The 72,089-nt window shown below is 36.5% G+C and overlaps 1 long non-coding RNA gene across 2 annotated transcripts; it reads right to left on the bottom strand.

The window, feature by feature from the left end:
- Positions 1-23,869: 23,869 nt before the first annotated feature.
- LOC132113335 (uncharacterized) lies at positions 23,870-49,319 on the bottom strand. Of its 2 annotated transcripts, XR_009425153.1 has the most exons (4): positions 49,156-49,319; positions 47,817-48,079; positions 24,473-24,644; positions 23,870-24,377 (listed from the first exon to the last, which is right to left on the bottom strand). It is a non-coding gene; the product is annotated as an uncharacterized LOC132113335 (long non-coding RNA). The 2 variants fall into 2 exon arrangements; XR_009425152.1 differs by lacking the exon at positions 49,156-49,319 and having other exon boundaries at positions 47,817-48,698.
- Positions 49,320-72,089: the final 22,770 nt, after the last annotated feature.

Raw genomic sequence — 72,089 nt, 5'->3', positions numbered from 1 at the left:
CACCTGAATTTGATGCCTGAAACGTTTAATGGAAAATGATGAGTGGCCTTCACTACTACGAACTTGCATCAGAAAATAGCTACTGTTTATATTGTACTGCAAAACACTTTTGCTGCTATTTAGGCGGGATACAGGTAAGGTTAGGGACATGTTTGGTGGTATATGTGTAGGTTTAAGGGTGGGTTAAGGTGTAAGGGATGGATCAACAGTGTACATATACAGAAAAACTAATTGTATAAAACTAAATGTGCACAATAAATGCATTGTTTCAAATGATTAATTTCAATTTAAGTACATAGTGGTTATACATAGGCCATCATGGTGCATACATGGTACATATTATACCATGTTACATAATATACACTTGAATATATTTTATGCAACAGTTCAAAAGTTTGGTGTTGGCAATTTTTTTATGTTTTAATCCATGTCAGAAATCATTATAATATCTTGATTTGGTGCTCAAAAGGCATTTATTATAATTATCAATGTTGAAAACAGTTGTGGTATGTTTTTATGGATTGTTTTCAGGAATTCTTAGTTCAGAAAAAATCAATTTCTGTTAAATAGAATCTTTTATAACATTATATATGTCTTTACTCTCGTTTGATGAACTGAATGAATTCTTCTTGAAAATAAAAATGTATTTCTTAAATATATATATGTACTGACCTCAAACTTTTGAACGGTGTGTTTATATAGAAAAGCCCATTCCAAATATACATACTCTAGCTCCATATGTCAAACTTAACACATTCATCTCCATGGCATCTTTTTAAAGTATTGGCCTGCGTGGCTAGTTGATCCCTCCCTGTCAGTGTTTCACAGCCAGGCCCAGCTGTGCTTCTCCCTGAATGGCAGTACAAGTTTCGACAAATATTTCCAGCTCCTTCATCAGGGTTGACTTTGTTCTAATGTTGCATATCTGAACCACTGGTGTGTTTTTCTAGGTGCCACATTTCTGAGTATTGCCTGTCTGGGGCAAATCCAGAAGAGGCCACAAACTCCACAAACTGCTCAATGCTAAGAGTCATATAAAGTAAGACTTCATAACTTGGCCAAGTCATGCTAGTCATTTCATTACAGATCCTGTGGTAGTTTAAATCGCCGCTTTGCTTTCAGTAGTTTCTGCTGATTCAGTAACCAACAGATCGGTTCTCTTTGTTATTAGTTCTCACTGTCACTTTACCATCTCGTACAGCAGTTTATCTGCGTTGCTTTGTTGGTTTATGAGCTTAGGAGAGATTTCAATTTTGAGTTATTGATTTGTTACCAATTAGTCATAAGTCACTGAGGTGTTTCTGATGTGTAAGAATGTGAATAGCTCTTTTCCATTGGCAAGCAATGATTTCTAGCATTTTGGGCAAGAAACATCGAGGGTAGATTGCTTCGTTGTTAGACTAGCTTTGAGGACTCTTGTCCAGAAGGATGTCTGACCATTTTCTAAACTGAAAAATTGGTGCACAAACAATTTTCCCTCAGAAATAGTTAGTACATTTTCACAATTACAAAGAAACACAAGGAACTTTGAGTTCAACATGACATTTCGAGAGCTGTATTGTAAAACACACATCGATAATATGTTTTCTTTCCAACTGTTATAATGTATAGGTTGTTTTTCTATATGGCGATGGTCTAAGAATTGTCTTTGACCTTTTGAAACTTGCACATTCATGGTTGAATGAGCTTTAGTCAGTCTAAAATGTTATAAATGATCATTCATAACATCCTTAATGATTATGATAAAGACTGTTATGGGAGACTATCTTATTAATCTAGTTTCTAGACTATTTCTAGAGTGAAGACTATGAAAACATTTTACATAAGACCTTGATAAAAGGCTCAATAAAATGTCCCTTTTATCAGACAGAGGTTTATGCGCTAAATAAATCTAATGTATTCATGTGGTAAATATTTAATTTCACAGCATATTTATTTGGATGCAGGCCCATGAGCTCTGTGAATACATTAGCTCTCTCCAAGGCTATTATATTATGTAAGATATATAATGACCGCATAAATAAGTTATTTCTGCAGGGTCTGTTGGACAGACTAACTCCGGTTGAACTTATTGCTAATACAGAGTGAATTCTAATTATTAGAAGTGATCTCATTGGTGAAATGCATTCATGTGAAACCACAAGCAGGTCTCTTCTTATTGTCGTCTGCTTCGATATGTGACCCTCGGAGGGAAGCATTGGCACGCTTAATGCTATAGAACAGATGGACAGTGTAAACCCGCTCTAATGTCCCACCTAGGACGGATATGGATCCGGCTCTGCATGCATGGAAATGACCGGAGTTATGGCTCCTCTACAGTCAGAAATCTGTTGGTTTTAATTTAATCTAATGACTATGCGTCTTGTTTTGTGACAGGCTGGGCAAGTTTGGGCTCTTTGAGCTCTCAACTCTCAAATGATCCATTTAAGTAATGCCTGGCAAAAGAGTGTGAACCGTATAGGGGCGTTTTTTATTTATTTATTTGCATGCGTTTGTGTCTGTGTTGAGTGGAATATAAGGAGTACAGGCTGATTGTTTCAATGAAACAATTTGATTCAATTTTCCACTCAATAAAATTAGCCATCAGGGCTCGGGCTCTCCAACCGTCCACAGTCCCTCATTTCCAGATTCTGCTCCTAATTGAACGAGTTTATGTACTTGTCTGCGAGAAATTGGAAAAATTCATCACCTGGAAAATGTGATATTTTTCTCCCTCCCGGCTGTGCACAGCTTGTTCTGTCCTCTCTCCCCCCCTCTCTCTTTTACTTCATCAAAATGATGAGCCACTATGAAATTAATATAGTGACATTTGCATGCAAGTGTGTGTGTTCAGATTTCTTGGTGGAATTATTTTATTCTTAACTTAAAGAAGTGGCGGCTTAATTTCATGATGCTCATAGTTAAAGATTTCTATTCACTTTTCAAGCTGATTCATTTAATAAATTAACCAATCACATTCAGTTGATTTTCATAACTGTTGACGTTGGCAAAAATATGTATGTGTATAAGATAATCATGTAATTTAGGCCTCTGCGATAAATGCTAATAAATAAAAATGTGCACTCTAAAAAATGCTGGGTTGTTTAAACCCAACTTTGGGTCAAATATGGACTAACCCAGCTGTTGGGTTAAATTTTGTAATTCAATTTTTAACCCAAAAGTTGGGTTAGTCCATATTTGACCCAAAGTTGGGTTGAAACAACCCAGCATTTTTTAGAGTGTATATAAAAACATTTCTTACATGTCTAACATGTCTTACATTTTTTTACATTTGTTTAAAGCCAATGATTTTCTTTCTTAGGAGTTGTGTATTAAATAGTTTTACATGAAGTACAGCTGTAATTTCTTGAGATTTCTGACCAAATATATAGGAATAGGTGTGATTTTCATAGGGTGTGTACATGTACATGTTTTTAATAATAATAATAATAATAATAATAAAGATTGTGTGTGCATGAAAGTTGACTGTTCAGAGAAAGTGAGAGAGTGTATCTATGGAAGAAAGTTGACTCTGTAGGAGTGTGTGTGAGAGAGATAGAGATAAAAGAGAGGATCGTGAGATAGATGGAAGAGAAAATGCTGTACGATCTGCCATCTGTGTGCAGGGTTCCTCTCCTGTGCCCCATATGGCCAGGAGAGATGAGCTACACACACACACACACACACACTCATATGCACAGATGCACATGCTCACACACACATTTATGGCACGTCTTAAAACTTAATTATCCAGCCTTTTTGCTCCATGTCAGGGAAGCGATGCTTCTTTTGTAGCAAATGAAAAGATTTCATAATAATGATAATGATGAGTTTGATGACATCACTGTAGCCTTTCTGCAGAGTTGAAGCTACTTTGAAACTGTTGCATGTGAAGATACAAGGTTACAACTCAGTCTTTCTGAGCAGAGAAGTAATTTGTCACAAAAACAATAAAACTAATTTAATTGTTTTCGTACAGGTTTGTTCAAATGATTCATCTGAATGAACCGATTCACTTAAATGAATCAGAATTCCAGAATACATTCATCTTAAGAGAACAAAACAAAAATGTTCAATGTAGCTTTTAATCCTTATAATTAGTGTCTGTAGTTACAGTAAGTTTCATAAACACTAGAATAGTTTTGTTAGTAGCATCATTCGTTCATTTGAGTAATTCTCACTAATGGCTTTATTCTCACGCAAGCTTCTTAATATATTTATTTTAATGTCATTTTTGTAATTGCTGTAATCGATAAACATCCCTCCACATGCTTATGTCTTCATACACACGTGTCCTGTGTCCTATTTTTTCCCCCCATTTCTCACACACCAGCACACATGCACACTTCTGAATAAGTGTTATATATTATACTTTGTAGTGATGGACAAGCTCCTCGCAGGCTGCCAAAATGAAATGAGCACAATTACCAGGGGCGACAGAGCCTGGCCACATTAGGCTGACCAATCGAGCAGAAACTCAAATGAGCAACACACACACACACACATAGGCAACAGACAAGTGCTGCCCTAACTCCACACAAAAACCTTTGCAAAGATGAGCCATGATAATACATTGAAATCAGTGTAAACTTCATATGCCATGAAACTGAATGTCTACTTTCAGGAGCATCATGTCTTTTAAAACTGAGGGGGGCATGTGCTCCTGAAGATGTTTGAGCTAAGGAGGGTTTAATGCACAAATTTGTATCTTTGATAATGAAGTTGCATAATTATTGTAGGTAAATCTGGCATTATGTTTTAAATACAGTTCTGAATAGGCAGATCTAAATCTAAATAAATATTATATTTTGCATGTATGTAATTATTAGTTGCTATATACACTACTGTTCAAAGCGTTGCGGCTGGAAGGATATTATGCTTAGCAAGGTTGCATTTATTTGATCACAAATACAGTAAAAAACAGTACTATTGTTTTCTTTCTCAGCATATTTAAATATGTAATTAATTTCTGCATTTCAGCACCATTACTCCAGTCTTCAGTGTCGAATGATCCTTCAGAAATCATTCTAGTATTATTTGGTGCTCAAGAAATATTTCTCATTATCAATGTTGAAAACAACTTTGCTGCTTAACAGTTTTGGTGGAAACCCTGATACACTTGTTCTTTCAGTGTTCTTTGAGTGAAAACATTCAAAAGAACAGCATTTATTTGAAATATCTGAAATTTTGAAATTCATTGAAATTTGAAAAGTCTTTTGTTACATTATGAAAGTCTTAACTGTCACTGTTGATCAATGTAATGCCTCCTTGCTAAATAAAAGTATTAATTCCTTTCAAAAATCCTTTAATAGGCAGAACTTTCCTGTTACCACATTCACAGCTTCCTTTTTTGAATGTTTCTTGAGAATCAATTCCGTTCAGTTGTGTTGTTCCATAACTCTATTTCAGATAATGAGTTGATCCAAGTGAAGACCGAGGTGAAGCAGAGACAGAGCTTGGCTCGATCAGGACGTCGTCTTGGCTAAACCCCCGCCGTGCCTCCCCAGCCTGCCCACAGCCAATCAATATAACTGCAGTTGGAGATACAGGTCAGCCAATGCACTTCCAGTAAGAGTAGACTGATAAAATAGTTGGGTAGAAGGTCTTAAAGGGGTCATATGATGCAATTTCAAGTTTTTCTTTCTCTTAGGAGTTTTACAAGCTATTCGTGAACAGATAAGGTCCCTAAACTTGACTAAAGTCTCAAACCCAAAGTTAAGACTCATCCACACCCTCCTAAAACGGCTCGTTCAAACACGCCCCCACATGTCTACATCACGACGTTGGAAGATTTGCACAACACCACCCAAATATTCACGCAAAGAAAGAAGGCGTAACTTTTATTCTCGCTGTAGTATTGTTGCTGCCACCGCCATGTCGCGGAGAAGCTGTGTGTTTGGTTGTGAAAGCAAAACTACTTTGTTTGGCCTTCGAATAGAGGACACAAATAGAAATCAGAGGTTAAGTTGTATCAACAACACTGTTCCAGAACAGTTCAACCCAAATATTCAGATGTGTGTAAGGCATTTTACGGAGGACTGTTTCCTGATCCTGGGAAAGAAGACTACAATGCTGGCTGTTCTGACAAATAATGCTGACTCACAACCTGTAAGTATGTTTTTATATTAAAAGAATTTGCCACTGATGATTCAAACGTGAGTTTTGAGCAGTGTAGAGTAGCGGCCTTTGTTTGTTGTTTCGCCGATCACAAAAGCAGACATGTTTTTATGTGTATGCGGCACGATAAGCAACGCAGTGCGTAAAAAGGCAGTATAAGTCATTATAATCAGTAATTATGTCCCCACCGGATGCTACAAATGCCTTGTTTGTAGTGTTTTTTTTTTGTTTTCTATGCTCGCGCCGGGATACATGACAACACGGTATTGCAAGGGGCATAACATTTCCATCACACTCTTGAGGTATTCAGCCAATCACATATCTGGCCAATCGGAGCCCACTTCGCTTTTCAGAACAATGAGCTTTGTAAAAATCGATGCGTTTCAGAAGGCGGGGCAAAGAGGAGAAACAATAATCTAGAGTACATGGAAAATAAGGTGTTTTTTTTAACCTTAAACCACATAAACACATTTCATTACACCAAATACACAAAATAATGTTCTTTTCCAGCAACATCATTATGACCCCTTTAACTTGCACCTCAGAGGTCTGAGAGTAAAACGGCCCATTCAGCAGACAGACAATATATGGTATGTGTAGCATTATTATTATATGTGTGTAAATAGGACATGTTACGTTTTTGTTTACAGGATTTTTCATTACAGGGTTTTACTTTTCAGGTTGTGATGGAGGATTTTTAACTGTTGTTGTGGTTTTGTTTTGTGAACAAAAGCTTTTTGCAGTAGCTTCAGAAACTTTCCTGCTGCTGCTAAACTCAGTTGTAGGTCGTTTGCATGACGTTCTGACACCGATGCTGTTTCACTGCTTAGTTCATTCTAAAGTTAGCAGAAAATGCACTATAAACCAATTTATCAACACAGTCTATATAGCTTGAGAGTGAATTACTTTGGGAAAAAGACATAATTCGAGTTTGATATAGTGAAGGCACATAAACCGTTTCTATTCAGTAAATCTGACTGAATCCATGTGGTTACAATCTGAGGTTTAGGCTCCGTTTTGTGCAGATTAATTACCATTTGGATGTAATTGTAGAAGTTAATGCATCTAAGTTGTGTGACCTTCAATGTGACATGCTCACAGTGTGAACTATGTGCATCTATATATTCCTCTTGCTAAGTTCATGTCAATTCACTTCATGTGAATGATCTTGTAAAACCTGTGCAGAGATGTTTGCAGTTTTATTCTGGGCATTCAGATCTCCTATGATGGTCGAACTGAGATAAATTACTCTCTCCATCCATTCAAAGCCAGTGGAGGGGGCACATAATGTTTTTCTTTTAATCAGAAGACCTGTAGTTTATATACAGTATATATAAAAAAAGAAAACTCAGATTTGGCCAGATTTATCATCAGATTTATATTGACATTATTTATTGATATTCATTACTAAATGTACAGGAGGTTGGATTTAGAGCTCTAGATTTTGGACAAAAGCCACAGCAGCAGTTCTGCTTCACTTCGTTTGGATTTGGCTCCGAGTCTCTCCAGACAACGGTTGGGTCTTAACTGCCATTTTCCTTAATAGTGCTGAAGTTATGCTGCTCACAGCCGCCCATATCTCACGCTCGCGCTCATATCTCCTGTCCTCCTCATCTGCGCACACTGGTACAGAGGCGGATAGAAATGCTTAATTATTAATTGGCTTGTTGTGTTTGTGCCGGGAGGCAATAAATAACGTTCTCGTCTAATGAATAATGGGGTTGGTTCGGATCCCCACGGTGAGCCATTAACGTTTTACAGTGTCTCCAGCGCTCGGAGGAAGCCGGTTTCCTGCCAGCCCATTACCCGAGCACCAGGGAGGCGGGCGACTGGACCCACTCCGGGGCAACGCAGCCGACCCCGGCAGCCCGAGAGGACAAGTGTAGCCACAGGGTCGGCCATGGGCCGCTGGAGGGGAACAGAGCGGGTTCTGGTCAAAAAAGTTTTATGGAGAAGTTTGCGATTAGCAGTAAGAACAGCTCACGCAGAGCCTAAGGGGTCGAAGGTCTGTTAGTTTTGCGTTGATCAGCATGAGAAATGGATTATTAATACAGAGATGTTTGGGAATGTAAAGGTCACCTGGTTATTGAAGTGTTTGAGTTATGTAAAGAAGAAATCTGGAGGAGTAAATCAAGGACACTTCTCAAACTCAACATCTTTATTGGATTGAGAATTGGTTTCAAACGAAATTGCATGAGACTTACTTTGGAAAAAGAAAATCATTCAGAAATTGCTACTAAATTCCAAAGAAACTGCTAATTTTGAAGTAAAAAGGATGAAATTGTATTTTCTTGTAAAACGCACTCTTTTGTTCTATTTACGTTAACTTTGAACTTTTTTTGTTGTTGTCATTTTTAAGTATGGCTATCATCCATTAAAAGTTAGTGAACTGCTGATTAATTAAATCACATTGTTTACTAAAAAAAGAAATTGCTAATTAAAGTCATTTAAAGGCGCTATATTATTGTGTTTGTTTGAGAGCATTGCATAGCCATATATATATAGAATATTATATTTCTGTTATAAATCTATTTCTTAGACAACATCAACAGCAGTATTATTTTTTTTGGGTTGTCAGACAGTCTGTAAATTTAAAGGCCATTCGAACAGGATATGATGTGATCTTGTATTCTGTTTAAAAGATTTTTTTGTTTGTTAATATTTTTATACAGAGCCTTTTCCAAGCTAAATGGCACTTTACAATCAATCATCTTAAAACCAAGAGAGTGTTGTTGATCTGTGTACACATTACTCTTTGTTTTATAGCATCTCACTCCATGAGTGCCATTTATTTGGTCTATGATGTGTCGAGGTAAAATGGTTAAACTCTGAGTTTTTTTCAGTTATTTGTGTCCGACTTCAGGGGCAGATTTTCTTTTTTAGTTGCACTAAATTAGTTTATTATTAATTTTCCACAATTTTATTTTTTTAAACATTATATCATACTAATTTTATTATATAATTTATTTAATAACAGTTATTATTATATTCCAAAATTATATTGCATTGATTGCTATTTTAATATTAATTTTAACAATACTAAAATAGCAAAAAAAAAAAAAAAAAAAAAATTACAAGCACTTCTGCAATGTGGCTTTCTTTCTTTCTTTCTTTCTTTCTTTCTTTCTTTCTTTCTTTCTTTCTTTCTTTCTTTCTTGTGTAGTTCTGACACATCTGCTCACCCAAACACCTACGCATGCTTTCTTTGATCTTACATTCTCACATCTTATATCTCTCTCTGTCTGTACACACACAAACACACACACACACACACACACACACACACACACACACACACACACACACACACAGCTCGTCTCCATGTCAGTTGATCCGTTCTGAGAGGTCATTTTTCAGTAGGAGAGGCAGACAGGTCTGTGCAGGGATCAGATTGATTTGTCCCCAAACTTCACAGCGCTGCAGCAGGAAACCTCACAAATCAACACTGTCATGCCTCCCGCTGAAGCCCCACATTCAGTCTGGGTGTGCTGTATGTTTTTGTGTTTGTATGTGCGTGTTTGAGAAGGCAGAAGAGAGAAAGGTCAAGAAATAGAAAGCATATGTGTGTTCAGTAGTGCTCCTGTGAAAGCAGGAGTTTTATTTCCGAGTTTAAATTCAAATTTTAAACCTAGATATTCAGACCAGATTCAGACATAAAGTTGTAAGTGGCATTTTATGTGCAGCAGACGTTCAATTTAAAATACTGATGTGTGTATGTTTGTGCATATGTATACCTCGATAACTCTGATTGCCTCTCTGTGTTCTGCATGTCATGTATATTTCATGCGTGTGACGGTGTAGAGCGAGCTGGTTCCTCTCAGAGGTGTGAAGGAGATGTTGATGTGCAGCGCAGACTAGGAACCGTGTGCCTTCATCAGTATGCATGCTGCGAACCAATAGGCCCGCAGGGGGAAGAGTTAGTGTGCGACACGCATGGCTTCCCTGCTTTAATTTCCCTCCATTTGAGAACATTAGCCCTGACAAAGGCAGAGAGGTACAGAGGGACTGCTGAACAAACAGAGCGGAGGGAGGGACAGAGAGAAAGGTTGTATGCCTGACAGAAAGATGGGCAGAATAGATGGAGAAAAGAGGAGGATAAGAGAAATCTGAAACCTGATTTTTCCAACATTGTCTTGTGAATGTAACTCTCTGATACAGCCTTTACTGCAAAGAACCGTGGCTGTGCTGCTGTGCAGTGATGGCAGAGTAACAGTTGCTTACAATATGGTACTTTTAAATGTACTGGCAAATTGTACTGGCAAAAAATGTTGGTACCAGGGTGTTTTTTTGTGTTGTATTCATATCCGTACAGTGCATGGCACAGTATTTACATGGTACTTTTTTTCTGGCATAGTAGCATAAAAAAACAGTATTTTTTTTGTTGATACAGTTCCTTCCAGTTTGTGATGTTCATAGCGCTCTGTGCCCATTATTGTTTAATTTAAATGAGCACAATTTGCATTGAAGGTATACATTTGACCAGTTTGTGAGGGATATGATATTAAATTGAGCACAGTATTGAAATTACTGAATGTCATAAGCTGACCGTTTATATTTTATATTCTCCGTTTAGAGTATTTTCTAGTGGTTTAAATGTGTTTTCTTTTAATAATTTAGGCCCATCCCTTTATGTTAATGATTATCTAATTCTTAAAATAGTTCAAACCAATTAAACATGCAGTATTTTTTTATATTGAATAATATAATTTTATATTCAGTAAATATTCAGTTTCAGAAAAAAACACTCCAAAAATATATAAAATGCATTCTTAAAAATAGCATTTTAATTCTTAAAATAATCTGTTATTAGCTGATATCTGATTTTTTTAATATATTGAATTTATTATAAGTAATGTAGATACAAAATACAAACTATAGAAATAATAATAATAAACAAATAATAATAACAAAAAGAAATATACATTCTTAATAGTAAAATACTATTTAAATTCTTAAAATAATCCAAAACAATTCAATATCATATTTTTATCTGTTATAAGCTGATATCTGCAGGTTTATTTTTAATGTATGTAATGTTAATAAAATAAATATCTTAAATTGGCTTATACAATAAAAACTGAAATAAAAATGCAAAAATATGAATAAAAAATATACAAAACTTTGAAAATATATATATAAAGAGTATGCATAGAAACCATGTCGGTTTATAATCTTGAGTTGTGTGAGCTTCATGTATGGTGATTCCTGAGCGAACAGTTTTAGTGAAAAATGTCAAAAGTCCTCTGAAGAGGAGATCAAGATTCATTGGTGGCTCCTTGAGGTATCTGATTTGTGTGCCGTCCCTGATTGTGTCGGAAGAATGAAGGCCCCTAACGGAGATCAGACGCTGTCAGCGATGTTCATCATGCCCATGTGTCTGATACGCCGCCAGTTTCTGAGGATCAGTTGTGTGTTTCTGCGTGTTACTGAGAGAGGAATCTCTTAAAGGCCGTGTTGCAGGGTTAATTTTTTTACATATTTGTGCAGTTTGCTTGTTGGTAATAAACATTTAAACTGTTATGTGTGTGTGTGTGTGTGTGTGTGTGTGTGTGTGTGTGTGTGTGTGTGTGTGTGTGTGTGTGTGTGTGTGTGTGTGCGTGTGTCTGTGTGTCGTTATTGTGCACTGCTGCTCGTAGACTAGCTCCAGTGCTCATTGCTGCGATGCTAAATAATAGCAACTCACCAGGACACTTCACCAACTCTCCACTCATTCTCCTCGAACCATGCATAAGCTTTGACGGACAACAGTTCTTGGTAATTCCTCATTTGCCCTCTCACGTCTGGCTGGTTCGAAACACGGCTGCCAATCATACATGTTGGCTCTTGCCACCTCTTCCTCATCCCAGTCAGTCGCTATAACGTTAGTTCTGATGCTGCGTTCCAGGCAGGTTTTTGAGCTCGTAATCACTATTTCATACCACAACTAACGACTTTGTACCGTTCCGGGCAAGTTACGACAAACTTTCTGAGCGCAAGGAATTGTAGCTAGATTATTTATTTTATTGCAACGTTACATTGACCTAAAATCGTTTTTTCAACGTGTACCACTTGCATAAACACTGCATCCGTAGGCAGTATTATCCGTAGGGGCTGTCATTGTTGTTTCGCGTCGGAACTCGGAGTACATCGATCTAGTACGAGACACGAGTTCACGGGTGGGAAGTCACGGCTTTGATTGCTTTTCCAGTGCACTTTCACGGGTTTAGGGTTGGAAAAACACGGGTTACGGGTTGCCTGGAACGCGGCATCATACTAGACTGAGGCTACCTTTCCTTGACTTCTCCCCAACGTGACGTCATCACCGAGTTGCATAAAAAAACTGTTAATACCAAAAACTTAAAAAATAGGTCTTTAAGACCATTTTTGAGACATTTTAAAAATGATATACATATCTTGAGTGATTTATGTACCCATTAATCGAAAGTGGTGGTTAACCTGCAACATGTCCTTTAAGTAGGGCTGTGAATCTTTGGGTAGACAACAAATCGATTCGATTCACGATTCAGAGGTTTTTGATTCGATTCAAAAACGATTTTTGCAAATCAGAACGATTCAATTCGATTCTATTAACAATGAAATTTGATTTGATTCGATTATTAACGATTCTATTCTGTAAATTTTAGTGTACATCTGTATCTGAGCAAATAAAATATTTTTTGGGGAAATTCATGACCATTCAATAGATTTAATAACTTGATTCAGAACTTCAGTTCAATAGCTTAACCTCTTAGGACTCAAAAATACATTAAGGCAAGTAAACCAAGAAAAATAAAACTACTTCTACATATTCAATGCACCATGAGTGCTTTTATTGTAAACATTGCACACATTTCCTGAACATTTAGGAAATACAGCAAAGTGTGTAAATACAGCAAAGAAAGTGTGTAAATACAGCAAAGTGTGTAAAAACTGACGGCTGGGTATTTTGTATCTTGGTTCTATGTTTATCATTTCTCGGAAACCAGTGTTTTCCACCACGCTATGGGGCGCATATCCTTGCAAATAAATCTTGCAAATTTCTCCTTCTTCGATGCCCTCCATAGTGCACTGCTGTGTTTATTCGACTGACAACAAACAGGCGCGAATTGAAGATTAGTGACGTAATCCACTGCGCCACTGCAGTGAGGGCGCACTTTACGTTGCAGATGCAACTAATTTAAGATTTATATTTATTTATTTTAAATTATCCATCGTATATTCGTTATAAATCGCGATTCATTCGATTTTTTATATATAAAATCGATTATTGACCAAAACAAACGATTCACGATTCAAAAATCCATGTTTCAAGATCGATGCATATGCATCGGCAGGATTTGTAATCGATGCATCGAGAAAATGAATGAATCGTTACACCCCTACCTTTAAGTGAAAGACCAAGAGGGTAATGTGACCGTCTCCTCTGTTGAACAATACACGGGTTTCTTGTATACAAACAATACCGGATGCGCGCGCATCCAGGAGGCAGAAAACCGCTATCTGTTATGCCGCGTTCAGTAAAAGAACATTGTAATTAACGTAGATTTCGCATTGTTTGTAATTTCTTGTTGACTCAATAATAAATTGCAAATTCAGAGTTGGATCTGTTTGTTTTTGTTTAATATTAATATATTATTTATATAACATTATGTAAAACGTCCAACTGTTTACGAATCAAATTCCGGACATACTGTGATGCATGTATGAATTATCATGTTAGCACTGGCTCTTTGTTTTGGCTCTGCTGTTGGTAAACAATCATTTGTGTAAAACTGAGCGAGAAGCTTCTGGCTCTCTTCATCAATACTTCCTTGTTCTCATCCCAGCTGTTTATGATCATTCAGACTCTCTTTTTACCTCATTTACTCTCTTTCCACTTTGCACGGGTCATCTATCAATTGACAACGCAACAACTCCTTTGCATTTTGACTAGCAACAACACCACTACCTAAACCATTTACTCCGGTACGAAGAGCGCGGGTCTTTTGCCTCTTGGTTGCGTGTGCAAGCAGTGATGACGTCGCCGAGAAATCCATGTATGAGTCGCTCAAGCAAACCAGTGACAGTTTATACAGACCCTCAAACATATGAGGCTCTATGGCTCTGTGTAGATGTGGCAGGTTTGTGTAATGGGTGCATGCAAATGTTATTTGATATACTGTGTGTGCATAAGTGAGCTGATTCTTGAATGTTTTTTGCCACCTTTTAAATCTCAGACTTGCAGATACGACAATTTGCCCCCTATTGGTGATTAATATGTTTTCGCTTGTTAATTAAGCAGCTTTGTTTCTATTTTTGCTTGTAGTAATGTAGTGTGCAGAATAAAACAATACACAAACACATAAACACACATTTTTTAATATGCCTGGAGTTTGAAAGGACACATGGAAATAGTTTTTAATTTGGTAAAATAAATCCTAATTAAAATAGAATTAGATGGAGAAACAGAAGTTTCAAAAAAAAAAAAAAAAAAATATATATATATATATATATATATATATATATATATATATATAAATGACAACAACTAACTAAAAAATGTTAAAATTTAAAGGTAAACTGAAAAAAAAATATTCAAAATGTTAATAAATGCTATAATAATAGAAATAACAGATAGATGACCTGTGCAAAGTGGAAAGAGAGTAAATGAGGTAAAAAGAGAGTCTGAATGATCATAAACAGCTGGGATGAGAACAAGGAAGTCTTGATGAAGAGATCCAGAAGCTTCTTGCTCAGTTTTACACAAATGATTGTTTACCAACAGCAGAGCCAAAACAAAGAGCCAGAGTTCATGTTCGAGTCAGCCCTCTTTCCTCACATGCCAGGACTCCTAAACAAAGTGGCAGGACTCATTAGCATCCCGTTTCCCTTGCGTTCGTCTTTCATCGGCCCTTTAGGAATGTGAGCTTTGGCCTCAGGTGTTTGCGGGACAGGTCTCGTCCCAGGCAGAGACAGAAAATCTATCCGTTAGTGCCTCGTCCAGCCGTGGCCTCCGTTGCACCTTGTTCTCCCGGCCCCCTACAAATCTCTGAGTAAACCGCCAATCATTCATCATCAAGGTAAAGGGGTCGTTATTGTCCCATGACACCAGACAATCCCCCATGAACTGTGCCTCTACCCCTCCGCTGTTGTAGAGGCATCCATCCAGCGGGATGAATGGAGAGGGGCGAGATAACACAAGAGAGATGGACACGGGACAGAGATGGCAGGATAAGAGCAGAGATACAGGTGCTGGTGGGATGAATACACATACCTGACAGGGTCTGACGTAGATTTATGAAACCATGACAATATAGCACCTGTTAAATCTGTTTTATCTGAGCATTTATGTTGAGGAAAAAAGAGGGTAACCATAGCCATGGAGATGGACACTGATAACCCGAAATAAAGAGGTAAATCAGGGAAGAGACAAAAAAAAGAAATACTATTAATAAGAATACCAGTTCGGCATGATTATAAAATAACAATTATGATTTTATTGTGGTCATTATTACATTAAATTAATTTAGTAGCCTATACTTAAGGAAGATGTGTTACGAATGTGGGAAAAAGAATGTTTCCGCCTGCTTCTTGTGTAAACGTGTGATAGATACAAATAAAGAAACATAAAGAGTGGGTTATGGAGGGATAGAAAGACAAAGAGGAGTGTGAGTGTGAGCGAAGGAGGCTGATGAATGAGTGAAGGTAGTGGGATCAGGGATTTACCTGAACTCTGTGCAGGGTCACATCACATTTGATCTGAAGAAAGGAAGCGCAACAGGGAGTGGAGAAAACAGACTAATTCTACAGGAGAAGAAGAGAAATACAAACTTCCCGACTTTTTCTTTAGAAAATTCACTTTTGTTATGTGCACAGTCTTAGCTGAAGTGGATTATCTTAGTGCAGGTTTACAGACACAGCTTTCTTCTTTCATTTTGTCCCGTTATTTTTAGTTTTGTGTAGCAGATTCTATCAAAGTGAACCAGTTGTTGGTTAGTGAAGTATATGGGCTTTACTGACCGTGAGCCCCTGTGGATAGAGTCATCACAGGCCTTTCTCACCAACAAACAAACTCTACACACGTCACAACAAGCATCGCACACACACAAAAAAACCAGGAGAATCAAAGTGATCTGGGTACATGAAGACAGATGAACGCAATAACAAAGGCTTTAAAAATTTGTGTAGCCTACTCTGTCACAGTGGTGTGTCGTGGGTAAATATGTGCCATAACTCACGCAGCGTCACCGCAGTGGCGTTTAAGCGTTCATGTGTATAATTATTTTGGAGTATGTCTCCATTTTCTTTCTTTCGCTTCAAATCAATTTTTATGGCAGCTGATTTTATGGCCGTCATCAGCGCGGTGGAGAGACTCAGGCTGCGTCTGCTGCGGGAGGAAAACAGCAAAGAGGAGCCACAGAAATATTAGCGCTTCCACTGCGCCTCAGGCGGCGGAGCCTGTGAGAAAATCGACGTATTTGTGCGTGTGCTTGTTTGTGTTTGTGCGAGAGGAGAGCTGAGGGTCCTGCCGGTGACCTTTGACCCGCGCTGTCATCGCTCTGTGGTAACAGAGGTTATCGTTTGACTTTCACTGACAGCCTCGAGATAAACGAGATGACGAGCTCTGTCTGTCTTGTCCGTCTTCAGTTCTGATTCAGCTTCGAATGGAGCATTTCTCAAATCTAGATTGAATTCAGCACCAGGCTAAAAATGACATCTGATAGAAAATCATCTTTCATGCTGGAAATCGAGTCTTGGGTTTGGAAAACGCCTCGCTGTGAACTATAAGAACATTTAGAATTTATGATGATGTAATTTCTGTTATGGTTAGTCCTGGTAAGCATCACTACTTTATATTATATTATATTATATTATATTATATTATATTATATTATATTATATTATATTATATTATATTATATTATATTATATTATATTATATTATATTATATTATATTATATTATATTATATTATATTATAAATCAAATAATATTTCATATTTTTATTTAGAACAATATATATCATGAATTAACTGACTTAATTCAAAATATAAATATAATTCAATATATTTTAAAATGAGTCTTAATAAATGCATCTTGTTTTAAGGATTTTGAGCAAACCTCTAAACACAATGTTAAACAAATATGTTATATATTTATTTTTTCCTTATTATAATTTTTTTTTTATCATTTACTTCTTCTTTCTTCTTATATTCTATTTTATTTTATTTTATTCAAAATAATATATATCCTGAACGAACTTGGCTTAAATAAAAATATATTCTTTGAAAAAAGAGTCTTAATAAATGTATCTTGTTTTAAGGATTTTGTACAAACCTTTAATTCGAAATATTAAACTGTAATTTCTTCTTTATTTTTTTTTTCTTCTTGCAACCATAAATGTTATAATATCTAGCAAGGTTTATGCTATATTATATTATATTATATTATATTATATTATATTATATTATATTATATTATATTATATTATATTATATTATATTATATTATATTATATTATATTATATTATATTATATTATATTATATTATATTATATTATATAGTCCTGAGTTATGCTATCTTTTATCTTAGTATTAGTAGATAATAATCTGATGAAATAATTATTATTTCTATATTTTTTCTTTTTTTGACATTATATAACATCTAAGCAATCTTAGTGATCACTGACAATACTTGACGTTTGCATGGGCAACTTAAATATTTTTTTCACAATAAGTACATGTCTAGTTAACAAATGATTATAAAGGTACCAAAGCTCCCTCTTTTTTCTCCTTGATGCTGTTCTCATTTCCTGCTCTTTATCAGGAGAGAGAGCTAAGCAATGACAGGATTAGAGCTGTCCAAACACAGCGCGGCCCTCTTGAAAGAGGCCTGAGCCCAGGGCAAGGCCTGCGTCTGCTCAAAGCCGCTCCATCCGAAGCTGAATTAATGGCAGCAAATATTAACACCTGCACTTCTGTAAATATTAGTATCTCATGCTCTCTCTCTGTAAATTCTGCGCGTGATCTTTGTCACCTCTGGAAGTGGATGAGGACATAATCTCTGGTGGACGTAAAAGCTTTGTGGAGATCAAAGCGGCGAGTGGGGACTGAGGGATCTGGATGTGCTTTGTTCAGACAGGATAATCCGGGCTTCTCGCTGGGATGCTAAAACACAGCTTCTTCACTGCGCTACATCATCATCCTCCCAAAGCAACAAACCTGTCTTAAATGTCACTTTTATTCTTTGTTTCTAGTTGCTTCTTTTGCCAGAGATGATCTGATGGCCTTTATTTCCAGCGGGTGAAATAGATCTCTGGTGGATTGGTGAGGAGGAGATTGAGTCTAATTGTTTCTATCAGTCTTTCTTCGTTGGCGGGTTTCAGGCTGTGGCTGCGTCCCAGATGTCTTTTAGTATCTGCTCGTTTTGAGAGCGTTCACTCAAAAGCTGGAAGTGCAGCATCATTCATTCTGCTCTGAAGTGTAACTTTTTATTCTAATGAAATCGTAGCTATGAGAGTCGCTTTAAAAGCAACTAACTGTTGACCCAGCACTTGTTGGAAAGCACAACTTCTTTTTATGATCTCTGGCTCAGGACGTTGTTCATTTCTCCTACTGGGTTTTATGCATTCAAATGCTGTCAATAGTTGTACTTAGGCCTGATATAGCAGTGCGCCACCTGCTGTTCTCATCCAGAACTGCAGGCTCATCCACAGACTTCAGCAACCTTTGAGAATATTAACATGCTAATGGTCTAGTAGTAGTCATCTAGCTGTTGTGTAATAAATTATATTGTATTGTATAGTATATTTGTATGCATTTGTTTATCATGCTTTTACCAATTGAGCTTTAATTGCTTAAAATAGTTTTGAATAGATGGATGAATAAATTTTTCCAACAAAAAACATGAACTTTTAATTTTTGAAATTAAATTGCAGCATCGTTGTTTGAGAGGTGGAGGTGGAATGATGTGAATATATCGAGGATTTTTTATTTTATTTTTAAAATTGGTGCAAAAAAAATCTTAATCTAAAGAATATATATATATATATATATATATATATATATTATTAAACACATTACACAGAGCTCATTGCATTCTGTCTGTAATTGAATGGGAGGCTTTTTCTTTAAGGTTTCTGAATGTTGTTGGTTTCAATTTCAAACATTAAAATTTGTAGTAATAAAAAATAGTTTTAAAATAATATATATATATATAGTGACCAAATTTTAGAATGCACTCTTAAAAATAAAGGTGCTTAAAAGGTTCCTCACAGCGATGTGACAGAATAACCATTTTTGGTTCCACAAAGAACCATTCAGTCAAAACCATCTCTTTCTTACCTTTTTTATGATCTGAACAACCTTTTATGAAACAGAAAGGTTCTCCAGATGTTCTTCAGATGTTCTTTAATGAACCATTATACAAAAAGGTTCTTCTATGGCATCACTTTGAAGCCCCTTTATTCGTAAAAGTGTGGCTTTGAAAGGTTAAAGGTTACTCACCTGCAACCACACTGCTCAGGGCCTTTTTCAACATCCAACATTTGTCCTTGCATTCAGAAATGAAACTTTGTGTTCTTAAGGTGACTCTTAAAGACGTAGGATGATGCAAAAGCCCCAGGGTTTTCAAAAGTCACCTGAGGAGCCAAGTCTGCAGTTAGACCTCCATTCAGGAAACACATAAATAACAGCGACCGGGAAGCTAGAGACATAACAGTGATTAATAGAACCATTAATTGAGGCTGATTTTCATCCCAAAAGCTTACTCATCTTTTCCCCAATAATGGATAATTACAATCTATGGATATTGTCAAAGGTGGAGAGCAGATGAAGTGATTTTGCTCGAACAAATTACAGCATCAGTTTCACAATAGTTTCAGAGGTGAAGTGAATCCTAGGATATACAGGTCATTTCATTAAGAATCTGCTACCTAAATTGGTGTTTTTATTTTATTTCACTTTTATTTTATTTTATTTTTTTTGTGTATAATTAAGTACAAATGTGATTTAAGCTTTAACTCAACATACAACTCATATTTAATTGAATGGGAAGCAAAAAAGGGGAAGAAATGCTTTTTCTATAAGGTCTATGAATTTGGTATTTTAACAGAGGTTTAACTTTTAAAACAATTACATTTTTAGCTTCTGCACACGCCTTGAGAGATCATATTTAAGCAAACTTATAACAGAAATTAAGCATTTTAATGCATCTTTAAATGTACTTTGCATACAGTTTTTTAGTTTCAGGGAGTAAATCCTGGGATATACTGAGAAAAGAATCTTTTACCTCAATTAAATTGGTGTTAAAATTTCATATTTTAAAGCAATATATATTCATTTACTTACATGCCTGGGGTTAATTTAGGATGATAGGACGTGCAAATATGATTTCACTCATTGCATATAACTATTACAAAAAAAAAAAAAAAGTAAGCAATGCTTTTTCTATAAGGTGTCTGAATGTGGCTATTTAAACAAAGATATAACATTTAAACTTTTTCCTGTTTAGGCCACGAGTGACAGTTATTAAACAAAATTATACAGACATTAAGCATTTTTAAAATGCATCTTAAAATGTATTTTCTGTACGTTCCTTGTAGTATGATTTTTAAAAATAATATCACCAGTTTTCATATAACCCAGTAGCTGTGGGATACAGTCTTCAGAGAGGACCAGACACAGATAATGTTAATGGTGTTTGTTCCAGATGTGCCGCGCAGATAGTGATTCAGAGGGTAATTGACAAACAGATCGATGGCCTTGAATCTGTTTGTCTGCCACTGAAATGAATGGGGCTCTGTAAAGTGTCACGCTGCATTTTGGATGTCCACCACAGGATAGCAGTGTCGGCTCAGTTTTGACGGGCACTCGCTCACCCCACCCCCACCTTTCATTCTCTCTTTCTCCTCCTCCTCCTTATAAATGCATTATTTATTTCCTGCTGGAAACACATCCTCTTTGTTTCAGTATTCATGAGGCTGTGAAACTTCTTTCAGGTGGTCACCAGGATTACCTGTCCTTCTGTATGTCTTACACTAGAGGGTCAAGAAGACTGTCAAGTGTGTATCGCTGTCTTCTTAAATGTGATATTTCAAGGTCGACTGCATGGATTACTGTCATAGCAAACTGCTAACTGTGCCTTAAAACAGTGCTTTCATATTTGAGGGAAAATGAACTGCCCTTTTTCTTTTAACGCCTCCAGAGCCTTTTCAAGTCATTGTCGAGAGTCAGACGGCTTTTGCATACAAATTCTGCACAACATTCGGCTCGAATCCCACAGATAGCCAGTTTGTCCACTGCACTATCTGAGGTTTGTTCTTGAGTTTAATAGATGAGCGTGGTCAGATGTTTAAAAACGCTTATCAGCTCGCTACTCAAAGGCCTCTCAGAAGACACAAGCAACGGGGAAGCCCTTTAGATAAGAGCCAGAGGGAGAGATTGCTGCTGTTTTATCCTGCTGGAAGTATGAGGAGGAGGGCATGCGTTGTAGTTGTGACAGTTTGAGGTCACAACAATGGTGTGTCTTTATTTTGTATCAGCTACTGATTTCGGCACACAGTGGCCACCTCATTCTGAAACTAAAGCTAACACTGTACTAACTAAAGGAGTCGAATATGTAATGTTATGGGTTCAGTGTAATGTTGAAGTCTATTACCAGCATTTGTTTAATTTCAATGACCAATTTATTTAGACCTATCCTTTGTGCAGTGAGGGTAGTAATATTAAAATAATAAAAATTAATATTATTGTTTATATTGAAGGTTTAAAATAGTAGACATACAATTTTTTAATAATATATTTCAATATCTGTAAATAGTGTATTTTCTTGAAGCAAAAACTATGAAACATTATATATACATATACAATTATTATTTATAGTGCATGTATATACAGTATATATATATATAAATAATATATTACATATATTTAAGGTTTGTCTTTGTGTGTGTGTGTGTGTGTGTGTGTGTGTATATATATATATATATATATATATATATATATATATATATATATATATATATATATAAAATATATATTTATTTCTTATAACATGTATAATGTTCAGTGTGTGTGTAACATAATGTGTATATATATATATATATATATATATATATATATATACGTGAATGTGTTTGTATATACTGTATTTAGACAAAATATGTTAACAAATATTAAAATATATAATATTAAAACTTATGATACTTAAAAATTAAATATATAAACAATCATTATGAAATTATAAACAATAATATTTATTATTATTATTGTGTGTGTATGTATATAAACACTTTGTAAATATATATTTTTTTAACTTATGCTTATGTGCTATATATATATATATATATATATATATATATATATATATAGCACATTATAAGAAATAGTATGTATGTATATACATATTTTCTAGAATTTTATAAGAAACATAAAACGTTTGTGTACGTGCAGATTGGTGTTTGTTAATGATATTGATAAATATTACACAGTCTTACCAATTTATTCCTAAATTACCATTTCCATTAGTTATGTTAGTTAACTGCATGAACTAACAATGAATAACTGTATTTTCATTAACATTAACAAAGATGAATAAATACAGTAATAAATGTATTATTGTTCATTGTTTGTTCGTGTTAATTAATGCATTAACTAATGAAACCTTATTCTAAAGTGTTACCACTGTCTCTCTCAGGTTTGGCTGCAGGAACGAGTCTGAAACACTGAAGGCAGGGACACAGACATGACGCAGACACAACTGTAGTTAAATGAGAGCTGGCTGAGAACGGTCAGTTGTTGTGGGTCTGCCTGGTCACATAAACAGAAATCACAGATCATATACACGCGTGCAGGCCGAAATACATTGTGTCATCATAAATACTTCAGCTGTGTTCTATAAGGCCCTGACTCAGGGGCTCGCCACCAGAGCAAATCAATATATGTCAGATTTATGCAGAATACATCATTTGCATAATGTAAAACCTGTGAGATGGGAGTATTTGGCAGGAAAGGCTGTTGTGAAATTGGCCTGAGCGCAAACCACTGGATGAATGGCCATGCAAACATTCGTCATCCTCCAGCACAAGCCCACACACACACACACACACACACACACACACACACAGCCCACCATGATTTACCTCGGTGTCTGAGGCCACACCATAATGCCACATTGTTCTGCCATTAGCTCCTCAACAGCCTCTAAACTTAATTTCCCTGATTTGTGTCAAAGCGCCGACAAGCTTCACTATCGATTTAAGTGTCACGGGAGGCTTCTCACACCCGTAAGGGACCCGTGTGTGTGTGTGTTAACGTTGAGTAAATATACATGAGATAAGATTGAATAAAAATGTTTATATGTGGTCTTAAGATCTTAAGATATTTCAAACATTTTGTTAATTATTTTAGAATTATTATGCATGCCGCTTTTATGTTCTCATATTAACTGATTGGAAGATTTATACTCAAAATTAATATGGCTCACTGCGGGAGCATTTAAAATGAACATGTAAAGGCAAAAGAGTGATTAAGACGCTAAATGGTGACCAGTCACAGGACCTATAAAATATTTGCTCTCCCTTAAAGATATATAGAAAAAAAATGTAATGTAAAATCAGGGATGCTGCTATTTTATTTTATTTTTCAAAATGGATATTTATCATTTTTATACTGCACAATATTATGTTGTTTGGATTCGTGTGTAATATACTCTTTTTTTTCAATGTACAGTAGTTACAGTATAGTAAACAAATTCAATCGTGACCACAAAAATTATTTCTACGTGACTTGATTGTTAAAAATTACTCCCATTGACTCTTGAATAATATTTTGATCTTTAATTGAGCACGCTTTTACCAAATTAAACACTTTTAAAGTATGGTTATCATGTGGGAGATAAGAGTTTGAATCTGGCTTGCACACTTTCCTATTTCTCTTAAACCATCTTTTATATTATGTCCTTTAAATGGATGAGGATGGAGGGATTTATATACAGCACCTACTGTATATATCTGATTAAAAGAAATGTAAGTTAAAGAAGTAATGCTGTTGTAATCCCTAGTGATTTGTGGGAAAATGCATTATGTACAAAATACAATGTTTATGGCAAGATTACAGTATAGTTCACATGGTTCACATTCAAGGCTGAAAACACACTAATGCATAAACCAGGATAAGGGTACGGAAGCAACAACAACAATGGGACATGGTCGCAAGCACTGCTCTCTCGTCTTGACGTGTCTTAATGGTTATACAGGAAGTGAGCTCTTGATGATCCAGTGAAAACAGGACATCCAGTTAACCTCTGTCCAGTAGGGAGGCTCCTGAAAAACACAACAGATGAGGATAACATGATGGGATAATTCAGCCTTTGGGTTGTGTACGTGTGTTGGAAGGAGACAGCGTGTTAGATACAGACCTGTGTGACCTGACGCTTTCAGCTGTGACCTCAGCTGACCTCTCGACCTCCAGCCCCTGTCTTCGAGTGGAGCAGTGCAGTGAGGTGGGGTTTAGATGGACAAATGACTTCTACAGTATAGATATTCTCATAGACTGATATCATCAACCACAGCTGTTCATTACGTCCTTCACTGAGAAAGAAAAAAAAACCCTGATCATTTCTCTTGCAAACACAGTTTTCTTGCATTATTGGTTTATTGATTCGTATGTAAACCCTTGAACTGGGTTATTACTCTGCTGTACAAAGGCAACGCAACTGCAATGCTAAAATGAATAATACTGGCTTCAGTGTTGTGATTGTAATCTGATCTGTTTAATATTCATTTTCATGCTCCGTTTTCTTGTGAATCTGATCACAGTTGAGACAAACCTGTTTGTCGCAGGACAAACCAAAGTCTAATTTTGTCTAGTCAGTTGTCTAGTCAGTTTTATTTGTTCTCCTGAGAATAGGGTGCTGGGGGAAATGTATGTTGAAATATTTATATTGCATAAAAATATAAACTAAAATTGTTGCTGTTAATAATAATAATAATAGATTAGATAACGATGAAGAGGATTATTTTAAAATGTGTGTAATGTAAAATGTCATAAATGTGTATTTTTCCTGTTTAAACTTTACATTAAAATTTAAATAAATAACAATAATACATTAATTTTGTTACATTTAAACAACAACAGAAACAACAGGTTAGATAATGATGATGACATTATTATTATATTTGAAATGTATGTGGTGTAAAATGTCATAAATGTGTATTTTATTCTTGTTTAAACTTTAACTTTATTTTGAATTTTAAAATAAAATTTGGAATTAAGTCTATTTAAATATATAAATTATAATTAATTATTTAATTTTATATTACATTTAAACAACAACAGCAATAATAATAATACCAGTAGATTAGATGACGATGATAATTATTATTTTTTATTATGTCAAAATGTATGTGGTTAAAAATGTCATAAATGTGCATTTTTCCTGTTTAATCTTTACATTTATTTTGAGTTTTAAAATGTAAATACATTTTTGAGTTCCTAAATAATAAGTTATTTAAAAAATTCATTCTAAATACTGATCATCTTAGATCAAAAAAACTATTTGTATTTGCAGCCCTATTTTTCTGCTCAGGTTTCTATATCTAAAATTACTTTTAATCATCAGTAGAATAAACAAAAAAAAAAAAAAAAAAGGTTTTTACAAATTTAAAACACTTGTTATTTTTTTATTTTCTATTATTATTATTATTATTATTGATATTTAGCATAAAAAGTATGGAAAACCCCGAGACCTGTTTTCTTTGCAGATGTTGCCACATTTTGCCTTTGCGTTGCAGTATAATAACCTGAGTTTTGATGGTTACTAGTATTTTGTTGTACATACAGTACAAACACGCTCGAGTGATTCATGAAGGGTATGTGTTGTTGTGTCCAGAAGTCCTTATCAGGTTCATAGCAAGAATAAGTGGCAGTGCTGGAAAATAGTTTGTTGTGTGTGTAAACAGACGTACAGTAGCAGAACTGGGTCGTTTGATGATAAACTCTATGTTACCGTGTAAATCTGTTGCCAGTCTACAGCTTCACTCAGCAGCAAAATTAATGTGTAAATATGCTGGCTCATATCTCGCTGCTGTTACATCACAGCGGGACTTTGGGGGTCTGTTTGTGTGCGTGTGGGTGAGATTTATTCAGCTTGTACTCTGGTGCTTCATTATTGCCGAGCATCCGAGAGCGCTGGATCTCAAAACAATTTATGACAGACACCTTTATTGGCCCCTGTAAAATAAAAGCGAGGAGAAAAAAAAAATAATCATCTCTCTCTCCATCTATCATTCGGGCCCCGGAATGCCCCATTAAAAAGGGCCATGATTTTACAGCGTTTTAAACGGGCATATGTCTGGTCACCACTGGTATTCAGCTGTGAGGGCAGCTTTAGGACCCTGCGCTCCAGCTCAGCTATCTAAATGAAAGGTTGGCGTTGTTGGCAGCTTTGCCCATCTGGATTTATAACATTGCACATTGTTTAATTGTGCCACTAAATAATGCCAATGTATTATTTAATAGGGTGTTATTGGGTTTTTAATTGGCAGGCCAGGAGGCACTTCATTCTCAGAGAGTGCATTAAGTTATCTGCGTTAACTGGTGAGGTGGGTTTTTTGTGGAGGTGTCAGGTGTGTGTATGTGTGTGCACGCTCAGCAGGGGTTTCAGTTTCCACTGTAACATGGCTTTTTGTTTAGACTAGTTCCACTGGTCGTAATGCTGCTGAAATATGGTTTGCATTGAAAATATTCATACGAGTGCAATCCGATACACAGTTTTATGTGAACATGTGTGTGTGTGTGTGTGTGTGTATGTGTGTGTATTTAAAGTCTCTACCAGGCAAAATTTCGCTGTAATTTTTTTTTTTTTATTAATGCATAATCTACATCAACAATGATGCTATAGCATGACAGATTTGAACATTTTCAATGTTGCCAGTTTCGTAAACATCAGAATCATGGGAGACACTAGCTGTGTTTATTTTGAAGTATCACATCAGAAACGAGTGATGGAAACTGAAATTAAACAAAAAAATTCATTTGCAAAAAAGTTTTTACACTCACTTGAGATGGTTTTTGACGTGCAAAAAAGAGTTGCAAATAATGGGAGATGGAAACACATTTACCAAATAAATTCGTCCCATGCGCATCAAAAGTCATGTGACTTGCGCAATGGGACGGCATAATTTGACTAACCAGTGGACCGATCTTGTTGCAGTGCAACTGTAATGTTGTCATGCTCGTTCTGAGATGCCTGAGCAAAGTCTGGTGTCAAAGTATTTCTGTATAATTGCCTCCCAGAACTGTCTTACACGACTACGTTCCCAAACAGCAGGCATCAACCTCCAAAAGTAGATTGTTATATATGAACATTATTATATTAGGTGGCTTCTCCTACTTTTCTTATTGATATTAAGTGCCATTTTATCAGAAAGGGATGATTTTTTAGTTTTCTTTGACTCGTTGAATGGAAACAGTGCTTATTCGCAAATGGTATATGCAAAATTCCAGTTTTGCGCATAGGCTAAGTTAAATTCGCGACATCGCTACTGGCTGCACCCGAAATTGCAGACTTCCTTACATTATAGGAGGCAGTATGTGACCAGGTTAGTTCGTTCAAACTAAAAGAGTTGGCAAAAAGTCCCTCGATGACCTACTGTTTCTGGTTCTGTTTCTTAAATGAGCATTTGATGGATACTTTACTATCCCATGAGGCCACGGGAGAGGTTTTGCGAATGGCAGTGAAGTAAGCGCAACTGGTACAGTAGTTCACATGACAAAGACAACACGAAGAATGTAGTGCATCAGGGTTTAATTCATGCTGTACACACTCATATTATATAGAACAATCTTTTTAACGGCCGCTAAAAAACGTACATACTCAGAGAGTATGCAATTTCGTACACAGCCATGGGTTAAGCCTCAGTAGATGGCGCTATTCTGATTCAACTCAAATTAGCACATTAGCCTCATGTTTACCATAAACATTTCTGCACTGTTTTACAATGCTGTGTGTGCCTTAAATATTTGAAATAAAGTGTTAAAATGGCTTTTTACAGCAGATATTGCAGTCATTATAAGCTTGTTTGGATCATACTGAACATAATGATAAAGAGTAATGGTTTTAAAGTGCTTACCTTTTTGTCACTAACCTTGCTAAATTGCTAAATTTGTAGTCAGTATTGTGTGGTTTTCGCATCATAACAAATGTCCTTCATAAATTCAGCAACTGGTTGGAGGTCAGAGTGTTTATTTGATGAATCCCAGTCAATATTAAGTAATGAGTTTTGTGGATATGTTGAATGAAGTGTGGACAACAATTTCAGCGTTTAAGGTCAGTTTTGTAGTGTTGTGTTTCTAAACTACCACTGCTGAATCTTCAGCGCCATGGCAAAAGAGATCATATTTGTGAATCATGCGTTTGCTGTGTCTATATAGCATGCAATGCAATAAAAAGACAGTGTACCATGAAATAATGGCATCTTTCTATTGAGCTGTCCTTATGAACTATACTTACAAATGTGCAGCTAGTGTAGACCGATTCATGAACAAATGACTCTTGTGAAGTGGTAATTTTTAGTGAATCAGACACATACCCAGTGTAGCAAAATAACTTAATAAATTAGCTGGATTTAAAGAGCTTACTTAGACACACAGAAGCGGAGGACAAAGACAATTAGGATGTTCATATTGAAACACACTCGCACACACAAACACATAGACTACTGTATATACAGCGAGTTGTCAGTGAGGTTCACACAATCCCTGATTAATTAGACCACTCACGCTGGCACACCACTTGATTTGCACACCTACTCAACCCCCTCAACACACACACGCATACATAGTGTGCTGTCAGCATCTGAGGCTCTGATTTACATAAACCCACTCAGGGGACTAACGGCATCGTCTCTAATTGAGCTTCAAGTCAATCAGAGGCTAGTCATGGGACGTGAAGTGATTTAACATCACGGTCAGATGCAACCACAGAGTCACACGCTTTAAAATAGCACTGTTTATCAGCACCGGAGCAAATGACGGTATCTTCAAAATGTCAACAGCAAATCAGCTTGTTTCATTTAGAAAGGGATAAACCAAATAAAAACTTGAGTTTTGTGAGATATAGAGAAAAGGAAAAGAAAATACTTTATTCAGTAGTTTGGAAAATTGGCTCCAATAATGAAATTTGGACCAAAATATTTTTTTTTTTTGCTTATGTGTGTGTGTGTGTGTGTCTATAGATAGATAGATAGATAGATAGATAGATAGATAGATAGATAGATAGATAGATAGATAGATAGATAGATATACACACACACATGCATAGTCATTATATAATAATTTAATATATATTTATTATTTAACAGATTTAATATAATCTAATATTTTCTCCAATAAAAAGTATTTAATATAGAAAATACACACACACACAATTTTATTTTAATGTAATTTTGTATTATTTATAAGAGATTTAATATTATTTTATTACATCTTCTTCCATTAAAGTGTATTTAATATAGAAAATACACACATTTATTATATATTCATTTTATTTTATTTTATTTTAATTATTATATTTAACAGATTTAATATAATTTTATAATATTTTATCTAATAAAAAATATATTTAAAATATAGTAAATATACAGTAAATCTCCCTCGAGACGCTACACAAAGCTACTGTTACAGTAAAGTGTGTGTGTGTGTGTGTGTGTGTGTGTGTGTGTGTGTGTGTGAGACAGACCTCCATGTCTAATACTTTTTAGCTGGGCTGTATAATTCCCCCGTTGTGTCTGCACAGCCATTTGATACAATATTTAGACAGTAGGTAGCATATGTCTTTTTGTAACACTAGACACAAAAAATGTGCCCTTTACAACTCTAGTTAAAATTAATGAGCTGGTTAAATGTCTTCATGTATAAACTGTAAAAGTGTGTGTAAGTGTGTGTGGAGTGAGATGAAGTGGGTGAGAGGGGAGGTATGGAGACAATGGCGTCTGCGTGGCATTACGCGCTCCTCTCTCTGACGTTCCTCTCTCTCCCTTCGTTCACGGGAGCTCATCTATCCTTCCTGCGGGGGTCACCTGGAGGTCGCCAACATGGAAGGGTAACTGCAAGGTCACGAGCCCGCCTCTTTACCGGGGTACAAATAAACCCTTAGCACTCACAGAGTATGGGCGCTCAAATGTCTGAATCATTTAAAAAAAAAAATGCTTTCCATAAAAATAAATCACTTGGAAATCGTTTTTCGGCCTGGGCAATTACCATATTTCACTCATAATTGTACAACTCCTATGGTCAGATAATTGTGGGCACTCTCTCAGTCGGGCCGTCTTCCTGTCTGTTATGCTTCCCCTGAACCCTAACGCCGAGTCCTGACTCTCTCTACCTTCTCACGCTCATCACTTAGACCAGGTAAACACGTGGCGTTCAATACATACACAATATCTGCGTGTAACATGAACACCGCTGGCGTCGCGATTAGGCCGTCTGGAGACTCACTGCGCCGGCTGTCCATCAAATTGCTGCGGGGTCCCACTCTGAGGAGCGCAATTGATTTAAGAGAGCCCTCTAGGTCCAGTGTGCATTTTCATCAAAACAGCAGAATCGATGCTAAGCAGATTTAGATCTTCCTCGCTGGCTATATTTTAGCTAGCGCCCTCACTAATGCTGACGTGTCCGAGGCGGCCATTATTACCCACCATTAGCATTACTGTCGCCGCTGTTACAAATTCAGCTGTTCCACCCAATTTAAATTCAGCTGAAGGAAGTGTGTGTGAGAGAGAGAGAAGCAGTACGGAGGTAGTCAGGTTTGGATGGGGAAGACAGAGGTATGGGAGCTTCACAAGAGGAAGCGTGAGGGATGACTGCATTAGCATACCGTGGGCTAATGCGGCGGCTCAAGGATGTGTGCGGTCCTTGCCCTCAAGAACTGAATGTTTTGAGTTGCTGTGATGTTGTAAATTGGCTTTTCTGTAGGCTGAATTACTTTGAAATATTAACTTTTTTGTTGGGTGACACACAGAGTTACAAATTTTGTGTTACAAATGCTTGTTGTGTCTAAGTGTCTGGAAGTTTTTCCACTACTGCCATCCAAAGAAGATTGGCCACAACATGAGCATAATCACTGGTATTGCCCAGGATTTTTATATCAGTGCATCTCTATTTCTATTAAACAGAGCTTTCAATCATGCCATTTTAATTTATTATGATTTGCTATTGTCATGTTTCATCCATACATACAGACATAAATTTAAACGAACAATATGATTCATAACGCTTTTACACTACTTCAAGAACATGATGTATACATTCTTCTGTAATTTTACAGGAGTAGCACTAACTGTAGGAATTACGATATTTTATATTTATATCTGAAACTGAGTTTAACAGTTATTTTTTTGTTTTCTACAAAGATCTAATATTGAGGCTGGAAAATATGTATATACCCCGTATTTTCCGGACTATATGTCGCACTTTTTTTCATAGTTTGGCTGGCACGCTTTGTGTAGCGTCTCAAGGGAGATAGACTTCTGTGGGTTACTGTTGATAAGTCAGGTGCGACTTATTTATCAAAATTAATTTAACATGAAACGAGAAAAAATGAACCAAGAGAAAACATTACCGTCTCCAGCCGCGAGAGGGCGCTCTATGCTGCTCATTGCTCCTGTAGTCTACACTGAGCAGCATAGAGCGTCCTCTCACGGCTGTAGACGGTAATGTTTTCTCTTGGTTCTAAATAAATGCGACTTATAGTCCAGTGCGACTTATATATGTTTTTTTCCTCGTCATGACGTATTTTTGGACTGATGCGACTTATACTTAGGTGCGACTTATAGTCCGAAAAATACGGTATTTATTTCACATGCACATAAGTATTTTACTGTGGTACATTAAGTTTACATTTATGCATGCAATTATATTTCTGGTCCATTTTTGATAACTTTTCCTCTAGTGTGACTCACAGGAAGATGCATATGGTTGTGATATAGCAAGACGTTACTCTGTTATGTAGGTAAACTGCTCTGTAGTGATAAACGTATTATTTGTGTTTTTGAAATGTATTGACCAATCAGAATCCAGAACCTTTCCTACCTCTGTTTTTATCATTTGTCTTATTTGATAAAATAGCAATAAATGTTCACAGGTTGCATGTGCTCTATTGCTTCGACAGTGAAAAAAAATCCTATTCATGCTCTGAAACTGAAATATGGTGCATTTGTGTGCATGTACAGTATGTGTGCACACAGGATGTGATTTACAGTTCAGGAGAGGATATGGAACCCCCCCTCCTTCATACTAGCCTCTTTGTACCCTCATTTTTACAGATCAAATCTGATCCCCTCCTTCACTCCCACTTAAGCTTTGCCTTCTTTTTCATCCTTGATCCCTGAGCCTCCTCCTTATCTCTTTATACCATTCCTCCTCTCCTGTTTTCACTCTCCCTTCACTTTTTTAATTTCAAACCCAGCCCTGGGGTTAGTAGTCTTATCTTTCTCTATCCGTCTTCCAGCAGCCTTTAGTTTGCTAGTTGTCGTCTCACAGGAAGTGTGAGGCAGGGCCGTGACCCCTGGATGAACTCTGCTGGTGAGGTGAAACAGAAGGCCGTGGGGGGGGGGGGGGGGGGGTGCAGTTGCCAGGTTGCTCGTTAGGGACATGTGATCCGGCTGATGGGGCCACCACACACACATCTCTCCTCATTAATGGAGGTGGCTGCTCTCTCTCTCTCACACACACACACACACACAAATATTCGGGTGAGAAGAGGAAAGTGATTCGTAGATGGCATAAGATTTGTATAACAAAAAAGAGAGGATGTGCAAAGGGGCTAAACGAAAGTGAAAAATAAAGAGCTGCAATCCTGAAACATCCCTTCTGAACATTTAAATGTATGCATGTGGCACAAGCTCAATGAAATATATGTCATAGTAGTAGTAGTGTATTTTACAATGTATCAGTACTGCTACTGTTTTAAAGTTAATGTGTTCATTTATATTCTATTTAAATCCTACAGTAAATTCCGTAAGTAATGAATTTATTTTTATAAAGAATGTATTCACTATCATTCATTATTTTGTTTATTCTCTTTATTATAAATAATAATAATAATAATATAACTATTATAAATTGTTATAAAATATAATAATTGTATATTCACTATCATTCATTATTTTGTTTATTTTCCTTATTATCAATAATAACAATAGTAATATAACTATTATAAATTCTGTTATAACATATAACAATTATATATATTATATCATGCATCACACACAAACACACACACACACATACACACACACACACACACACACACACACACATATATATATATAACTTTTTTAATAGGAATTTATTTATTTTAATTCATTATCATAATTAGTACTGATCTTGTTGTTAATGTTAAAATAAATAATAACTATTGTTTTATTTATCATTTTATCTTTTTGGTAAAATAGTTTTCTGTTTTTTTTTTAATGATTAACAGCATCGATAATATTTTCCATGCTTAAATGTGAAATCAGACAAAACTTTTATCATAAAAATATTTTATCATAGTCATAGTTTTAATCATAACAGTTATTTGATAACCTTGTTATTACTATAGTTTATGTTATTATGAAAGTTAATAATAATGCTAAAATAGCTAAAACAAAACAACAACAATAATAATGATTATTATTATTATTATTATCTATTTATTTTTTTATTTTTTTTACAATTTGTTACGATTTATTATTTTAATGTATCATAATTACTGATGTTACATTTACATTTTATAATTTAGCAGACACTTTTATCCGAAGCGACTTACAAATGAGAATGTTAAATCACAGCACAGTTAACATGAAAGTTTTATTGTCTGTGTGATATTTCTGTATATTTTGCTTGTGTGAGGAATAAAAAACCCTACATTACAATTATACGATAACTTGCTATAAATCATGACTTTAGTGTATGACGTAAAGATAATTTCCAGAAGTGAGTAATTGTATTAATGGTACAAAAACCTATTTTTTTGCAGTCTGAAATAATCAAGTTAATATACTTTGTATGTAGCATTAAATTGGTGCCTTTGAAAATGACCATACTGTATGTAACAGATCTTAATGGGGAAATTTAATTCATTAGGAAGGGTGTCCCCAGGATGCAGCCATGAGGAATTGTGGGATGTCAAAAAAGGACATTAGCCTCTTCTAATGGAAACAGAAAACCAAATCATTCCACACTCTGAGTTTAAATGAAGTGTCCATGTAATCAGATTGAAGGAGAGGTCACTTGGTCTCCCCTCTCCGAGCCTGATCGATAATTATACAGCTCTACAGGACAATACAGACGGCCCTGGTTTTCAGTTACAAAAGTCGCTTGGAAAAACGGTTTAGAACAATAGTGAGCTGAAACTTTTCTGCTTTAGAAAAGTTAGAAAGCCGCTGAAATTCTGTGGGGGTTTTTATGTGTCTATTTAACACACAAAAACAACACAAATCAATTGATCGTAAAATCAGAGTCATAAACACATAAAACATGCCTTATTTTGTATTTAATCCAGTATTTCACCAGTGGCTTTTACAGAAGTCAGGGTTTTCCTACGGAATGTACCTACTGTATGTGTGATGAAATGACGTGTAATACGCTGCGAATGTGCTGAACGTGTGTGAACGGTTCATACGTGTTCGAGTAGAATCTGTACACACGTTCATAAACTGTATTTTAGCGAGACATGAGAAACGGGGGGCGGAGAATGTGAAAGAAAGACAATTGGAGTTTAGCCAAGCTTGCTACGTTTGATCGGGACGCTGAAAAGAATTTACGACCTGGCGGATTGGGTGTCGCTTGGTAGAGTAAGTGTGTGTGTGTGTGTGTGTGGGTGTGTGTGTGTGTAAGAGAAAAGGCTCCCCTCTGACCATGCTTGGCACTGGGCCGAGAGCTCCCTAAATCTCTGCCTACAGATTTATGGTCACCCCATTCACACGAGTAACCAGAAACACACACTTTCACAATCACCATCAGCCTTCACACACACACACACAGAGCAGCCAGCTGATGCTGAGCTCGCCTCAGCTGAATCAACTATTCAGGAGGAATTAAAAAAGCACACACAGACACACTAAATCACTCCGACTTGCACACACACACACACACACACACTCGCGCCATGTGTGGTTGGGAGAGAGAATCAGGAACGCATGAAAAGAGAATAAGGACTGAAATGGAGCATTTCTATCCAAATTACTGCGTGTTATTTATTGCAGCAATTACTCTCAGACGTCTGTGTGCCTCTTCATTTGAAACGATTGTAAAAATATATCAATAGTGGCTCAAAGAGCAGAGACAGTCTCTCTGAGATCAGCTGCTGAACAGACATCGCACACCTGGCACAAGAGTCGGCCCACGTAGCACTGGTCTTTGAGAGGCCGGGTTTCTTTATTCTTTTGTTTTTTTCACTGTGTTTTTACCATGTGACACTGTGTACTGTAGAGGCATTTTAATGATTAGGATGTGACATGATTTCCTTTTATATGATATCCCCCCATACCTCACAAAGCATTCAAAAAATCAGTTATGCAGGCAAAGTTGTTATACAAAGGCTAAGACAGACATATCCACATATTTTCACATAAAAAAGTGCATATAGGCTATACACACATTAATCAGTAGAGTGACTGTGCTGATATTTGGTATTAGGTATTATTTGGTATTGGTATTTGGTATCAATATTTTTCTGAAACTGTATAAACATATCCCAAATGTTTTGGTAGTCCTTTAGTTTGCCCTTTATACTGTAGGTTTTTCTTTCCAGTAAAGTATAATGTGCCAAATCTTTCAACCAGTGGTCAATGGATGGACCTTCTATGTTCTTCCAGTAGAATGCTATCAAACGTCTCGCAATAACTAAACAAATGTCTATCATTTTAGTGTGGTAACCTGAAATACACCCAAAGCACACATTTCAGGGGTATCTGGAACTGGTTTTGAAATAATTGAGGAAATTAGTGTTATGTTTAGTGTTATTTTTGCCAGAACGTCTTGGTCACCTCGCATTCCCAGATACAGTGAAAGAATGTTCCCTTATGTTTTTGGCATTTAGATGTTTTTCAGGTATTACACAAGTACACATTACCCAGTTGTATTGGATCAGTTTAAATCTAGTATTAATTGGCAAATTCTGGGCTTTAACTCATATCTGGATCCATTCTAAATCTGAAAGGTCTTGTAAATCTATATCCCAAGCAACTGTCTTGGAATCTGAGGATTCTTTAGAGCTGTTAACAAATTTGCAATGAAACAATTACATTTAAATTTGTACTAATATCCTCACGAAACATAAGCTAGATATACCTATCATAAGCAGAAAAACATCTAGTTCTGTTTGTTCATCTATTTGTATTTCAAAAAGTGTGTCATTGGGATTCCAAATTTTTCCTTAAGGTCTTTAAAGGACATCAGTGTTTCTCCCTCAAATAAGCCCCCAGTCTTACAAATACCTTTTAATGCCCTCTGTTTAAAGCCAAAGTCATTTTTCGCTGGTCTGAAGACCCTGTTTCCACAAATAGGGGAAAGTAGGAAAGATTTGGGACCTCTCCCACTGCATCATTCCATACCAATAAGGTCTTTTTAGTAGTCTTTTTCACATTTTTATACAAATCTGAGGACAATTTCAGGCCCATATCCATATCTTTTACGAATGTTGATTCTAATTCTACCCAGGGTATCTAAAATTACATTAAATGGAATTATTAAAATATTAGTTGTTAAATTCCCGTTATAAAAATGTATTTTAAGTATTAAACTTAAATATTAAGTGTATTAGATAATTGCAAAAATAATGTTATAGAGAAAATAAGCATGCACAATTAAATGCTGAAAATTGGCTGATATTAATGAATTAAATAATGTTTAATATCGTCAGATATCCAATATAATATTGATCCAATGAGTATTCATGCATCCTTGCATTCACATCTTTTAAAGTAGTTTTTTTTAAAGTAGCATTTGTAAATCCAATGTGAAAAATTTTTTCTATCCTAAAACAACCCTTGCCAACTATATTTTTATTATACAGCCAAATTATATAGCCACTAAACCAGTGGCGGCTGGTGAAAATTATGTTAGGTGGGGCTGTCATATTCGGTTATTTTAAATAGCTTGGCCTTGGTAACCATGGGACACCAGGTCTTATAGCATTGTGGCTCCCAGGTTGTGGAATGCTTTTGCTCAAGACGTCTGTCAAGCATTCACCCTTTTCTCCTTCAAAACCTTTTTTTTTTGTCTGAATATTACTCTTTAGCTCAGAATCTTTAAATTTTACCTTATTATTAATGTTTATGTTACTTGCTTGAATCTTTAACCTAACTTTTGTAACTGAACTCTGTATATTTATATCTGCCCTTGGTATGTCTATCTTTGATGTTGAGGTTTATTTAGTTCAATTCCTTAACCTAGGCCTATATTGTAAAGCGACTTTGTTGGAAAGGCTATATAAATAAAAAAATCCTATTATAATTAATAACCACCCAGGATACCAGTGCTCTGTGAAAAGTAATTATTTAATGCCAATATTAAAAGGTTGAGGCAATTTTGCACAAAAACAAACATATTGCACAAACTTTCTATTTGCATTTGAAATTTAACTCAAACAAAATACTTAGTCATTAATTAGCTGATTAAATACAACTATTACCTGCAACAATTTTGAGTGATTTCAAACAAATGTTCCACAAAATGTACAGTAAATAAACATAATAAACTCGATACTTTAGTAGTGGCTCGCGCCCATTGCTCGCGCCTCGCGGCCGCGCGCAGTTTGGGGCGCTAGGCGAAGCGCCCATAGCTGACTAGATTTTAGCTCGCTGATTGGCTACAGTTTATGTCAAACATTTATATCTAAAATCAGCAATTGGCTAAACTGCTCCAAAGACCCGCCTTTCTGGGGCGCTTTCTCCAGCGCCCCAGAGCTGATCACGTGTACAGATCTAGACGGGACGTGTAGAAAAACAAACATTTTGAATTTCTATAATATTTTTCAAATATACTAGCTGCATTTACTATCTCAAACACACAAATATTGATAATTTTATATATGATTTATTTATGTATTTACATGTATTTGACTGCAGTCTATGGTATATGCTCATGGGGGGGCGGCGCCCTAGCGCCCTCTATTGGCCAGCCGCCCCTGCACTAAACAATATTTTATAGTATTTTTACTAACATTCACATTGCATTTAGTCATTTAGACTTAACAACTAACAAAAGAGCAACGACATGTAAGTGCAAATGACAAGTCTCTGTATGCTTTTAATAATAGCTAATATTTGAATAAGTGTGGCTGTAAAGGTGACGTTGTCCACAGGGAATGCTTTTGGTGCAAAATGACCCAGTTTGAGGTCAGAAGTCAGGCAGCTGTACTTCCTTTTGCTGGACAATGTCACACGTCTTTCCAGATCCTCTAATTGGCTCCCTACCGAGAACTGCCTCTCTCTCTGTATCTCTCTCTCTCTCTGTCTCTCTGTCTCTCTCTCTGTATCTCTCTCTCTCTCTCTCTCTCTCGCTCACTCACACCTCTCCTGAACTCTGGGAAAACAGCCACTAGCCGACTGACTCAAAATGGCTGAAGGGAAAAGACAACAGCACAGCAACGAGATACAAACTCTCCTTCCCCCATCTCTCTTTCAATACGTGATCGTAAATTCCTCTTCCTTTCTTTGCCTTCCTTTCCCTTGTGTGCGTTTTTTTTTGTTTGTCACACACACAAACACACACATGCAAACTTGCAGACATATCCTATCCTCTCTCACATCCCAATTATAATTAGTTTACCCTCCTGACAAACATTTTGTTGGCATTTTTAGATTACATAAAAGGACATTTTATATTCTTTTAAGATGTTTTTCTTTTAACAAACATTGTCACAAGGCGATTTGGTAAGCATTCATTCTTTAGAAAGCCACAGATTCATGTCTGATAATAAATAGTTGGGAAATGAATATGTGAGTGCATATATTTAGACCATGTGCTGTGATTTTCACATACAGTGCACTCATTTTAAGCAGTATCTACTATATAGCAAATCTCCACTAATTTATTGTTATATCATCAAAAAATATTTACTACGATATTTTCGCTCAGCAAAAGTTTTACAATTATAAATATAGTGTACTCTACATTATCTGCATACATAAAGTATAATCACATAAAGCAGTATATACTATATAGCAAGTCTTGGCTGTTATTGTTTGTATATTGAAAAATGTGAACTGTATTATTGCATATCTCTATGGAAAGTTGTATATATAGTATATTTTACTCAATTTTATCTGCATACATACTGTAAACTTTTGCAAAGCACTATATATTATATAGCAAATCTCAATTGCTTAACATTATTTCATCACAAAATATAACTATACTATCGCCTAGCTCTTTATATAAAGTTGTATATTTAAGTCCAACCTTATGTATATTATATATATATATATATATATATATATATATATATATATATATATATATATATATATATAATATACATAAGGTATATATATATATATATATATATATATATATATATTAATAGGAGAAAATTATTGGTCATCTAATCTTTTACATTTTTACATTGCTACAAGTGTGATTGCATCATATAATAATTGCTGTTAATAATGTTCATCATCTGGTTGACTATGTCCGGTATTCATTTTTCTGAAAAATCCTGTTATACGCGCACAAACTGACAGTCACCACTTATAAGCTACTATTAAATATTGTAGAAACGTAATTTTCTGTAAAGTTGCTTTGTAATGATTTGTATCGTAAAAAGCGCTATACAAATAAACTTAAATTGAATTATATATATATATATATATAACTATTATTGCCCAGCTCTTTATATAAAGTAGGATGTACAAGTATGTCCAACTTTATCCAAATACATAAAGAATAGGGAGATAAGTAATATATATATATATGTAACTATATTATTGCCGAGCTCTACTCTGCTAAATGCGACTATAATGCATGACATATAATGCAACATTACTATTTTAATTAAAGTGGCATTAAGTGTTTTTTTTTTTTTTACATACACACTCTACGGTTACATTCAACTTTAATCAACCAATATTTGAAGTTGATTTAATGGTATAACTGAATGATTTAAAGGCATGAACAGACAACCGCTTTCTGTAACATATCATCAAGTAAACCATTTTCTTAGTTGATCCTTTTCACCTTGATACTCTCTCGTGTTTATGGGTGGTTGAAGCAGTTGAAACAGTTTTTACAGACTGTGCAAACGGTGATAATAGTGCATTACAATTCCAGCGGTGCCTTTGAAATCCTCTGTCCTCAAAGAGGCAGTGTTGATGTTTTTATAGCTAAAGAGGGTTAGCTTCATTATCATTGTCTTGTTTCAGAACAGGCCATTCTAAAATGGAATATTACAGCATGTCGAATCACACTAAATCTTTTCTTTACATTTATTTTTAACAGTTTACGCCCAAATCCCTCATCTGGGTTCAGGGGTTTAAAAATGTGGGGATGTATTTACACTCTGGGATTACTCTGGATGCATTGTAATTTATACGTGTGGAGACGTTTTATTCCTCTTTGGATTTTGAAAGGGCCTTTGTGGAAACTATGGCACGGAGAAATTAGCAGTGTGTGAAAAGAGAGCCTGATTTTCCATAGTTTAATAAAACAAAACAAAATTTTTTGTGTGAAATCAGCCTTAAATTACCAAGTGTGTGGAAACTCATTTGGCCAGGAATGGTTTTGGGCAGAGTCCGATGCTGAAAGGCAAGAGTGGAAAGTTTTTCTAGGCGAAGCGTAATTAGCAAGCCAAGACACAAACATTTCATCACGCTGCGCTGTTTCTTCTCCTCTGTCTGCCTGACTGACTCACTCTCTCTCTCATTTACACCGACACATGCTTTCCGTCCATTTTAAGAACACACCCAGAACCCAAAAGGAAGTGCACCGCTTAATCTGTCTGTCTTTCTCTCGCACTTACTCCCTACATGGTCATAAAGATGAAACGCCCATCTCTCGAAGCTTCATAATAGCATGTCATTTTGAGTCTGACACTGTTTGGCTAACCCACTGCGTTAACCACTCTCTAACTTTGAATAACAAAGGGCGATAAGATAAAGTACACGTCAGTTGTACACGTCAATGTCTGTGCAGTATTAAATATTGGGAATTGTTATGTATATGTATGCGTCGTTGTGATTCTTCTTCTCAGGAAAAATTTGGAAACAGAGCTTTTTATTTAATAGCCATCTCTCACATCTGAGAAAAGTGTGCGACAGAGAAATGGAAGTGCTGTAATGTGTTTCACGCATAGCAAAATTGTGACCACAAAAGCTGAAATCCACAAATAAGGGAACGTTTATTTGGGCAAATTGTATGTTCAATGTGTTAATGAGATTATTATAGAAACAAATCGCCTGTAAAAAAAAACAATGTATGGGTTGGGATGCGATTTATCTCGGGTATCCGTGATGACTTTATGTGTCTGCGTGGAAACAGTGTGAGCATCTGCTGATGGCTTCATCACAGCTAATGCACATATGAGACTTCCTCCTTCCTCTCGAGCAACTCGATGAAGAGCAAGGTCAAATATATGATGCACGAGAGAGGAAAATCAGCTTTGACGAAGTGAGATGAGAAGTTCACAGCTGGGGTGAAAGACTCATGAAAAATACTCGTAAACAGACGTGAGCAGAACCATAAAGCGCCAAGATGCCAGTGGCTGTAGCTCAACGTAGACTAGCACAGATGTTGACCCCCCCCCCATCATAGGTGGGTAATTAGACCCAAATCACCACACTCTCAGGTGGAATCGCATCATTTCAAGGGGAGATGGCAGGGGGGCTAACTGAATCATCCCATTTAATATGACCACAGAGCCTCTCTTTGTTTGCCTCCTTTTCTGGCTTTTATTTGTAGAGAGTGGTGACAGAAGGTGAGCTTGTTAAAGTTATTGTCTGAGTGCAGGTGGAAGTTTGTTTGTTGCTGAGAGGTGTGGCTGATGTGCTTTTGATTTAACTTCATGTAAACTGAATTAGAAATGTGGACATCAAATGTTGAAACGGAAACCAACATTACCGTACAGTTTAGAAACAAACAAATAGCAGTCAAAACAACTAGCTGGAAAAATACATGTATAAATGCAAATGTGCCACAGTTTCAGAACTTAAGTGTATATGGTAATAATATAAGTATAATAAATAGTATTATATATATATATATATTTATATATTATATAATCACTATTTATTATACTCATTGTGTGTATGTATATGTATGTATGTATGTACATAGGTATGTATGTATCATGTTTTATTATATAGGTATATCGATTATATATACAGAGAGAGGTGTATATATGTATACACACACATCATGGAATCTATATGTGTGTGAGTGTGAGTGTGTGTGTGTGTGTGTGTGTGTGTGTGTGTGTGTGTGTGTGTGTGTGTGTGTGTGTGTGTGTGCGTATACACTCTCTCACACATACACACACACACACACAGAGAGAGAGAGAGAGAGAGAGAGAGATACAGTAGACGATAGATACACATCATAAATAACGATTATGATACATATGATTTTATGATTTTCAGGAGGTCAGAATTATTGGCACCCTTGGTAAATATGATCAAATATAAATCTGCATTGTTAATCCATTTGATCTATTATTTAAAAATTTCACAAAACTCTAACCTTTCATTGGAGAATAAGAATTTAAAATGGGGGAAAATATCATTATGAAATAAATGTTTTTTTTTTCTCCAATACACATTGGACACAAATAATGGTACCCTTTTATTCAATGCTTTTTTTAAACCTCCATTTGGCAAAGTAACAGCTCTGAGATTTCTCCTATGATGCCTGATAAGGTTAGAGAACACCTCACAAGAGATCAGAGACAAATCCTTCATCCAGAATCACTCCAGCAGCTCCATGTTGGTGCATCTTCTCTTCAGTTCACCACTCATTTTCTGTTGAGTTCAGGTCAGAGGACTGGAATGGCCATAGCAGAAGCTTGGTTCCCTGTCAAGGGAACTTCGAACTGCGTCCTCTAGGGGTCGCTTTGGGGAACACCTCGTCGTGACCCGTGTCTGAAGCATACTATGAAAAACGCCAACTTGTTGGCCGGCGACAGCCTCTGACGTCACTACCGGCGCGACTATAAATACGCACCCGTAGGACCCGTCACTTATCTTCTTCGTCTTCATTGACTGTTTTGTTTGAAGCGTGCATCTGAGAAATGACCAAAACGGTAAGAGCGATCTATCATTGTTATCATGGCATCCACTAGCAAGGCGTTTAAACAGTGTGTGCATCCATGTCAGCGTTATTTGACACCTGATGACACACACAGTCTTTGCGTCTCTTGTTTGGGCGAAGAGCACGCGCGCGATGTCCTTGAGGGGGCAATCTGTGTGCACTGCGAGCGTTTTTCTGTGAAAAAGCTCTGCTCTCGTTTGTCTCTCTTTTTGAGGAAAGAGGGACTGCCATCTGGTTCCCGCGGCTCAGGACCCGCCGTTAAAGGCACGGAGGAGAATGAGCTCGTGGGGATCACAGGTGGATCTCGCTGAGGAGTGTAGAGAGGGAATTTTCCTTTCACACTCTTCGGCGGCAAACGAGAGTGAACTTCAGGAGGAAGATGCATTGTCATTAACCCATTCTGATACCGAAGTTAGTGCTCTGCTGGGTTCTACCCAGAAAGAACAGGAGATGTCTGAGAGTGGCGAAGAAGCTAAGGCTGAGCCTTCTCAATCCTCCTGCCCTGCGTATGGGGAGCTGTTAGAGGTTATGGATCGCGCCACGGCAAAATTAGACTTGCCATGGAAGCGTGCCAGAAAAGTGAAGTCGCGAGGTCGCCTCGATGAGCGTTATTTGTCTGACCATAGCCCTCCAGCCCAGGTGAGCCTTCCATTCTTGCCTGACTTACATGCAGAAGTCAAAAAGGAATGGAAGAGGCCGTTTTCCTCTCGCATCCATCGGTTTCAGCATACGAGTTAGGCTAATATCGAGGGCATGCATGAAAACTGCTATGAGAGGATGCCCCCTGTAGAAGAGACGCTGGCTAGCTATCTCTCTGTGGGGGAAACATCCTCTCTTAAATCTCCCTCTTTGCCATCTAAGCCCCTGGATACAGGTGAGGGCCTTTCAGCTGACCAGGTAGCCGAGCTGCGCCGCACCACAGACCTCTCTCTCCGTGCTACCAAGCAGGCCGCCTCCGCCATGGGTAGGTCTATGGCGGCTATGGTGGTAACGGAGAGACATCTATGGGTGAACCTGGCAGACATCAGGAGGGAAGAAAGGGGGTTTCTTCTCGATGCTCCGGTCTCGCCTTCTGAGCTTTTCGGTACCTCCATTGAGATGGTGGTCGAAAAGTTCAGGGAGGCAAGGGCGCGCTCAGCTGCCTTTAAATCCTTCATTCCATGAAGGTCCAGGGCCCATCTCGATCTGAGGATCGAAGACGAGCACAGAAGGCTAGTGTCGCGGCTCACGCTCCTCCCCCGCCTAAGGGTAGGGGCAAGAGGAATCGCGGGTCACAAAGAGGTAAGCAGGGTCTGAGGGATGTGATTCAGACGAGGCAGCATTCTCGTCCAGATCGGAGTGATACCTAGTAGTTACTCACTTCCTTTGGCTGTTTTTAACTTCTGCTTTTATCCTCCCCTGCCTAATTCCCCTGTAACCACCACCTGATCGAGGTTAGGTGGAAAATTTCTCTCATAACAGTCTCCTATGCTGGACCTATGATGTTTTTGGTTGGTCCTTTATTCATAGTAACCACCTTACTGATGGTCCGGACCAAAAGGGGGCGCCCCGTGAGTGGGACTCCAGTACAGGAGGGTGGGTGAGTATGTAACCCTTTCTTTATCTGCTTATGGGTGTTATATTGCTGGTGGTTATATGTCTACTAACAAACTCTGTGAGTTTCTTTTACAGTGCTCAGTTCCGGCCTCGTGCTCTGGTATTAGGTGGCCAAGATCACAGGCTTTGGGCAGGAGCCTGGCTGATCATCAGAACTGGCACAGCACTGCAGTCACCCTGAGGGGCCTCCTGGCTGCTTGGCGCATCCGGCAGGATGTCCGGCCAGGTCACCCTGAGGGGCCTCCTGGTCGCTTAGCGACGTCCAATGGGAAGGTGGAGGTGGTAGTTATGGAAGTCTTTCTGTATGTACTGCCTCAGGTGATGCTCCCCTCGCTTGAGGTTTGGAAAATTGGAGCTGGCCTCTCCCATGCGATCCAGCGCCTCTGCGATGCTTAGGAACCTTTCAGTACACATGCTAAGCCTGTGTACTTTCTCAAAACCACATAGTGGTAAGTGTGCACGCAAGACTCTGCGCACTTTCTGAAATCCACGTAAGTGGTAAGTGTGCAAGAAAGACTCTGCGCACTTTCTGAAATCCTGTACGATAGGGGTTACGCGCTCCGCTTCATTCCCTTTCTTAAGATGATTAGCCCTGGGTTCCTTGGGCTTCATTCAGCCAGTTTGTATTTGTTATTCACCTCAAGCATCACTTCCCTCAACATGAGGGGCTGTTTGGGCAATTCTCGTGGTAGTTTAGCAGCGCTCCCCTTTTCCAAAAGAAAAAGGGTCGCCTATGAGCGTGCTACTCTGAGCTCGGAGTCCTCCTCTCATATGAGACTGAATTCTCGTTTTTTTCACCAGAGCGCTCTAGTACTACATACTGTTTTTGAGATGCACTGTGAGAGCAGACATCCTGTTGAGGCAGGGGCTGAGGCTCGGGGAATGGCGCCTTCGCACCAAGGTGATGAAGCAGAGTTGGAGAGGTTGGCCAGACTTGGGTGGATCGGTTTGCGACTCGAGAGAGCATCGCACTATCCCCTTCTGGCTTCCTCTGACTCATCCAGCTCCACTGTGGCTGGACGCCATGGTACAGGCGTGGCCGAGGCTTCATCTGTACATTTCTTCCTCCAATTGCTCTTCTCCCGGGCCATTCCATCTACGAGCTGCTCTATCAGAGTGCCACGAGAGCCCCTCCTTAGAACAGTATTTGTAAATCCATGCTATGGTAAGTGTGCATGCTAGTACTCTTGCCATGATTCTGGCCTGCACTCCCCTCAGCATGGCGGCGTGGGTATACTGTTCCCCAAAGCGACCCCTAGAGGATGCAGTTCGAAGTTCCCTTGACAGGGAACGTCTCAGGTTACGAATGTAACCATGGTTCCCTGAGAGGGAATGAGACACTGAGTCCTCTAGCTCCCTGCCATGCTTCGGACACAAGCTTCACGAAGAAGATAAGTGACGGGTCCTACGGGCGCGTATTTATAGTTGCGCCGGTAGTGACGTCAGAGGCTGTCGCCGGCCAACACGTTGGCGTTTTTCAAAGTATGCTTCAGACACAGGTCACGACGAGGTGTTCCCCAAAGCGACCCCTAGAGGACACAGTGTCTCGTTCCCTCTCAGGGAACCATGGTTACATTTGTAACCTGAGACGTTTTATGCTCAGTGACCCATTCCTGTGTATTTTGTTTTAGTTTTTTTTTTTGTTTTTTGATTATTGTCTGGTTGGAAGATCCAAACATGGCCCATTATAAGATTTCTAACAGAGTCAGTCACTTACTGATTTTTTATCTGTTGGTATTTGATAGAATCCATGATACCACGTATCCAAACAAGATGTCCAGGACCTCCAGCAGAAATATAGGCCAGCAAAATCAAAAATACAGCAGTATATTTCATTGTACACATAGGGTACTTTTTATCCCTGTATGCACCAAACCATTCTAATCTTACCATAGAAGCCAGTCCCATTTGAAGTCCCAGTTGTGTCTGAAAACTGAATATGCTGGAGTTTGTTTTTTGGTGAAAGCATTTTCTTTTCTTGATTTGTTTCTTGAAGCCCTCCCAGACAAAATGTGGTGATGTAGGTGCTGTTTGATCATTTTTTAAAGGTTTTCTGACCCTGAAACTCAGCAATTCTGTTTCTTGGCGAGTCTTTAGCCACTCAAACTCTCCTTCTCACCGTGCATTAGGACGATACAGACACACATCCTCTTCCAGGCAGATTCATAACATTTTCTGTTGATTTTTAATTCTTAATTATTGCCATGATGGTGCAAATGGAAATTTTCATTGCTCTAACTCTTTCCTTAAAGTCACTTTCTAATTTGTGAAGCTCAATTATCTTTTGATGCACAAATAAAATGGTTAACAATGCAGATTTGTTTTCACAGCCTTCTTTGATCATATTTACCAAGGGTGCCAATAATTCTGACCTCTTGTGTATATTATTTTAACATTTGAGATATCTATATTAAGTCTTATATATCATATAACTATGATAAATGCATTACCATATGTAAATCTGGTAGATATTTAGACATTTCTATATGTATTTGAAAGTATAAATACTTTGAATGATAAATGTCATAAAATCATATTGTCATATTTATATTATTTATACATTTATTTAGATATTTATATTTGTATTGTTTTATAAATATAAAGATTATAATAAACAAATCAAATATATTATTTATCATTTAATATTATAGACATTTACAGTATTATGATACTATGTATCATATAATATAAATGTGTCTAATATTACTTTATTTGTGTGTTAAGACAAGCAGTTAAGCACAAAAAGCTGAAACACTTGGATATAGGCCTACTGTATATGGTCCCATGAACACTCTCTTGTGCATGATACACAGTCTGTTCCTGAAGTCTGGAATATGTGTTTACATTAGCGAGAATCCACCCTAATGGGCCATCCATACCTTAAATGTGATCTCAGTTGAAGATTGTTGCTCTCCATGGTACCATGCATCAAGCTAACCCAGTAAAATACTGTCAGTCACTGAGCCGAGCTCTTATCAGCTCTAATGCCATTCAGAGAGGCCAGCATTCACAATGTGCAGTGAATGTCCACGCTCTGTGCTCCTAGTCACACGGGCTTACGCTTTCCAAATGCTTCACAAAAGGGTGCAGACCGTATATCTTTGATTCAGTTCGGCTCTCAGCTGGCTCCAGAAAGTTGTACCTCAGAAATAAGCCAAAAGTAATCTCAGATCTCAAAGACGACTCAGTTCTTTGTGGAACAGGAGCATTTATTAGTTTTTACACGGCTTTTCAGTAACATTTGGTTTATACAGAGGGATTGAAGTCTTTGCATGCAGAATATTTTACCGTTCATTGATGGTGCTAATACCAGTTAAGTTAAGTTGAAGGAAAAAGATCTATCACTTGCCCATACCTGCCTGGAGTCTGAGGAAACCCCCCCGAAATTCAGCTTGCTTTTTCACTGTCAACATTATAAATCACAAGACTGTTTGACTTCTGCATTACTGAACTTTGTGAAAGAACAAGCGCCATACATGGTGACTTACAGAGATGTTTATATATAAACATTTAAGAGAAATGTGTTTTAGAAAGATGGTAGGCGTCTTTGACTACCTTGTCTTCTTTAAACTTTGTATATAAGAAGAGGGGGAAAAAATTACAAGTTTAGTGTAAAACAAAGTAAATTATTATAGTGATGTGCACATTTAATACAAATACTTTTTGAGGAAGCAATTTTAATATCCACTTTAAGTATCATGATATTTTTTTTTTTTTTTTTACATTATTTTCATGTATTAAAATCATTAAGATACCGTTATCGAAAATAGAAAAATACAGAAATTCTATAAAATGAAAGTATATATACCTATATATAATATATTTTTTAATGTTTCTACAAATATGGAAAACATTTCTGACTTAGGTGATCGCATATTAACTCTTACATGAGCAGTGAAGGTTAGAAAATAAAATCTGAATGCAATGTGTAGATATGTAGCAATATTAATTATGAATTTGGAGACACATAGGCTTCACTAATCAGCAGGCCATAAACCCCAAACCTAAATGAGAGAGGATCAGCAAAGATTTCCTGTGTCAAGAAACAAACGACACTATTGCTATTCATAAATGATCTCCATCACCAACAGGATTATATCGCCATATTAAATAAACAGACCTCCCCAGTTATAGAGTTTAGCTGAGTCACTCCGACTTGTGCTGATTTTAAGTTGTTGATGTCCGTTGAAGGCGAGCAATATGACAGACCACACTCACCAAACAACTGAAGCACTTTGCTCCTCCGGTGAAACGCGAGCTCCGATCGATCGATGCCTCTTCTCTTCTCTTCTCTTCTCTTCTCTTCTCTTCTCTTCTCTTCTCTTCTCTTCTCTTCTCTTCTCTTCTCTTCTCTTCTCTTCTCTTCTCTTCTCTTCTCTTCTCTTCTCAGCAGTCGCTCGACGACACTTTCTCGGTAAGGAGGAACAAGTCCTTGACATCAGTGCCCCTCATCCGCGGTGGAGCCCCCCTCCTCACGGAAATCACGACTTCTCTTCAGCTCTCTGGCCTTCGCTTCCCTGTCTCTGTTTATGTTGGACACTGGCAAATCAGCAGGTTTAGGACATTTACTGATATTGTACTAGCCTACTTCGTTTCTTTTTCTATGTTAAAAAATAAAATAATCAGACAAAAATTGATTGATAGGCTACATATAAGGCTATATTAATCATGCACAAGATTTATTTCTATACTGTTCTTGATTTCCATTGATGCCGTTTTAGTATTTTTCCTAACGTATTAAGGGTCAATGACAAGTGCAATCTTTTTTGGAAAATTAGTTTTAATATTCATGTCGAACACTTTTTTAAAAAAAGAAAAAAAAACCGTTTGATCATTTGCTTTAAAAAAAGAAAAAACTCTAAAAAAGTTAAAATGTTGTAAACGCGTAGAAGCTATATATTTTAAGTCCAACGAAAGACATATTTTTTAATAAACAACATTTTAAACAAACATAAAAAATTTGTAAGAAACATATGTTTTTTTAACCATGTTTTTTTAACCATGTTTTTTTTTTTACTGTAAATTACTGCTTACTTGACTGATCCAATATACAAGAATTTACTTTGAGAAAATAAAACATTATGAATAATGAAAATTTGAACGGAAGATACTGACCTCGAATCAATTCTCATCTAGATATGTAAATAAAATTCATGATCATTTCGGAAAATTGTTTTTATCATCCTGTGTGTGACTTTGGATCAACGTCAAACAGGCAATAATGGTATTTATATTTGCGCGTGAATTTAAATGAACATGCTCGGCAGTTAGGAGAATGACAAGTGTAAATTCTAGCCTCATTTCAACACAAAAATCCCGTGCTGTAAGTGCTTTGTCTGACAGTAATTGAACGTTATGCACTCTCTATCGCCGTTTGGGCAATAATTAGCCAGTCTTTTAGTTTTATGAGACACACGTTTAAAGATAACTCCCACTATAAAGTAGACTGATCGGTTTTTATATCGTTTTTGCGCTCATGTTATGCTTGATTTTTCCCTTTCAAATAGCGAAGGTAAATACTTAAAATGATATCTCTCCTGTATGATAACACTAATCGACACATAGCAGTGATGGAGAAGCAATTACCTACAGAAAGTTTGGGCTTCACGTTAGGCCTGGATCTATCTCTGCGGTGTCAATCTGTCTTAATGAAAGATTGGGAAATTATAACGTAATTCTGCACTTTGCAAAATGATGTCACTCACACAGACAGCTTTCATACTGAGTTTGTGGTTTTTTTAACTGATGAACGTAAGCTTTTATGTAGGCTATTTTTGTATTTTTGTATGATTTTTTTCTTTCTATTTTTCACCATTTTTATCGGATTGCAAACAAATTTAAAATAGCCTAGTAAAGTCACCAATATAATTATCAAACCATTAAAAATAATAAAATAAATAAATAAAAGATTTCGACACACAGTTATTTGCATTAAAAGTATAGCTTACGTTATCCACATATAGCCTAGGCCAAAAATAAACGACGCGGATTACATTTTTAATCTTTCTAGGAACATCTCATTATCTATAAATCTGCAACAGTTGGAGCACACTAGTCATGTAAAATAAAACATCAGAAAGTTTCCTTGGCTTCAGTGCTTGTTCTTACACTAAACCGCACATAAATTAATTGTGAATTTACTACCACTTGAGAGGGAAAGTTTATCGTTGTCTTCGCTGACTGTAATTTATGTTGAAGGTGAGAAGATGTCTCGAGCAACTGAGTGATCAAATACAGACAGTATTCGAGGCCTACTGTAATTCAGAAAGACTTATTTATAACGTCGTCGATCCGCAGCCCAAAAGATCCGGACGCGTGACATTCATTTGTCGGAAACAATAAATCAGCATCGTGTCTGGGTGATAATTAGGGAATATCAAAAAAGAAGAGCTAAGAGTGTTCCTGATGAATCGACATTCCAGATTTCTGAGGGCTGAAATATTTATGAGTCCCTAATGAAGCCGAAGGGTAAAATATGTTTTGGAGTGTGTTCATGGCGGAGCATCAACTTCGACTCAAACAACGTTGCGGATTGTAAAAAGTCACATTTTAATGTCGGCCTCGTTCTTCTGGAGATAGGAAATAATTAATTCCAACGATCTGTGGTTGATCTGTTTTTTAGCTGAGAGATTGTTCACCAAGCAGTGCTCTCTCTGAGGGTTTGGTGTAGAGTCAATGAACAGCAGGTGGCGCAGTTGAGGCCGGAGCCTGGCACTGTTGATAGTGGAGGATCTGTCCCTTGGGAAATGACACTTGTGAGATTCTGACACTGTGAAAATAACAGAAATGTGCACGCCACAGTTTTCAAAATCTAAGAGATCTAAGAGATTATGCCTATTCCATTTCCATATCTGTTTATCGACTAGTAATACGATTAAAAGTAAATTAGTCCGAATTAGAAATATTTGATGTATAATAGACGCCTTCTTTCAGTGCTGTGATTTAATCTTTAACACATCATCAGATCCTGAAACGGTTAAATCTTCTCTATTCTCAGATTTTGTGTTGTCCGCATTTTGAGAAAAATACAGCCTAATTCCCCTGAGTGTAAATTAGGCGGTTTATGGACATGTAAATTAATTTGAATAAATCGGAACGTGAGGTTTTTGGGGTTATGGTGACGATGGCCATGAATGATGTTATTATTATTACTACTACTACTAGCATATTATTATTATTATTATTATTATTATTATTATTATTATTATTATTATTTCTATTATTATTATTATTTGTATTTTATTTTTACAGATAATGAAATTTATTTTGTTGTTGTCAGTAAAGGGCACATCTTTTGGAAGTTATTTATTTAAATTACTGTTTTGGAATAATGATATACAACGTGACCTTAATCATTTTCAGTTTAAAATATGAATTTAACTATATAATTTATAAACGTATAAAATGATTATTTAATCGATGTAATATTTATGGTTGAATTTGAGTTGTTTTATAAGACTTAAAGTAATCATTCTTGTCATTAGCCTTTTCTGTTCAGCGCTAGATAGGCTATTATATGCTCGTGAGAGAAATTAATTACTTAGAGGTTTTGCTAGAAAAACTTTCATTAAAAAAATGTTTTATATAGTTTATATGAGTTGGTAAATCACACAAAGTTTCTCTCGTTTTTGTTTCGCTAAAGGAGTTATTATTTGTTTAGGTTGCATCAAGCGTTCGAGTGCGTTTCTGAGAAGTTAAAATCATATTTCTAAACTATTTTGATCAACTTCTAGTCTAATTGCATTCCGGCACAATTTGTATAATTATTTATGGTCTTTGAATGCAAGAATTAGACATCTGCACGTCACTATTTGTGTGTGTGTATATATATATATATATTATATATATATATATATATATATATATATATATATATATATACACACACACACACACACACACATACACACACACACACACACACACACACACCATATAGTGTATTTTCATTTATTTATTTATTTTTGTTATAAATAATGACAGACATATAGAAAAAAAAGCTTGTCTGCTTTTCTTCGCCATTTTACTTAAGCAATGTACTACAGTAACAAATGCAACGTCTAAGCAGAAGTAGGCATGGCTTCATTATTTACGTTTGTTTCCGGCGCAAAAACTCTTCCGACCTGCTCTGTTAGCTTCCTTTCTCACTCAGATGTCAAATGTAAACACGACAACAGCGCCAACAAATTAGTCCAAGTTAAATTTACACCAACCTGTAATTCGGCTCCTGGTTGAACAGCAGGGGGCTCATTCTCTGAGAATAAGGCACCTCAAACTTTCTCCGTGCTGTGCTGTTTAAATCTATTAGCACCAGGGGTTAGTCTTCCCTATCTGCCTCACACTGATGATGATGGTGATGGTGATTTTTTGGCAGGGTGTGCAAATTAGTGCAGTCATTGTGTACTGTCTGCTGTCCACTTTCAGCATTGCTCGCAAAATTAGGTAATGCCCCAGAAAAAAAGGCATTATGGGATTGAGTGTCAGTACAATAGATGTTTTACCCAAAATGCAACAACATGTGGTGTCTTGGTTTGTGCATGTACACTGTGCACACAAGAGGATTAAGGCTGCTTTGCTGTTGTGTGTGTTTGAGGATTCAGGTCTAGGTTATATGGCGTGGAACGGGTTTCTTAATACACGGTGCGACTGGCTCCTGTGTGTCTGCTTGGGAGGGTGTGTGTGTGCCGCCCGCAAGTATATAAAGGTGTGCATCTCTGAGACGACAGAGAGAGTTTCTGTGGAGAAAATCCTTTTGTTTTCTAGCCGTGTTGCCATAACAGAGTGGGAACACAACAGGTTTGTGTACTGGCATAACAGACCACCTGCAGAGGAGTGTGTGGGTGCACTTTATGTAATCGTCCACACGGCACACGTAGGCTGGTGATGAGAGCGTCCTGTAACGTTTGTACACATGCCACCTGACAGATATGTATTAGAGCAGGAGAAAGCCAGAGGTAAACAACAATTAGTGAACGTGGAGTGGAAATTTCCCTCCGTTTCTCCAAAGACATTTGGTGTCATTGTCGGCATGCACCGAACATTAGAAATGACAAAGCTATTGCTCCTTATAGACTAGAACAATAAAAGACCTTTGATTTTACTGTCTAAAACACACACACACACACACACACACACACACACACACACACACACACAAAATGCAATATGAATCAACTAGCACTGGGAGAAATATCAACTCAGCAAGTTGTTATGGGACAAACTGAGTTACAATCTTTAATTTCAGGTTTTTATTACTTTTTTGTGTGTTTGTGTGGTACATCATAAAAACAAACAACAACAACAACAAAAAGTATATGATGAATTTCATGGTAAAAAAAAAGACAAAAAAAAGATTTCAGAACTTTTCTGTAAAATAATATTAATAATAAAATAATTAAATAAAAATGATAGCAACATTTTAAATTTGTAAAAAAAAAATTACGTAATTGAATTAACTGATTTAATGTTAAAATACTAAAATCTGATTTTACCTTTTATAATATACTGACAACCACCAAAAATACAAAAAACTATCATGGTAAAAAATGTTCCACTGTAAATTATACGACAGCCTGTTCTTTTACATTTCCAGAAACTGTAAATTTAAGACTACTGTACTACAAAATACACAAAAGGTTTCATTAGATATGTTAGAGTTTTCCAGATGCTGGATTAAATTATGTAGAGAGTGGTGTGACTGGTGTAGTAATTCACTCAGAAATTAAGCAAATAGTTTCTGAGTAACAGTGAACATTTGAAGTAAAAAGAATTGCATTTTCTTGTAAAACATACTCCAAAAATGTTTTTCTTTAAAACCTTTGAAAACTATTATCATTGTTATTATTTTTAGAAATGTTCCCTTCTTAGCTATAACTGTTGACATATGTGTGTGTGTGTGCACATTATTCAGGTACACTTAATCCAGATTAACACCGTGTAGATACCAAAGGCTCTGCTAAAGTGGAATCTCCTACACATGCTTGGCACGGCACGTCTGATTTGTGGGCTGTCATCTGCACCTACAGAGAGAGAGAACGACTTCAGGTCAAAGGTTGGTCTCATTTTTTAGCCATCAGGGCTGGAGGATCAGATTATGGGTGGCTGGTGGGTGTTAAGGACAGTGGGGGTCTTCTGGTGGGTGCCAGTCTTGAAGAGAAGACAACGCTTTGTGCATTGATCCCAGTTTAGGATGCGCGTCCCGTGTTGTGACTGCTCATTCATCGGGATTCAGGCGCTGCCATTGTGCAGGGTGAGGCGGAGGGGTGCGCGGGGCACCGTGGGAGTTGCCACCCACATACCCATGCATTTCTGGTTGTCTTCCTGTATGAACACCAAAAATAGCTCTGAATGTGTGTGTGCTTTCTGAGAGAAGAGGGTCTGTGGAAAGGAAATGGTGTTCTGGTGAGTAGGAATGTAGGACGAGCTGGGCCGACTGGTTCGACTGTGTGTGTTTTGTATTTGACCGCCTTTTGACCTTCCCCGAGAGCCCCCTCACCTCCCCTTCACCCCATACTCCCATCCTTCACCTCCGCTCCCCTCCAGTCTGTCCCTCCTTCCCTAGCAGACTGATGGGCAGTGGGCCTCTGACATTCTTCTGCTCAACACACACACACACACACACACTCATAGAGAACCTCTGAGCCCTCCTTAACCCAGCTGTGACCTCGCTTGGAATGTTACAGGAGTTTTGACACACACAGAGCCGTAAACAAACACACGGTTCTTTGTGTCTTCATAGTGTCTTGCTAAATAAAGGGGTTAGATTAGAGTTGTTGGCTGAGTTTCAAGACGTGCAACAATCAAAAATACTTGAAGAATGGACCGGTGAAAGCTTGTCAAATGACTGTTTTCTTTTGCGCTGGAAGTTTGTGTTGACTGCTGACGCAGATTTATATGGAATAAAATGGTAATTTTGACTTTATTTCCCTCAGTTGCACTATATGTCTCAAAACTGAGTCAACTTCAAATCTCAAAATGTTACATTTTCACTTATTTGCCACTTTTCTCATTATAGTGTGTTTATGTCTCACGCATAGTTTTATTTCTCATCATTTACTTTCTTGTAATTGAGATTTTTATATGTTTAAATTGCTACTGGATCTGAATTGTGACTATCAGACAGTGTCACTATCTCATAACCCTTTTCTCTTGATATCAAATTTAACTCAATTTCAATTCTTATTTATGACTTTTTCCTCATAATATTTACATCACAACATTTGACTTCATATCCCATACAGCTAATATCCCATATAGCTACATATTTTATATTATTACACCTCCCAGTCTGTCATGAACAGCTCCAGTGGTTGCTGTATAATATGAAGGCCCGCCTTCTGAAATACAAAATGTGCTGTGATTGGTTAGCTGGGCCAGTGTGTATTGTGATTGGCTCCACTTGGCACCTGGTCGGGAAATGTCATGCCCTTACTATATCCGCCTGCGAGCTTCAGTGTAAATATTGCTTCAAAATAAAATCAATTTAAGCGATTTAAACCCGGATTATTGTAATCACTCTAAGCTTGTCTGCCTTGTGAAAGCTAGTGTCTCTCCGACATAGTGATAACACTCGTTGTCTCTTCCCATTAGTCAATATTTGTGATATGACAAATCCTGGAAAATATGCTTTGTAGTCCAAAAGAGTCATTCATTGTAGTTTTTGAAAAGTGATTTATGTTAAATAAAATATCTCCAGTTTAAAGTGGACTTTAAGCTTTGTAACTTTGCAGATCTTTTTGATGCTCAATCAGACTAAGTGAAGTTGAAAAAGTGAAAAAGCATAATAGGACCCCTTTAAGACTTTATTTTATTTGCAGCTTAGTGTAATTTTATCTTGCGATTGCATTTTTTTTTCTCTTGTAGCTGTGACTTCAATGATTGCCATTTCACATAACTGCTTTTATTTCTCACAGTTGTTACTTTTTCTTGTGATTTTGATTTCAATGTATTGTAACTCTTATGCTGAGATTTACAACCATATTTTTCATAATTATGACTTGATATCTTAAAATTGCGACTTTCTCTTATTTCCAACTTTTTGTCATAACTGTATAAATAAATAAAACATTTTTTTAAATGACTTTATATATCACACTTGCAATTTTATTTCTCATAACGGACTGATGAAATTGTGATTGTTACATTTACGACAATTGTGCAGGACTGCACTTTTATTTCTCGCAATTGTTAACATCCCACAGTCTCTAAGCTGCAACTTTCTCTGTGATTTGTGTTTTCGCATAATTTTTAAGTTTCTTATAATTGCGACCATTTATCGTTATTTTGACTCCATGTTACGATTACAGCAATTTTGCAGAATTGCTCGCAATTGATGCTATTTTGCATAATTGTGATGATTTCACAGTGTGACTGTCTCACAAATATGACTATTTCTTAAAAGTGTGACCTTATGTTTTGCAAATTGTGACTATTTCTCATAGTTGTGATTTTACATTTCAAATGTGACTTTATATAGTTCTCATAACTGCAGCTAATTTCACACAAACCCGAATCCAAAAAAGTTGGGACACTGTTCAAATTGTGAATAAAAACATAATTCAATGAAGTGGAAGTTTCAAATTTCAATAATTCATTCAGAATACAACATAGATGACATATCAAATGTTTAAACTGAGAAAATGTTTAATTTTATGGGGAAAATAAGTTAATTTTAAATTTCATGGCATCTCAAAAAAGTTGGGACAAGGCCATGTTTACCACTGTGTGGCATCCCCTCTTCTTTTTATAACAGTCTGCAAACGTCTGGGGACTGAGGAGACAAGTTGCTCAAGTTTAGGAATAGGAATGTTGTCCCATTCTTGTCTAATACAGGCTTCTAGTTGCTCAACTGTATGTTGTTATTGATGCAGTATGTGGCCTGGCATTGTCATGTTGGAAAATGCAAGGTCTTCCCTGAAAGAGACGACGTCTGGATGGGAGCATATGTTGTTCTAGAACTTGGATAGACCTTTCAGCATTGATGATGCCTTTCCAGATGTGTAAGCTGCCCATGCCACACGCACTCATGCAACCCCATACCATCAGAGATGCAGGCTTCTGAACTGAGCGCTGATAACAACTTGGGTTGTCCTTGTCCTCTTTAGTCCGGATGACATGGCGTCCCAGTTTTCCAAAAAGAACTTCAAATTTTGATTCGTCTGACCACAGAACAGTTTTCCACTTTGCCACAGTCCATTTTAAATGAGCCTTGGCCGAGAGAAAACGCCCGCGCTTCTGGATCATGTTTAGATATGGCTTCTTTTTTGACCTAAAGAGTTTTAGCTGGCAACGGCGAATGGCATGGTGGATTGTTTTCACCGACAATGTTTTCTGGAAGTATTCCTGAGCCCATGTTGAGATTTCCATTACAGTAGCATTCCTGTATGTGATGCAGTGCCGTCTAAGGGCCCGAAGATCACAGGCATCCAGTATGTTCTTCCGGCCTTAACCCTTACGTACAGAGATTGTTCCAGATTCTCTGAATCTTTGGATGATATTATGCACTGTAGATGGTGATAACTTCAAACTCTTTGCAATTTTCTCTGAGAAACTCCTTTCTGATATTGCTCCACTATTTTTCGCCGCAGCATTTGGGGAATTGGTGATCCTCTGCCCATCTTGACTTCTGAGAGGCACTGCCACTCTGAGAGGCTCTTTTTATACCCAATCATGTTGCCAATCGACCTAATAAGTTGCAAACTGTTCCTACAGCTGTTCCTTATGTGTACATTTAACTTTTCCGGCCTCTTATTTCTACCTGTCCCAACTTTTTTAGAATGTGTAGCTCTCATGAAATCCAAAATTAGCCAATATTTGGCATGACATTTCAAAATGTCTCACTCTCAACATTTGATATGTTATCTATATTCTATTGTGAATAAATTATAAGTTTATGAGATTTGTAGATTATTCCATTCCTTTTTTACTCACAATTTGTTCAGTGTCTCAACTTTTTTGGAATCAGGCTTTGTACTTGGACTTCATATACTGTACGTACACATGGAGCAAAAAACATTTACAGTAAAATTACCCTCCGTATTATTATATCTCAAATAATTCTGAATATCTTTTGTTATGTTAGACCAAAATCAACCTGCCTTTCAGCATCTCTCATGTTGCTTTAGAGGATGAGAAATAGCTCATCCAATCAGAGTTTCTAACCCGGTCTAATTTACAGATGTTCAAGAGTAGTTTAAGGCTGAATACAGTCCAGTGTTCTTGACAGAGCAGCCTGAAGCAATTGCAGCTCAAGGTTAATGTGGGCCCTTGATGGCTTAAGGGGGACTGGTGGCAGCGGTTGCGAGATGTGCAGAGGGAGCTTTCAGTCCACTGTTTGTGCTGGATTTATTGATGGCATGTGGCTAAAAGCAGGAATTTAACTGAGACTGTGTTGCGGTCGCAGACAGCACACTGCACACATGGACAGAATGAGCTCAATATCTATGACACACACACACAATGTACTCTGGCTAGCACTTACCATATACATGAGAGTCTGAGCATGAACTAAACAAGCACAGCGACACACACGGAGATGAAGAGCTTCGCTAACACACACACAGGCCACCTGTAAATCAAAATAAATGAAAAATAAAGTGGTGTGAGGGCTTCCTAATCTGAATGACTGTTGGTGGAGGAACGGATACAGGCGTCTGTGGTAGGGGGTCACTGGTCCACCGCTAGTGTTTATACAACGCAGATGTGTCATAACTCAGCCGTACTGTCTCGCTCTCGCACTCGCTCTCGCTCTCTCTTACTAGCTGTATTAGGCTACTGGGTGAACTGCATTATGGGAGACTAAACATGCCCTCGAGTTATTTTAAAGTTATAGCAATTGCTAAAAAGTGAGTTAGTAGGTCAGTCTGGGCACTTTCAGACATATATTTCTGCTTATGAGTTTACATTTCCCTTGCGGGAACTGTCAGATGTTTGTCATTTTTACAACATAAGTGCATCGTAAAAATAGCATTTTGTTTATTTAGTATTTCCTTGTGGAAGCTATTTGACACATTTACATTCTACTAGACAAAACAATTATATTATGTTTATCATTATAATGTGTGTGTGTGTGTGTGTTTGTGTAATGTTTATGTAGTGTGTGTGTGTGTATGTATATTCAATTCAATTCAATTCAATTCAAGTTTATTTGTATAGCGCTTTTTACAATACAAATCGTTACAAAGCAACTTTACAGAAAATTAAAAATAATAATAATAATACAAGACGTAGTCAGCTAGATGATGAACTATCAATATTATTAATTAATAGTAATTATATGATGCAGTCACACATGTAGCAATAATTGTTAGTTCTGTTTGTTGATTCAAGGTTAGGATCATCTGGGGTCCTCTGAGGGTCAGCATCATCTCTTCTCAGGTGTTCTGGATCCAGACTGGAGCTTGTGTAAATCCTAGTTACCACGGGATGTAAATCCCGTGGCAAAACATAGAAACAAGATAGAGACATCATTAGCATAGCTGCTGATCCAACAAAGTAAAATTAGTTTAACCCAAGCTAAAGAATAAAAATGCAGATGCAACTACACTCACAATTTAAGAGATACATTATTCGAATGCTTGGCGAAAGAGATGCGTTTTTAATCTAGATTTAAACAGAGAGAGTGTGTCTGAACCCCGAACATTATCAGGAAGGCTATTCCAGAGTTTGGGAGCCAAATGTGAAAAAGCTCTACCTCCTTTAGTGGACTTTGCTATCCTAGGAACTACCAAAAGTCCAGCGTTTTGTGACCTTAGGGTGCGTGATGGGTTGTAGCGTGGTAGAAGGCTAGTTAGGTACGCAGGAGCTAAACCATTTAGGGCCTTATAGGTAAGTAATGATAATTTGTAACAGATACGGAACTTAATAGGTAGCCAGTGCAGAGACTGTAAAATTGGGGTAATATGATCATATTTTCTTGACCTGGTAAGGACTCTAGCTGCTGCATTTTGGACTACCTGTAGCTTGTTTATTGACGAAGCAGGACAACCACCTAGAAGTGCATTACAATAGTCCAGTCTAGAGGTCATGAATGCATGAACTAGCTTTTCTGCATCAGAAACAGATAACATGTTTCGTAGCTTGGCAATGTTTCTAAGATGGAAGAATGCAGTTTTTGTAACATTGGAAATATGATTTTCAAAAGACAAATTGCTGTCTAATATAACACCCAGATTTCTGACTGTAGAGGAAGTAACAGTACATCCGTCTAGTTGCAGATTGTAATCTACAAGATTCTGTGTGGTGTTTTTTGGTCCAATAATTAATATCTCTGTCTTATCTGAATTTAATTGGAGAAAATTATTTGTCATCCAATCTTTTACATTTTTAACACACTCTGTTAGCTTAGATAATTGGGAAGTTTCATCTGGTCTCGTTGAAATATATAGCTGAGTATCATCAGCATAACAGTGGAAGCTTATTCCGTATTTTCTAATAATATTACCAAGGGGCAACATGTATATTGAAAATAGAAGGGGACCTAGGACGGATCCTTGGATATACAGTAATTAACATTTGAAGTGGATCAAAACCTTTCACCAAAGTTGTCCTAAAACCTAAAACCAAAATGTATTCTTGTCTTAGGACAACTTTGGTGAACGTTTCCGATTATATGTATATATATATAAATAATATGATATAAATTATACATTTTAAAGGGGTCGTGAGCTGCCTTTGTTTTTTTTTTATTTTCTACTGTTCTCTGAGGTCCACTTATAGTGTTATCAAGATTTTTGCATCAAAAAACATCAAAATTTTAAAGTAATAGGCTATTTCTGTCCTGTTTTTGACCCCTCTCATCAGAACGCTCTGTTTGAATAGGCGTGGTAGATTGTAAACTTGAAAATAAACACCTACTGATATGATTTACTAACAGTTTTGTATGTTTGACAGTCTATTTCTTTCACAGATGGACACTGCTGTGATTACAGGTGCTATGATGATAGGTTAAAACTTATAAATACTCATTACATATGAAATAATCTTTAATAACAGACAAAGCAATAGTGGCTACATAATAAAAAGTTACACTTGTGTGTTACGACATTAGTGTTGGATCCAATATAGACGGTGCAGCATTTGCTGCTCTTGTCATTTTCACACTATGTGCACGAATCGGTGGGCGGGGCTAAACAGACAGTGATGTACTGTAGAAGCAGGCATGCTTAGTGCTTACCCACACTATTATATCACAGAACTTTCCACAAGCCGTTGTTTTGGCATATTGGCTTCAGTATAAGCCATTTTTAGTCTAACGAGAAAGTTTTGAGTTCTGAAATTTATAGAATGTTTTTATAATGTAATGACCTCTTATATATCAAAAGATCAAGGGAATTTTGTTTTTCTTTAAGAGATCTATTGCAGCTCAGAGGTGGCATGAATGCATTTACAGCGCAATAACAATTGCATAAATAATGTAGAGGGACAGTTTACCCAAAAGTGAAAATTGTCATAATTTACTAACTCTCATATCATTTCAAGTCTGTATGACTTTCTTTCTGTTTCAGTATTATATATATATATTCATATATATATATATATATATATTTTTTTTTTTTTGGTAAGCAAAACAGTTTATTAACCATCATTCTTCAAAGATTGTTCTTTTACATTCCTCAAAAGAAAGAAATTCATACAGGTTCGAAACAACATGGGGGTGAGTAAATGATTTTTGGATGAACTATACATTTAATCAGCTTTTTGGTATTGGTATTGTTTATTTAATTAAATGATACTGTAAGTTAGAAACTAAAACTGATAATGTATATGTATACATGTGTGTGTGTAACTGTCCGCTTAGTATAATTAATGTTTCGAGTTATTACACACAAAATCCAGGCTACTAACATGTTTGATGGTGGACTTGTTAGACAATGTTTAAATAAAACTTAAACCGTTGGTGCTCATGTGATGGTAACATTGTCGTATTTTACTGGTACAAAATATACACATTTAACTTGCACGTTTATGATGTCCTAAAGCTCCAGTCTTCTTGTGTTTTATCATGATCCTTTTCATGCTCCTGCATGATTTTGGTCTAGTTCTAAGCTCATAATTTCCTGGTTTGCAGTCTTGATGGTCTTCACTTTAGCACTACCTTTTATTGTATATTTGTGCACTTATGTCTTAAAGGGGCAGTTCACTCAAAAACACAATTCTGCCATTGTTTATTAACCCTCATGTCATTTCGAACCTGTATGACCAGCACACACACACACACACACACACACACACACACAAATGTCTTGAATAACATTGGAAACCAAACAACATTGAATGCTGCGTGGACAAAAATACCAATTTTTTTTCCAAATTGTTAAAATATTGTTCCACAGATTTGAGAAGGAACTAGCCCCCAATCATAGGATTATCACAAAGACAGTCTTTCAGAGCTGATGCTTCTTCATACAGTCCTCCTCAGAGTTAGGGGTCAAAGTCAGGACAGGCTGAGGACAAACATTAGGTGTTGAGACGGGTCACACCTGCTGTGTGTGTCTGTGTGTGTGTTCTGGAGTATCACAGTGGAACTTACAGTGTCTCTGATTAGTAGTACTTATTTATGAAACACTGTTTTTCATTCAATTTTCACTTCTAAAATCGTTTCCACTTGTGTCTGTGATATTCCAAGGAATACTGGCTTTAGGGTTTGGTGTGTGTCAGTCTAAAGCATTCCTGTGTGTGATAACGTATGGATGGCAAACACCTGTGTTTTCAGTCCCTGTCAGAAGTTTGAGAGAGAGCGTGTGCGAGAGTGTATTTCGAGGCAGCTCATATAGTTCACATTCGGCTGGTGAGAATGTTATCCATATGCTATCAGAGAGAGAAAGCACATCTTTCTTTTTCATTTTTCTCATCAGTCACTTTCTCGTCTCTCTTTGATGGATGTTTCTATCCCCACAGAGAGGTTTTCATACTCCCTTACATCTAGTGATGTGAGCAGGCGTGCGTTTGTAAGGGTGTTTATATTAAATGTGTGTGAAATTACTAGATGATCTAAAGCTTTCGCTCTCTCTGTTCCTATCACCCTTACAAACACACACACACACACACACACACACACACACACACGCAGAGTCATCACTCACTCGCTTTACATTATCACATGTGTGCTGCATTGTGGAGCATCTGGTTAGCAGCTGACAGCAGCATGTGTGTGTTAATCCTCATTCTTAATGTGAATGAAAACTAGATCCATCCTCAACTTCACAAACCCAACATCACACCCACCAAACTTTAATCGGTTTGTATTTACACAGACAAGTTTAGATTTACAGGAATGGTGCACATTAATAAACATCTCTGTAAATGTGCCAGTTGAGGCATTTCAGCAAATGTTCAGTTGTATTTTCTGGGCAGATGTGAGGATGAGATATGAGTTGCACCACATAAAAAAATACAAATAAATAAATAAATAATAAAAAAAACGATATGCAAGATGGCAACGTTCAGGCAGTTTGCAAAAACACTGACAATCCCCGTATTACAATTTTATTGGAAAATGAAACATTATCATTAGGGCTGCAAAATGATTAATCACATTCAAAATAAGTTTGTATGTGTACTGTGTATATTTATTATGTGTATATTTATAAATACACACACATATATATATCTAAAAAAATATATGTATGTGTATATATTTCTACTTGTGTATAATTTATATTATAAATATTTTAAATATAGATCTAACATCTTTTTTCCTTAATATATACATTTATGTGTGTGTATTTATATATAAATAATAAATATACACAGAACACACGCTTATAGTATGTAAACATAAACTTTTATTTTGAATGCGATTGATCGTGATTATCATACTTTGATAATTTCCTAAATATTTTCAACTACTGAGAAGATAGGGATCTGCATTTGATAAAAATCACCTTTCAGTTTCATTGAGTAAAGAAAAAAATGTATACTGATGTGCATTATGCATTAGGTGTGTTAAAGACCTTTAGACTTATGCAGGCTTCTCATAAATACTGCTGTGTATTGTGCACATATTTTTTGATGGACAAAATGTCACAGTCAGCTGTCACAAATTTGTTGGCTTGTAAAAATCAAGTTCAATATATATATATATATGCTGTAACAACTGAGGATTGGAGTGGATTTTCTTTTGCTGCATTCTGTGATGGCATATTATTCTGATAAGAATTATACGCACAAAAATACATGCCGCCAAAAGCAACACAAACAAATTTGCAGATACAGATGTGAGATATACCTGTATAAAACACTGTTTAACATGCATGCATATATAATCACTTAATTAACTGTCAGATATATTTCCATTTGGTCTGTTCTATTCTTTTGTCTCAATCATCATCATCATCTCTCTCTTTCTGTGTATCTCTCTTTACCTCCATCTCTATTATTGCTTCAGGCGTAATTATTCTGGTGTGATAGTAGGAATCTAATGAAGTTACAATCGCTAATGAATGAATGAAGAGCTTAATGTCTCAATTCTCTAAATGCTGGCTTTCCTTTCTCTCGGTTTTTCTCTCGCTCTCATTATAATCAATACATTTACAATGCTTGCATGAGGTGTGTGTGTGTGTGTTTATAAAGCAGGTGGGTCAGATATTCCTCTTTCGTAATAAGGCACTTCTTTCTCATCTACCCACATTTTATTGTATTCTGTCAAACTGTTCGACTCTCAGTCACAGAGAAATGATTCGCATCTCTGTTAATTAACGTTAAACCCACATTCTTCTGATGAATGAAACCGGTGTGAATTATGTACAAGTCATAAACGGTTTACTGTCGCTATTCATCTGAGACTGATGGATGAAGATTCATTAAAAAATAATGATGCGCTTAAACCCTTTTTATTTTCATGTGTACTTCTAATATTGTGTGCAAAGTTTAAATACGTTAAACGTTTGAAAACAAAAATAGGACATTTTAAATAACAGTCAAACAAAAAAAGGTGATATTATTCTTTAAATTATGAATGAAAATTGTATCATATTGTGATATTTAAAATGACACATTTTTACAAAATTTTTAATAAAATTCAATTTTTGCATTGCATTTTTTTTAAATAGCACTTGATGAAGTGCTTGATGAATACTGCTGCTTTGTGGTCAAATACATTTTGTAAGTTAATTGTTTATTAATCACGAAGTATTATGTGAGTTTGTGTGTGTGCAAGAGAAGGACAGGACAGACAGAGGACAGACAGTGGCTGAAAAATGAGGTTCACCCTCGGCCCCCTGCGCTGATGTTCACCCCGTGATACTGTGACCAGCACTTCACCTCAGACCCCTCCTTCCCTCCCTCTCTCTTCATCCTTCTCTCCTTTCTTTTCCCTTTATCTTTGTCTCCGTGTCTTCCTCTCGCTTGTTTTCATTTTCTCTCTGTCTCTGAGGGGGAAAAGGGCCATAAAAGCCAAGGCATCGAATCAGGAACACAATGTATGGAAATTCAGTGCATGAGCATTTAGAGAGAGAAAGATTAGCATTCGCAAATTTATAGGGCTAAATTTGAGAACCATAAATGGATGTTTGAGGTGCTTTAAAAACACAATAAAACATGTTGATAATATTGGCAGTGTGTAATACCCACCTGGATGAGAGCAGCTGGTAGGAACTGTAATTTTAGAGAATAATTATGATGCTGAGCCACTATAAACACATTATAGTCTATAATCCATAAGAGATTCATAAGAGTTTTTGGATTACTCAGCCATGTGATCAGGCTAATGAAAGACTCTGGCATTACTGTACTACTTCAACAGCATGAAGTATGCATACTATGCATGAAGTATGAGTATACACTTTCTTTCAAAAGTTTTGAGGTCAAAATGGAAAAAAGAAAGATATTGATGCTTTTATTCCTAAAGGATGCATGAATCAAAAGTGACAGTAAATACATGTATAGTGTTACAAAAGATTTTAAATGCAAATTAATGCTGTTAAAAAAATGCTTTTGAATCTTTCTCTTGATCAGCATATTAGAAATGATTTCTGAAGGATCATGTGACATGCTTCATACTGTTTTATACTATTATATAAGTATTTTTGTATAATTAAGAAAATACCAAAAATGAAATGACTGAAACTATTATTTGAGAAACAACATAAAATAAATCGTAAATGTATAAAATACACTTGTATTAATGGCACTTCTCTTAATATCTTGCCCTTCTTAATATCTTATTGTATGTAGTGTTGCTTATCAAGTAAACATGTCGTTATCTTTTTTTATATATATTATATATTTTTCAATATTTTTACCATAAGTCAAAAGATGATTAAATTCACTAGGACATCATTTCTGCAGTGCACACTGTATATTCTGCACAGTATTCGTGAAACAGTCGTATTCCATTTGGAACATATCCTCTGTCTCAACACTCTGATCTTATACACACACACTTCATCAAATGGGGACTTCCTGGTGTTTGTAAGTGAACAGGAAGTTCATTATTCATTGGTGTGACAGTCTGTGACACACCTCCCCATTGTCAGTATAAAGGAAAGAAACAACACAAAGTGTACTCACACACACACACACACACTCGTCTCTCTTTGAACTTCCCTTCTGACCGGACACAGCCACTGATCACATGCAAGCACAGTTGTCTACACTTCCGAATCTGGACACATGCACTCCCTCACACAAGCACAGGTCACTGGCAGGTAGGGCTAACACGAGCAGACCTAAAGCATAACATACACACGTCTTGACAAGCAAAAACAAATCAGTGCCTGGGTATCAAGAAAATTGATTTTAAGAATAACACAAGTGAAAGCGAGTATTGTATTGTTCACCATAACAACAGAATTAGTTTTTGCTCACCACACAATACTTGCTGTTCAGGTTGCTCTTCTCCATGCAATTACTATGAATAGAGATTGAAGCCATAAAAAGTATCATAAAGTCGTCCATATGACTTATTCCAAATAAGTCAATAGCTTTTATTGTAAGTGCATAAAAATAAAACTCGCTCTTTGGAAGAAACACAGTCATGCATGTTTGGGTCGACTTTAGGTGAGTAAATAATGCTAGACTTGTCATTTTCGGGGTGAGCTATTCCTTTAAGGAACATGTAGAGACCGAATCAAACCTGTTTTTGAAACTGAAGCCCTGAACTTAACCTCACACCGAGTTCATTAACCACCGAGTCTGCAAAAGCCACTTTGTGTTTGTCTAAGAAGACAGGTCATTGCCATGATTAGGCCATGGGCAAACACACACACAAACCAGGGCAATGAGTGATTACTCTCTCTGACAGAAAGGACGAATGTTCCCATAATAGGCTATGACCGCTGTGTCAGCATTCACTGCATGTGTGTGTTGGTGCTATTAGATCAGAATGTCAAGAAACAATCCTCCACACGATATTAGTCAAAGACTCAAACTAAATATTCTGGTTTTGATTCTTCATATTTGGGATCCCAGAAGTCCCAGTAGAAATAACAGTCATTTTTAAATGAATGTATGTTTTCCAGAAAATACACTCTGAAATATGCTGGGTTGCTTCAACCCAACTTTGGGTCAAATATGAACTAACCCAACTTTTGGGTTAAAATTTTAATTAAAAAATGTAACCCAACAGCTGGGTTTGTCCATATTTGACCCAAAGTTGGGTTGAAGCAACCCAGCATATTTTAGAGTGTACATTTTTTTCATTTATTCATTTCATAGTCATTCATTGAAAAGTGAAACCATTTGTTTTAAACATTTTTTTTTGTGACCCTGGCTTTGGAAACCTGGCTTGAGTCTTTTTCTTTTTTTTTTTTTGGATTTACTCTTTAAGTTACAGAACATTCTGTGCAAATGAAACAGGCCATGTCAAAGATCAGACTTTGATGCTTGTTATCTTCTGCATGCACGACAAAATCAAAATAAAGGCATATCAAACTCCACTGATTGTCTGTCTTAAATTGATTTAATTGCATTTTAATGCACTTTATGGCACATACTGGGACTCCAAAAAGTATCTGGATACTTTAGCCATTCAACTGAGTTGACTTCATATATCCACTAGATATCACCAGTTGCTTAAAATTAACTGCAAAAAAAGGACAGGAAACATGACTTTATTTATTTCCACTGAATGTTGTGCTCTAAGTTTTATACACAGAACTGTATTCTTTAATCTCTATTCTGACCTATTATATGTGAGCCTGGATCACAAAACCAGTCTTAAGTCGCTGGGGTATATTTGTAGCAATAGCAAAAAAACAAACAAAAAAACATTATATGCGTCAAAATTATAGATTTTTCTTTTATGCCAAAAATCATTAATATATTAAGTAAAGATCATGTTCCTACCATAAATATATCAAAACTTAATGAATTCTTAGCAATGCATATTACTAATCAAAAATTATGACAAATTTAAAGGTGATTTTCTCAGGGTTTTTGTTTTTTGCACCCTCAGATTTCAGATTGATTTTCAAACAGTTTTAACTCACTGTTTAACTCAACTCGCCAAATATTGTCCTATCCTAACAAACCATAAAGCAATGAAAAGTGTATTAATTCAGCTTTCAGATGATGTATACATCTCAATTAAAAAAAAAAGACACTTAAACCTTTTTTTTTTGGTCCACGATCACATATTAGTTTGGACTTCAAATCTAATCCATTCTTTTCTCCTTAACTAATACTCTGTTTAAGACTAATCTATAATTTCCCTACCCTATAGCAACCCAAAGATGGATCATTTCTACTCTAAGCACTATACTGTGTTTGGCACACTCTATATTCTGTACTCTGTGTCTCTGGAAGCTCTCTCATTCATTTCCCTAACAAAGCAGCAGGGGCACCTGGTTCTCCATTCCTGACTCCATCCATCTCATCCTGCTCTGCCCTGTGCAGAGAAAAATCAAATTCTCATTTGCCCACAGAGGGAGCGATTGAGGGATGAAGAAGGAAAAAGAGGAGGAGTGTGTGTGTGTGGGGGGGGGGGGGGGGGTTACCTAGGAAGGCTGACCTTCAGTTGAACCTGCAGCCGATCTGTGTTTGGTCATTAATCTGAGGAGCAGACAGCAAACAGGGCTGATTGGAAACCGCTGGGCCGACATTTTTCTATTTCAGCAGATGGAGGAGTGTGAGTGTACGTGTGCGTGAGGGGAAAAGGAATATATTTCTTTCTCTGATCGGTCCCTTCGACTTCTGAAGTTCATATTTGATGTGGAATCACATCTTCCGAGTCATGATTCCTTAATTGTAGACGCGGAGTGATTCGTAAGACCCCCCTCCACCCAGCTTCATACAGAGCAGATGGAGGAATTAGAAATGTATTTATTTTTATTTTTTGCATTTGAACGTTACAGCTCTGCAGCATCAATCTCACCGCATGATATTAGATCATATGACACCACGTCAGGTTTTGAACTTCGTCTGTTCTTGAAGGATCTTTTGAACTGATATTGTTTTCCGCTGTGTTTTTATTTCTTTTCCAGTGATAGTTATCTTCAGGCCCTCCCTCTTTTGTGTAAATCCTGAATGTCAGATGTTGGAAATAAGTCATGTTGCCACGTTGGTAATGGCGGGAAGTGGATAGAATTTCGATCGATTCGTCTCAGGGTGTCTGCGTGTTGAATGGCAGACTGCAGAAGCAGCTTTAGTTAGTAGTTTAACAGCACAAATGTCTTTTTACCTCCTCATCATACAGCTAATCATTGGAAAATGTCCAGCAGTGAAAGTTTGGTTAGAAATAAGGCAGGTTGAAGACCCAGGTGTGGTCTTGAAGTGTGATCTTTCATAAGGCTGGGATTTACTGTAAGTGGAGCAAACTGAGACATTCACTAACTGAGAGACACCAGTGTGAACTCTTAAAAATCACTTCTTCAAGCTCTCCTGGTTTCTTGTAACGCTTCACTACATAGATGGCTTTCTAAAGAGCCATGCCAAGATAAAAATGCTCTCCTATGGCATCCGAAGAACTTAATAATGTTCTCTTTTGCCAGGCGACTGTAATAATGTTTCGTGTAATGCTTGGAACCTATATTTTTTTAAGTGTGTGGGTTAACTGAATGTTATTACTATACCCATTTCCAAATGACCTGCCAGATTTGAGATGCAACTTGCAAAAAAAGTATCTTTGTGATAGATAGTTGTTGGTAAAAGTGTTTGTCTATTTCAGCTTAAAAACTTAACTTGGTTTTACTATTCATTTTACCTTAAATTACTTTTTAAATCAACTTTAAAAAATATAGTTGAATTTTCATATATTATTAAAAGCTTTCAAATTATTAACAAGTTACCATGATTTACTGATCATAGAATTTTTGTGTGTGTGTGTGTGTGTGTGTGTGTCCATCTTAGTTTTATATTATATTCTATTATATTATATTCTATTCTATTATATTATATTATATTATATTATATTATATTATATTATATTATATTATATTATATTATATTATATTATATTATATTATATTATATTATATTATATTATATCTAATATAGTTTTACTATATTGTCACAACACTATGTTAAAATGGTTTAGAAATATTTTCTATGTATTGCTATCTAATATGCATTAACATTATAGAACGTTGTAGAACAATATCATAAGTCATAAGGGTCAGTTTTTTTTAAATTGTAATTTATACATCATCTGAAAGCTGAATAAATGCGGTTGTAAGGATAGGACAATATTTGGCAGAGATGCAACTATTTGAAAATCTGGATTCTAGGGGTGCAAAAAAATATAAATAAAAAAATTAAATCTAAATATTGAGAAAATTGCAATTAAAGTTGTCCAAATGAAGTTAGCCACGCATATTACTAATCAAAAATTAAGTATTTATATACTTACGGTAGGAAATTTACAAAATATCTTAATGGAACATGATCTTTACTTGATATCCTAATGAATTTTGCTATAAAATAAAAATCAATAATTCTGATCCACACAACGTATTTTTGACTTGCTACAAATTTTCCTGTGCTACTTATGACTGCTTTTGTGGTCCAGGGTCACATATATATTTATTAGGGATGAATATATATTATAGGGATGGAATAATATATATATATATATATATAATAAATACATAAATTTTTCCATCAATAAAAATGGAAAAAGTACTAAATTGTTAAAGCTTTATTTCTATCTATTTCTTATTTATCTATTTTCTGGTCTATGGCAGTGAGAGCCCCGAAAAGTTGCATGAGTGTATATT

The sequence above is a fragment of the Carassius carassius genome, chromosome 1, assembly GCF_963082965.1.
Source record: "Carassius carassius chromosome 1, fCarCar2.1, whole genome shotgun sequence".
Lineage (NCBI taxonomy): Eukaryota > Metazoa > Chordata > Actinopteri > Cypriniformes > Cyprinidae > Carassius > Carassius carassius.
This window is presented reverse-complemented; position numbering and strand designations above follow the sequence as displayed.